This window comes from Macrosteles quadrilineatus, unplaced genomic scaffold, assembly GCF_028750875.1.
Source record: "Macrosteles quadrilineatus isolate MER2022 unplaced genomic scaffold, UCM_ALF_1.0 Scaffold_94__1_contigs__length_391377, whole genome shotgun sequence".
NCBI classification, from domain to species: domain Eukaryota; kingdom Metazoa; phylum Arthropoda; class Insecta; order Hemiptera; family Cicadellidae; genus Macrosteles; species Macrosteles quadrilineatus.
Window position 1 is genome coordinate 5,614 of NW_026542687.1, and position 72,089 is coordinate 77,702.

General features: G+C 33.5%; 2 protein-coding genes across 3 annotated transcripts in view; one reads left to right on the top strand and one right to left on the bottom strand.

The window, feature by feature from the left end:
* The first annotated feature begins 10,507 nt into the window (after positions 1–10,507).
* Positions 10,508–50,672, top strand: LOC128982058 (alkaline phosphatase, tissue-nonspecific isozyme-like). The gene is made up of 6 exons (XM_054401099.1): positions 10,508–10,778; positions 37,566–37,706; positions 40,391–40,585; positions 41,711–41,904; positions 47,733–47,864; positions 50,000–50,672. Exons 1-6 carry the CDS (start codon positions 10,508–10,510, stop codon positions 50,153–50,155), a joined length of 1,089 nt encoding a protein of 362 aa, XP_054257074.1. The 3' UTR covers positions 50,156–50,672.
* A 10,202-nt stretch (positions 50,673–60,874) lies between these two features.
* Positions 60,875–72,089, bottom strand: part of LOC128982063 (protein spindle-F-like) — a 17,407-nt gene continuing 6,192 nt past the window's right edge. The window contains exons 4-5 of one of the 2 annotated variants that reach the window (XM_054401105.1): positions 67,688–67,834; positions 60,875–62,777 (exon numbers count right to left, since the gene is read on the bottom strand). In XM_054401105.1, the coding sequence (XP_054257080.1) occupies positions 62,614–62,777; positions 67,688–67,834 (311 nt within the window). In that variant the 3' untranslated portion in view covers positions 60,875–62,613. The remainder of the gene's footprint in view (positions 62,778–67,687; positions 67,835–72,089) is intronic. The other variant, XM_054401106.1, reaches the window with a different exon arrangement.

The window sequence follows — 72,089 nt, forward strand, 5'->3', positions numbered from 1 at the left end:
ATGGTGTAGAAGTTGGAGGTGGAGATGCAGTTCTAGTAGCAGTAGGTGTTGATAGAATATCAGCAACAGTGCAGTCAGAGGACGAGGAAGAGCTTGTAGATGAATCAGATGAGGTTAACTCCGAAGAAGATGAACAAGACGAACTTGATTGTGAAGATGAAGATGAAGACAATATTTCAATCAGTGGAGGAGATTGATCACCAATGGCTCGGAAGGTGTATTGTTCTTCTGCTCCAGGACTTGCACCTTCTGACTGCAGTATTTCTCGAAGAACCGATTTTGGATCTGACGCATGTGATGAAATTAAAATAGATCGAGGAAGAGACTTTGAAGATGAAGAAACTACTTTCGAGGGTCTAGTGGGAATTCTAAGGTAAGCCATGATAGCAAATGAAACAGTGAATAGTAACTGGAGCTGACTCAGCTAGCTAGGACTACTTCAGACCATTGAATGATGATTGCCTGCGAAGCAAACCTCCTTTTATAGCAAAACTCAAGTGGAGGGGAAAGCTTGTGGGTGGAGGGGAGAAGCTTGTGGTTGGAGGGGAAATGTTGTGTCCTTTGGTGTTAACTTAAAAGAACTGTTCTCGGTTCCCAATAATGTACTATAAGGAAGCTTTCTAAGTCCTGTAAGTAGGTCAAGGTCATTTAAAAATATTGCCAAAAGGAGAGATGGAGCAAAAATTGGCTCCATCTCTCCTTTTGTTGTAATAGGGGAACTTAGTGTTTGTTATGTATTTTAAGGGAAGCTTTCTAAGTCCTGTAAGTAGGTCAAGGTCATTTCAAAATAATGCCAAAAGGAGAGATGGAGCAAAAATAAGCTCCATCTCTCCTTTTGTTGTAGTGGGGGAACTTAGTGTTTGTTTTATTTTCGTGTTTGTGTGTAAGTCTGAATTGGCTAAAGACCAATGTATCAGTCTTTTTGATCAGAGGCAGCGCAGCCAAAGGACTGTCCTCATGTTATTGATCAAAGACTCATTAGCAATAGCCGGAGCAGCGCAGTCAACGAACTGTCCCCATAAAAATGTGTGAATGTCATCTATCTCATTTTGTTGTAGTGGGGGAACTTAGTGTTTGTTTTATTTTCATGTTTGTGTGTAAGTCTGAATTGGCTAAAGACCAATGTATCAGTCTTTTTGATCAGAGGCAGCGCAGCCAAAGGACTGTCCTCATGGTATTGATCAAAGACTCATTAGCAATAGCCGGAGCAGCGCAGTCAACGAACTGTCCCCATAAAAATGTGTGTGTATGTCAAAGAGAACTCTATGTCATGAATTTACTATTGGTTTCATGTTTTTGTTTTGTGTGAACGTTTTCAACTTACTAATGTCACTTAGAACTTTGTAACATACAATGATCAACTCAAATTGAAAATAAAAAATTACTAATAGGGACTTTATTATTTTGATACCTGAAATAGAACATCACATAATTAAGAAATACAACACCCCTTACCAAAGATACAAATACGCAAAACACCCTCTAACTACAAGCCAACAAATACTACAATCAACATGCTTCTAATATAACTACTAAGTGACAAGAACCTTAGGTTAGAGTGGTACCAACTCTAAACTAAGGGTCTCATCTTTAGCCAGTTTGCCCATCCGGTCAGCTTCACCGGTTGTGCAAGACTGACAATCATCCGTCTGCTCGCAGCCCTTTTATACGCTCGGGTTGAGTGGTGGGGGTAGAACAACGCTGCACCTGCTTATGTAAATTAACTAGCGATAGTAGGTCCCTAGCTAGAATATATGCCCGGTCGGATTCAAACATATACAAGATCCATTACTACCGTTTTTATATTTTTTCCAAAATATTTTCAAAGTCCTGTAAGTAGGTCAAGGTCATTTAAAATAATACCAAAAGAAGAGATGGAGCAAACATGCTCTATCTCTCCTTCTGTTGTAGTGAGGAAAGAGTCTGTGTTTAGGTATAACAACAAAAGCTTAAAAGTGTTCATTGTTAGCTGACATAAGTAAACTACCAATGACAACGAAAAGTTTAAAATTTAATTTAACCAAATGCAGAATAGTATGCAGGCCGTTGGACCTCTCAACTAATTACAAAGTGGTCAACTTAAATTTTAAATATAGAATATTTACTGTCACAAGAAAGTTTTCATTGTTAGCTGACATAAGTAAACTACCAATGACAACGAAAAGTTTAAAATTTAATTTAACCAAATGCAGAATAGTATGCAGGCCGTTGGACCTCTCAACTAATTACAAAATGGTCAACTTAAATTTTAAAATATAGAATATTTACAGTCACAAGAAAGTGTTCATTGTTAGCTGACATAAGTAAACTACCAATGACAACAAAGGTTTAAAATTTAATTTAACCAAATGCAGAATAGTATGCAGGCCGTTGGACCTCTCAACTAATTACAAAATGGTCAACTTAAATTTTAAAATATAGAATATTTACAGTCACAAGAAAGTGTTCATTGTTAGCTGACATAAGTAAACTACCAATGACAACGAAAAGTTTAAAATTTAATTTAACCAAATGCAGAATAGTATGCAGGCCGTTGGACCTCTCAACTAATTACAAAATGGTCAACTTAAATTTTAAAATATAGAATATTTACAGTCACAAGAAAGTGTTCATTGTTAGCTGACATAAGTAAACTACCAATGACAACGAAAAGTTTAAAATTTAATTTAACCAAATGCAGAATAGTATGCAGGCCGTTGGACCTCTCAACTAATTACAAAATGGTCAACTTAAATTTTAAAATATAGAATATTTACAGTCACAAGAAAGTGTTCATTGTTAGCTGACATAAGTAAACTACCAATGACAACAAAGGTTTAAAATTTAATTTAACCAAATGCAGAATAGTATGCAGGCCGTTGGACCTCTCAACTAATTACAAAATGGTCAACTTAAATTTTAAAATATAGAATATTTACAGTCACAAGAAAGTGTTCATTGTTAGCTGACATAAGTAAACTACCAATGACAACAAAGGTTTAAAATTTAATTTAACCAAATGCAGAATAGTATGCAGGCCGTTGGACCTCTCAACTAATTACAAAATGGTCAACTTAAATTTTAAAATATAGAATATTTACAGTCACAAGAAAGTGTTCATTGTTAGCTGACATAAGTAAACTACCAATGACAACGAAAAGTTTAAAATTTAATTTAACCAAATGCAGAATAGTATGCAGGCCGTTGGACCTCTCAACTAATTACAAAATGGTCAACTTAAATTTTAAAATATAGAATATTTACAGTCACAAGAAAGTGTTCATTGTTAGCTGACATAAGTAAACTACCAATGACAACAAAAGTTTAAAATTTAATTTAACCAAATGCAGAATAGTATGCAGGCCGTTGGACCTCTCAACTAATTACAAAATGGTCAACTTAAATTTTAAATATAGAATATTTACAGTCACAAAAGATTGTTCATTTTAATGGGGGACTTCTTTATCCTTTGTTAGCTGAAATATCACATGATTAGAAAAATACAACACTCTGCGCAATTCAAGTACTAAAGACACGATGCACTCCATAAAGTAAAACCATCTAAGATACAAGCTAAAAAAACAACATGCAGCACATGCTATTGACTAAAACATTAAGTTAGATTGACCAAATCTAACGAAAGGTTTTAATCAAAAGTCAGTCAGTTTACACTCAACCAGTCAGCTGTGCCAGTTGGGTGAGACTGACTACAGTCCGTTCGCTGCCGCTTCTTTTATCCGCGAGCCAGTTGGGAGGGGGTCGGTTGGGAGGTTTACCCTGCTTCGCGGGTAAATTTCCCTACTGTCGGGTAATTCTACCTACTAAGTAAGGAAGTCTCCAAACCTCCAACATCACATAATTCAGTGTCGAACCTTCAACGAAGACTGTTCACATATGCCAGCTCTGTTCTGATGTTAACTATGGATAAGCCAAGTACAATCACACAAGATAAACTAAAGAGAATAAAAGAAGATTTAAAGAAATCTACTACTACTAAAACTAGCAATTTTCGCAAGTCAATGTCACTACGTCTAAAGTTTCAGAAGCAAATTAAATTACCACTACATTGGAATGCATCAGGATCAAATTATTCTAATCAATTATCACCCGAAGCCATATGTCAAGAAATGAAGCTTCCTCAACTAGTAAGTCCAATAGAAACAGAAAAAGTAACATTTAAATATCTGTTACAAAACAAACATTATCAATTAGTAGAACAAAGACAAAACGAAAATGGTAAAACGTTTATTTTCTTTTATGACAACAAGTTTTTAGAGGTTTGCTTTCCGACACGATTAAATGTGCCAAAGCCTCCTGACGTTGAAGATGGCAAACTAATTTATTTGATTCGCACAAGTCAGAACACATGGAATTGGGTATAATTCACTTAAAAAAAAAAACAGTCTTTCTAAAGACTCCATTATATAAACATATTTTGACCACAAAGTCTAATCTGTCAAACTGTTTAACAAAATATAAACGATATTTAATTTTACTTTATTTTTTACGTCACGGTCTCCAGTACCCGTAATACACCACTACTTAAGGTTTTTTTAAGACCAACAAATATTTACTAACATGGGGAAAATATATCTACTATTTTGGAACGTATTTCTGCATAAACATCTTTTAACCACAAACAGCTATCCTGCGACTATCTAACATAAGATATAAATTAAAATTGGTTTTTACAATACCTTGTGTTGTTGAGTCAATCGAGGTGTAGTATTACGATGGCATCAACGATGCAAACGATAGACCCAGGACCGTACAACACTCCGCCGCTATGTCCAAAAGCAAACTGTAGAACTGTGGATACAAATCCACATGGAGGTTGAGTAGGGGCATTTGACCTTGTTCCACTGCCCGCTCACTTTCCCTCGACCGACGGCCTCAGCCTAATTCACGGCAATGCCGGTGACACAACCTTGCACCACGCCGCCGCGGGCACTAGTACAATACTGTAGGCTACTGTTAAAATGTTTCCGTCGACAATATGATTTTAACTCAATTTATTGTCTGTACATGTAAGCTGTGTTTTGGTTTAAAACCTTGGTGTAGCTGTTGGTTGATATGCCCAATACATTTTAAGACAATTGCAAACGAACAAGTATTAGCTATTTAAACACACTACTGTACAGACAGCTGTTTCATCCCCTATCCATTACCACCAGCTCCTACCACCTGTATCCTGTTACCACCTTCTTGCTGTCAGCTCAAATCCGCTATAAAACACGCCATTTCCACCCCTATCGTACCTAACTGTCAAATCCCCCGTCATTTCCGGCTTTACACGTCATTTCCGCTTAACGGTCAAATCAGCTGGTGTGGCAAAACAGCTTAGGGGCTACTACTAAAGTAGAAATTACATTGTGAAAATTGTAAAAACTTTGCAATAAAAACAACTTAGCTCAATTGCCACTAGGCTGCTTTAAAGTATGGTTTTCTTTCTAATAAACTAACTACACACATAGGGCATAGGTTAAATATCAGTTAGTATAATTTAGTTAGCACTATTAAAACAACTTAAAACCAGCTTAAAACAAATTATTGTTAGCTATTGCATCTTTTATGACCTCATCAACTGTCCTAGTTTGGAAAACTGAAAGAAGAAATGAAACTTTTAAGAGTAGCAAACTCTACGAGAGGGTAATTCAAATATGTCCTCCGTGAGTTTTTACACTGAGTCGCTTATCAGCTAAGAACACACACTGTTACTTGCAATTATGATATGACTTTCTCTTTATTTCTTACATACCACGCAAACTTATTATTTTTGGTGCCCTATCCTGTTGCCGATATCAAAATTTAATTTTCGTAATATATTCTAAACTCCTAAACAACAATTTAATGCTACATTTCCCTCATTGTATCAATAAACAATTTTGATCTGAGATGAGCAAAAAAGCTACAGTTGGTACATAGAAATTGTATGTCTACTTTGGTATCAATAGTACCCAACTAAAAGTGAGAATAAAGTTTAAAAAAAATCTTAAACGGTTGTTACAATTTCACAGTTATAGTATTCATTACATGCAGTTTAACAGACAAATAGGGAGGTTTTTAAATCCCTAATCAATTTCATTCATACTCTTTAATTACTTCAAAAGTAATTATAATGAGTTAACGTGGACGAAATTTCATGTTTAAATTAGGCGGATATTAAAATTGCGCCAACTGACCTGAGTCAGGTAGTCGGGTATTCCTAAATTGCGCAAACTACTACAGGGAGCCACCCGATACGTTCATTAACTGCATCAAGTGGCAGCCCTCTTTGACTGTATAATTGAGTAGGTTAGGTTTGGTTTGGTTTGGATAGGTTAGCCATTTTTTACTAAGTTATCTAAGGTTAGGTTAGGTTACGATAGGTTAGTATGGCAGGTAAACATTCTTTCTACCTGGAACTCAACCTTACATTGGTCTTGGCGCAACTAAGGAGCATTTTTTGGGACCCTTTGAGGGCTTGGCGCAATTAAGGAACTCTTTGTCGCAATTAATACGCGACCTTTAAATTTGTTCCTCCCTTTGCTATGTGATCAAATAGTAACCACAGGTTAACAGCTTTAATGCAATAAATAATCATAATATTGTGATCACAATAATTCAAATGATAGTAAGAATACAATTTCAAACTATCGTGAGAAATATTTATTTGTGTATACCACTAATTTGCTCATTCCAATTTATAAATGGTTCCATGTGATCAAACAGTCAACGTAATTGAGGAAATTTTCCATAATGATAAGGCAAAAGGGAAGTTGTTTTACAAGACGAAATAAATCTCTATAAGTGCTCCATTACGGTTCGCCAGCCATCAAATTGATATTTGATTTCTGGTCTTGCATGCAGAAACACTGCTCCGATTTGTACAGCAGTTCTCAATCTTAACCATTCCGAGTTTTTATTGAGTTTTGATTTTGGACCCGAGTAATTAGACACCGAGTTGAGAAACGCTCCTTGGTTGCTATTCCAATTAAATTCGAAAACAACAAAGGATTTTGTCCTTGACGATATTGTTGTGTTTTCCTTGTCGACCAAATTAGAGATATTTTCAGTTGTCAAGCTAGGGAAGGATTTAGTTTAAGATATTAATGGAAGTTTTATTTTTAAGGCATTTACGAATCTGTTTGAGTAAATAGATAAAACCATTTTAATTAGTAACTCAATATTATCTGTTAAATATTTAATGTTGAGTCAGTTTTATACGTCACAAAAATTATAATAATGGTTTTCATCAAGTCACAAATTAGGTCACCTTTTCACCTATAACATTTTGGGTTAAAAGATTAAACATAGATTATTATTTATCTAAACGTGCCTTTTAAACTTAGATATCAATTTTTGTAGGCATTTTGCTTGCGTCCGAAAGTATAAATCACATGATATATACCTTCTTATCCAGAAGATTTTTTAGTCATTTGGGTTCGATAAGATGTGTAAGTTTATACAGGGTGTAAATAAAGTCCCGCACGGGTTTAATATGTGCCGAATGATAACAGACAAATCAATAAGATTTGGTACATCAACATGACAGCTAAAAAGCTACTTTTTGAATCAACTATCAGTTTTCTGTAATATCATGGGGACGTCCCGCCAAGAGTCAGAAGGAAATCTTAAATAGTAGCATAGGTTGATATGTACATCGAATTAAGGACTTTTACTAGCATAATTCAATGCCGCGAGTTTGAACTGAAACGGACAACTGAGTCAAAAATGACAGCCATTCAAATATTTTTGAATCTGTCATTTTGAATTTTTGAACGGCTGCCATTTTTTACTCAGTTGTTCTTTTAAGCTCTCATTCGTGGCATTGTAGTCTACAAATAAAGTTTAATTTGATGTGCACATAGACCTATATTTATGTTCACAATTTTCTTCCGATTCCTAGCCGCTTGCCCCCCTTAAGAGGTCACCTATAATAGCATAGCAAATTCAATGAATCTATGAACAGCTGTCATTTTTGACTCGTAATTAATGTGGCTGTTCACTCCATTGGAACAGCATTTTGTCTCAAAATGAAACACTTTCGCCTTTAGTCTATCCACACAGTAATTCATACAAAGTATAAACAATTCTAAATCTTTCCGTTGAATATTTATATATTTAATATAACATAACTACTACATGTTAATGATGGAAATTGCAAAAAAATATTTATTTTACATTAATGTTTACCTACGATAATCGTTCACACAAACCAATAAATTAAAATGAAATGTTGAGTTGTAAGTAATTTCATCCTGATGAAATGTATTAAAATGTTAAATAAAACATAAAGGCTCGTTCATTTAGTTTAACTTTTCAATCAATTAATTTAGAAGCTCATCGTGGTGTTATCGTCAAAGGTTACCATTTATTCAAAAGCACGCTCAAGTAATCAACTAGCTTTGTATTTAAAATGGTATTTTGATACTAAATGGGATTTCAAACTAAACAGTAATTGTGATCAGGAAATTTAAAATTAATTCCAATCCTTCATTTTCGCAATAGTAAAATCTACATGGATAAAAGGCAACATTACAATCCCACTTAAAACTGAACTGTGTAGCTGAACTAGGCTATATAGCAATCAGTCTTTAGAAATAGTACATACATTTGGCAATATAACTATGCACATAATATTAGCGTTTACATAAAACTTTTAGTTTGCCCGATAAGTACATGACAAATACGTGTTAATATCTCCAAACAATACAATTATTTATTTCGTAAAGTGCATAATTTCCTATTTACTTTATGTTTAACGTGTTATCAAAGGTTTCCACGGAGTTCATGGAAAGTCTCACATTATAATTGGTTTCATGGAAAACATTGAACTATTTTAAAACAAAACACTATGAACTTAGAGAGTTCCCATAACGTAAACATTGACGTTGACGAGTTCTTGAATATGATCGTACAGAGCTATTTGCTCTTGAAGATTTTGGTCTATACGTATCGCTATATTACTTTATTGTAACATTCACTTTAGGTACTGTACATTGTTTAAGATCGTTCTAGTTTGAATTAGAGTGATCCGACTGAACCATGATTGAATAAATTACAATATTTAATTTCAAACAGGCAAAGTTACCTGGACAGATATGTCATAAATACAGTATCTACACTTCTAGGAAAAACTTGACAACAGACTGACTCGCACACTCAGCAACAAAACTAGCTCAAAAATAATCTTAGAGAGCTCCTCATGAAACCATGTGCTCTAAGCATATCTTTTTGAGTACTACCACAAACAATTGAGCTCTGAGGTGACGATCGAATATTTGTGTGTATTATTCCAAAGACAGCAGGCAGTTACAACAAAAGCTCTGTCCTTTACTGTACTATTTACTACTTTACTGCACTAGGCTACTACTACTTTACAGTACTGTACTTTCCTCCTACAATGAGGCATGTGCAGTATATTAGCTTCCCAAACAACCTTCAGGTACAAAGCTAAGGTCTTATAAAATGTTGGTACTAGTATTAATCTATTCTGTGAGATAAGCATGCCGAAAATGATCTTAACATTTTATAATTTATTTTATGCTTTTTATTTAACATGCTCTAAGTGCAATGCATCGTTAGAAGACCCCAATAACCCTGTAAGCAGTGTAGTATAGCAACATTTACAGGCATTATTTTGATCACGTTGTATGAAGTAAAAGGATGCAAGAAAATTATCAAGGCGAAACTTAACATGCATCGGCAAGAGAGTTTGTAAATCTTTTAGAGAACGCTTTGCTGGAATAGTATATATTACGTTACTAGTCCTGAAAATAAGTGTTTACCGGACGAGTGTGGTCGTTCCCGTGCGAGACGAAGTCGAGTACGGGATTACCACACGAGTCCGGTACACACATTTTGGACGAGTGACGAACGATATTTTATGCCATACTACTTTAAGAACCTCACTTAAAAATAAAAAATCTCTACAAATCATTATTCCCAATGACTAACAATCACTACTCATATCCTCTAAGAGAGGTTATGTTTTTGTTTATAATCACTCATTGCCAAATATAGCTGTTTGGTGTCCGGTAAAAGCTCATTACGGTACAATACAGTGTAGTACGTAATGAACCCCCATTTGATTAAGCTGGCGGCAAACAGCTGTCTTCCGGACGAAATCCTTGCGTGGAAAGTTCGTTATAACAGTGTAGTGTGGCGTAAAATATTTTACAAACATCTATCACTTCATCATTACGTAATTATTGAGGTAAGAATACAGTAGTATATTTCATTACTTTTATCGAAAGTGCACGCATCCTGTGCACGCTCAAGTTTCATGTAAGAGGCAAAGCCGAATACAGGAACTCCAAATATCACGTACGAGGAGAAATTTGGAGGACGGGAATAGTTGGAGCAAGTGTCGGAAAATTACTTTTGGTACTTTTCATCTTGACGCAAAAAACCATGTATACATACATGAACACTGAACAGACACATATAAGTTGTCCTTATTAGCATTATCTTAGTATAAAAATAAAAGCTAAAAGACTATGGCGTAACGAGATCAAAACTGCCCAAATTCATGGTTATATTCACTATGCAGGAAACATGTGTCGAAAAAAAATATTTATTTAAAAATGCGTTGATTTTATTTGTTCAGGTGATTTTGGGTGGTGGCAGAAGACACTGGCTGCCCAAAGTCGCTAGGGACCCTGAGCAGACACTGGAAGAGGGTCGGCGTCTGGACGGCAGAAACCTGATAGACGATTGGCTCAGGGACAAAAAGAAGAAGAATCAGAGAGCAGAGTACGTCTGGAACAAACAGCAGTTGGACGCAGTAAGCGTTGCGTCCGTCGACTACCTGCTAGGTATCGTTACGATTACATGTTATGCATAGTTATTTGTGTATTAAGAGCGCAATAACTGTTTGTGCTCGTAATACACACAAGTTTTTTCCTTACCACCATAGTTAACTTATATTAACACACAGATAGATTATCTGTAGGTAGATTATCTGATTAGGTTATTAGATGTATCTAAAATGCCATTTAGGTTATGTTTGCTTTTTTAAAGGTTATGTTATTTCTTACCAGTTGTTAACTACGTACCGGATCCACGACTGTAGTTGGTGTAGAAACGCCAACAGTAAAATCAGCTAACTAGCAAGCGGGAATGATGTATTCCCGCTCTAGAGCGTAAATGAGCTATTTTGCGTACTGTTTACAGGTGTGGTAATGTGATAGTTTCTTTGTGGCGGTAGGAAATAGTAGTTTACGCAACGATTGCGTTAAGTGAGTCTTTAAAGGCGAGTGCCTTAAAAACTTCTACGAGTGTCGTAAAGACTATTAACGCGAGTTGCGTACACTACTTTACCTACGACCGTTTTTTAATTACTATCAATCTGGATTTAATTACTAACAATCACTAATGATAACTTTTTAGAGAGGTTATGTTTTCGTGTATTGTCATTGCCACTGAAAGTAATGCAACGACTTGTTGTATAATCAGCTGATTTCCTGTAATTACGTGTTTGTTAAACTTCGTTAAATATTACATTGCTAGCAGCATTCTTACCATAAATAATATTGTATCAGGTACAATTCGGCAAATATTTCATTTATTTTTGGACTTCCACCAACTTAATTAAGAATACGCGAGTATCAACATGAACAAGTCGGGTCAACAATTAAATTGGTCAACTGATCAGCTGAACAGCTGATTAGTTGACGTTCGAAGCATTACAATTTTAATTCTTTTCTCTCAATACTTGAACCTCATTGGTCCGTTACCTGTGTGGATATGAGAAAACTATGCGGATATGAAATGAAACTATGCGGATATGAAAGTAAACAGCTGTAAAGTGAAACTTTTCAATTCTAAGAACTGGACTGAAATGGCTACTTTAAAAAACGGTCGTAGGTAAAATCTATTTTTACTTTTTCCCCTAGTATATGGAGAAAGTATGGTTTTCGTAAAAATTCGAGTTTGAGTTTTGGGTGGAAGTCTTTTGTCCTGGTTTTTGGTCCTCCTAAACCAGAAATTTTTTAATTGTATAATTTTTATTTGCAGAAAATTAGATTTCAGATTCGACATTGATCAAAAAGTATTAAAATAACATTTGACGAGTCTCGTCTACTATTATTACTCAAAAGACACAAACCACAAATTACAGTAAGTAAAATATTACTTACATTTATTTAGGTGTGAAATCACAATATCTCAAACTTTGTACATTTACTCATAAGATATATATGATTCCTAATTATGAAGTACTATAAATTGTTTAAGAACAATAGTACATCAGTGCTGTATAGAACTTTGCAAAGATATTATTCGTGAGGACAGCCATATGATACGACTGCAAGCTAGACAATATAGTACTACACAATACTGTAATGTCATAAACTATGGCTCTTGTGCTTTATTACCAAGGAGTTAACAGTCAAACTTTGGACCATTGAAATGTGCCAGGGTTTATAATGTATTCCGTACTTTTAACTCCGTTAAAGTGTGTATTAAAACTTTAATAAAGTAGTGATCTGGCACTTTACGACGATATAGATTAAATTTGCTACCTCAAAAAGGTACATACTCAGTACTTCTAACTGGAAATTTATCAGCTGGATAGCAGTGGTTGAAGTGATCTGCCGGCTCAATCCTGAGATAAGTTAGTAGCTTTTTGATTGTTCTGGACTCTGTTGTCCTTGATCTATGGGCTTTAAATAAATTATCCTTTTTAATAAAACAGCTGATCGTCGGTAACAAACCTATACGTCTCATTTCATTCTACACTCATCCTTCACTCATATTTTGGTTAAAATAAGCACCTAGGTGGCGTTCCTATCTCTATTAGTATAATAGTAATATCGGTAATATATAATATACCTCCAAAAGAGTATTTTTATCATTTTAAACTCAAATAACACAAATATCGTGTAGAATGAATTTACCTTTGTAGGTGTTGGTAACATTTATAGTTGAGAATTCCTCTTTGCTTTAACTGACTTATTTTAGTGAATACATATAAACCATGTTAAGCATGATATTAACATATTTATAAGGTATCACAGGATGAGTAGTTATTCCTCCGTTCGTATACAGCTTGTATGAAAACTATCAAAATAATATTTTTCCTGATACAACCATACAGATTCAATAAAATATTATAAAATTAACAGTCTTCTGACACTATTCAAGTAATATACATTTCAAAGACAGTAAATACATATACAATGGCGATAGAATCAGACCCCCGCCGTTATCATCATCAGGCCTAAATGGAGACTGACATAATCAAATCGGTATAGCCTTAATACTATTTGTTTTCGTGACAAATTCTGAATCGAAGTCGACTTTTTTCATTCATCAATGACAATCAAGGCAAAATGTTATCACCACATATGACGTAGGGCTAATTTTCCCCCGCATTTTTTCCCGGACGCTAGGCACGAGCCCAGAATTGTTTTCTACATTATTTCAGGCTTAACCTAGGGGTTGTGGCATTATCACATAGATCCATTGGGGATTTGGTGGGATTTGAACTCGGGTCATCTGGAATTGAAGTCCTACGCTGTAACCACTAGACCAGCTCGCTCCCCAGGGAATGACCTGACGATGTATCACGTTGGGCAGACGACGTCATTGTATGTAACATAGAACGGATGTCGTCATAAGTTTTGACGTAAGACTGATGACATCGTGATGTGTGACGTTAGACTGATGACGAAGTGTGACGTAGGGATGAATTACGTCATGCAGTGTGACTTAGGGATGAATTACGTCATGAAGTGTGACGTAGGGATGAGTTACGTCATGAAGTGTGACGTAGGGATGAATTACGTCATGCAGTGTGATGTAGGGATGAATTACGTCATGCAGTGTGACGTAGGGATGAATTACGTCATGCAGTGTGACGTAGGGATGAATTACGTCATGAAGTGTGACGAGGGATGAGTTACGTCATGAAGTGTGACGTAGGGATGAATTACGTCATGCAGTGTGACGTAGGGATGAATTACGTCATGAAGTGTGACGTAGGGATGAGTTACGTCATGAAGTGTGACGTAGGGATGAATTACGTCATGCAGTGTGATGTAGGGATGAATTACGTCATGCAGTGTGACGTAGGGATGAATTACGTCATGCAGTGTGACGTAGGGATGAATTACGTCATGCAGTGTGACGTAGGGATGAATTACGCCATGCAGTGTGACGTAGGGATGAACGTAGTCATGATGTGTGGCTTACGATGGATAACATATGATGTGTGGCTTTATGTGTGATGTAGGACGGATGACGTCATGAGGTGTACCATATGATAAATTATGTGTAGGCCCTACTTTTTATTTTAGTAAAAAACGATTTTTACTTAGTTGCAATCTCGTATCGAGAGCAACGTTTGATCGGTCTCCCCATTTTTCCTAAAATAAGAGAAAAGTCAATTAATTATTAATACATTTAATGCAAATTAAGAATGTTTATAGATGTATTAAAACGTTCTCGATTTTCTAGCACCTAAAAGTCACTTAGACTCACTCTTTAATTGTCCTATTATAACTTCTGTTAAGCGGTCGTTGGGAGGAATTGTAAATGTTATTTCAGAACTTTGAATGTGTAACAGGTAAATAGCTAGACGGTGATTATCCTTAGGAATACATCAATAAAGAAGCGTTGTTGAATAAATAATTGCCTTTAACAAGGAAAGGATGTCCCTTGCCAGAATTCTAATACGTAGTTTATATAGCCTATTGGAAAGGTTAAACGTAGTTATCCATTAAACAACATCATCATGTTATCCAATATTTTATTCAGAACAAATCAAGGAATATATAATTAGTAAATATCATTAACTTACCATATTCTGCAGTATCAGGAGTCTCGACGAATTGGAAAGAATTGTAGAAAAAACACATTTTCTGACTTTGTTGACATATTTTGTTTTAAAACTAACATTAGGAACTTCAATTGACAACTAAAATACGCACAATTTTATGATCAAACAATGGTATAAAACACTTATAGTTTCAATGTAACAAAGAGTATCTGATAGACAAAAAACAAATTATGCACAAGGGCTAAAAGAATCACCGCATCTTGGCTAAATATTGTCTAGATTAGTCTTTTTATATAATAACGTATAATCTATTAGTCTTTTTATTTAATACTACTATTTTTTTATATAAGAGTTTAGTTTTTTATTGTTTATTTACTTTATATATACTTAGACATAAAAATAATAATAAAAATGGTATTTCAAACTATTATACACCATTGTAAAGCCCTTTAAATAAGGAAGTTTTTAGTAATATTTGATAACCTCGCCGGAACTCGGCAACCTAGAAATAAAGCTCTGAATGTTATTTACATTTTCGTCAATATAAAAATTATTTGTTTAACGAAGAAATTTAAATAGAATATGTTTCCGTACCCCAACGATTATGTGCTTTATATATATTTAAAAAATTTTGAGGATTCTGCAAATTACATTGAAAATTTACAGTAAGTTCATTTTAGCAGAGTAATATAACCTTTTTCATAACAACTACAATATTTTTTTATATTTATTTATTTGTCATTCTCTAACTGTTAAAGTTGGGAACCTCGAATTTGCGATATTCTGTCACCATTACCATGTAGTTTCATGCAAAATTGTATTTAACACTTATGACCGGAGACCCTGTATTATACTAAAGTACTTCGATATATCTCTGGATAGAGGCTTAAGCTTTTTAAAACAGTAAAAATAGTCTCATCGACCTCCACTACAACTGATTCTTTTTCGCACTAAGTAGAAATTGCAACATATGTATTGAAAACAGTCACTGCAGTATGACGAAAAAGAGTCAGCTGGAAAAGACATCAGCTATACATTATTCAGACTTTAAAATTCGCTCGATTGGTAAAATATGATAACAAGGTTATCCAAATGTTTTTGCAAGATATCGTGTCACCTTGCAAGTTTCACCACAATGATCTTGCCATTTAGACAAAGTAAAAGTATTTTATCATTTTTGGAAGAGAAATTCATGTTGGTTCTACATACTGTTCATGATCAATATAGAAATTAGACGGAAATAATGTTTGTAACAAATATTTAGATGTAAAAAATATACACATTTATATTTACAGTTTCGTGATACACCTCAGCTTCGCCTTGGTCGTGGGCTTTCAGCTATCCATTAATGAAATAATGAATTAATGAATTTAATCCTATTGATGAAATATGTTGTTTTGTTTGTAATTTATTTACATCAATGTATCTGCTTTCTTTCATAAAATTTAATAAGTTTGCCTGGAAATAAGAGTTCACAACTTACCGCTGAAACCTTTATTTAAATTATCACATTACCTCAAAACCTTTCAATACCGACTAATTTGTTATTTTAATGTATGGACAATATACTATGTTAAAACTTTTAGAGTATGCAAACGTGCATTTTATTGCTGTCCTACTCCCTAGTATTATTAATGGCCAAGGGGATGCAGAAATGTATGAGGAGTGGCTATGACTTGGTGACCCAATGTTTGCATATGCATGTCTGGTAGTCAGTAATTTATAAACGTCTGAAACTATTGTTTCAAACACCGAGTACATTCCTCTTGGCTATTACATGCTTCGAGTTCAAATACAGCTCCCATTTGCTTGGCAGTATGTTTGCAGTAAACATTAGTTTTAGACTAGCGTCTACACTGTGATATAACTTCTGTATTTGCTTGAGTAATTTATTGTATTCTATTTAAATAATATATAGGGTGTTTTATATGAATTTACTATGTTGAAGGTGCATTGCATGTATAAGAATATTACATACTCTTTTTTAATTTGCTCGCTATTTTGTACATTCTAGTGGTGTTAATGCCCCAAAAAACTAACTTTTAGTTTGTCATGGATTTATTGTTTATGGTTGTTTGGTAGATGTGTTGGCGACATTTCCAAATGTTTGTGGTTCTTTTAAACTTCGTGTGTGTCTTAAAATTTCCTTTAACGTTTTAGGAAGATTTCCCCTCTCTGGCGTTTGTTTATTATTGATATAAATTTGATAAATTGACCTACATTTGCAAACGACAGTGTGAACACAACTGCTGAAAGAAAATAATGTTTGTTGTATGGTAACAGCAACCCAACAGATGTTATTTGTATCATATTTATTTAGTTTTTTTTTAGGTAAAACTATTTGTCCATTTTAGATTTACCAATAGTAATTTTTCAGTTTAGATCAGCTGTTTTATTCAAGTTCAGGGTTTCAAGTGTGGGCTTCCCTCAATTTTCCTACTTTTCAAATAGACCAAAATAAAAATCATTCCTGCCACCCTGCACGATAGAACAACTTGTAGTAACTCCCCTTTTATTTAATTTCAAATCCTTTTCTAATATGTAACAATGGATACATGGTGAACAATAGCATAGTATTTTTTTAACACCTGTAGTTTTCATTATAACTAAACACGCATGTGATGATAACAAATAAAATAATAACAGTATAAAGAATTATTTATCATATTTTATACAGTGGGTTTACGATTAAATTATTTTTGTTTCACACTAAAAATTTAACATTATTACTAAATTAACCGAGGATTTTTTAACATAAAAAACATATGGGATGTCAATTTCAAATGTTGTACAAACGGAACTTTTACTCTTTTGTTGTTTGAATGTAGGCCTAATTGCCGTGCGTTTTCTACTAATTACTGTACGTCATAGTCCCTAATTAACGGGATTTACGCATTCATCTGTATCTAAAAACATTAAATGACGTATTATTTGCTTTTACGTCATGGCTATGAAATATAGTTTTTATTTTTTTTTCTTAGGATGCTAGGCGAGAGCCCAGGATTGTTTTTCACATTACTTCAGGCTAAACCTAGGGGTTGCGACATTATCACTTAGATGAAATCCATTGGTGATTTGGTCATACCGATGATGACGGAGGGTGAGGACAATTGGACCTGTGTGTCACATTACATCCAGGGTATTCTCCGCGCCAAGAAGCTCGACCTTGGCCTGGATGCGGTGTAGGTCATAAAGTATCCAAATGCCATAAACGGTGAGACCCTGAGGGCTTAGGTAACATGTTGGCCTGACTTGAAGTAATGTGACAAACAATTCCAGGTCTGTGTCCAACAGAGTAGAGGGAGTTTTTTAGTGAGTAGTCTGCGATAGATTCAGGAGTCTCACACTACAGGCTGGCTACCTGTGTGCGTAAAAGCATTTTCCCTCCTCTCCCTTAGAAAAAAAAAATAATAATTGGTGATTTGGAGGGATTTAAACCCGAGACCTCGAGCACCGAAGTCCCGCGCTCTATTCACTAGACCAGCTCGCTCCCCCATGACGGATGACATATAGTAACTTCAATTATGTTTATGAATAAGTGTAAAACTTATTTTAATTCCATTTCAAAATATCTTTATTCATTCAACAATTTTTTATTTTTCACAAATAATCAGTATGACATAATGCAAGTAATGATAACAGAATAAAAATTGTGAAGAATAGTTAGGTTCCCGATTTTTCGTCATGAGAAACCACTAAGACGTACTGGAGATCAAAAACAAATAATACATTAATGCTATGTGTAAAAAATGAAAGGTAAATGATGAATGTGTTACGCGTAACATACAGAGTGAGTTTTAAATGAGTTCCCCCCCTACATTTTCTATATTTCTTAAGATATCAACTCCGTACCACGTCAGATCATTGTATAGTAGTAAATATTTCATTTTGACTGGGTATAAATTTTTGGCCACCATCTTTGATCCGCCATATTGGATACATCGGATACAATCCTAATCTCCTAAATTTGCTATAAAAAAAATACTAAGATTAAGAGTTAAGACTCTGATTATTTTAAGGTCAAATTGACCTTATTTTAACGAATTATTAATTTACGGCCAATAAAATGTATACACAAATTCCTAATAACTTTTTAACGGATTAAGATTTTGAAAACGGATTGCAGCATTGTATTTAGACTAAAAATCTAGTTTGAAAAGATGGGTCACAACCCCACCTTTACTTTTGAAAATAATTGTTTGTATCCAGTACGGCGGATCCAAGATGGCGGCCAAATATGTATACCCAGTCAAAATTAAGTACTTTCTAATCTACAATGATCTGACGTGGTCCGGAGTTGATATCTTAAGAAATTTAGAAAAAAGTATGGGGGCACTCATTTAAAACTCACCCTGTATGTATAAAATGCCAAATATTCGAATATTGGTATTTTTATTGTAATACAATATTAAGGTTTCCTAATTTCACCCTGAGACGTAAAACATGTTGATCGATGGTGCGTACTAAGTTTGTGACGATAATTGAATAAGTGATTGATTACAATTACGATAAAACTGCTGGTAAGTTAAGAGAGTTTCTTTAAGAAAACTGATGGCTGGAATCTTGTTTGATAAAACATACCGTCTCATGTCTCTTAAATTCCTGTTCCAAGGATGTTATGTAAAATAATCTGGCTATTGGTTTCTATGGACGGTTTTCTTTGTTGATGGTTGCTTTGTGTATACTCGACAGTCTAACAATAGAGGAACGCCAAGTTACTAGCATCAATATTTTCACGTGTCAATTATAACTTTTTATATAAACTTGACATATGTTGTCATTGAAAAAATAATATTTTCATCAATAACACTGTTATTGACTTCTATTGATAAGCCATGGCTTTTATTCTAGCATGAAGTTTTAAATTATAGCTATAGAAGTTTTAAATATGATATGTTCACATTTCAACTAACCTCTGAAACATTTTAATTAGGATAATGGCATTAAATATCCACAAGTAAATTTGAAATCGTGTTGTAAACTTAAATAATCTATTTAGAACACTAATTTTACCTAATAAGTTAACACAAAATAATTTTCAATTTCATACATCTAATAAAAGCTATTTATTCTTAAGAGATTTCTGCATGCAGTTACACAACCTAAATTATATGTAAACCGGCCAGCTAGTAGTTTCACGCGGCTTTCAAAGGCTCAGAGTTTAGCTGTAGTCTAATACTCGAGGCTCGCTTAAGAGTTATAGTTTATGACAATGTGTTCTACTGTTCTGCAAACAATATTGCTGTTTTCGTTATTGTCTTACCATTCGAGGAAATCCGTGCATCGTTGTAGATAAAACAATGTTTAATTAGTTTGCACATTGTTTTATCTACAAACCATTGAAAATTGGGAAAATACAGTACTTTTTTATGGTAATACCTTAAATTGCACTTAGCTAGGATATTCGTTCACATACCAGCGTCTAATCTTCTGCTTAAGTTCATCACTATGATAAACGCGAGACATAAACTAAATATAATTTTTAACACCTGAACTTGTAAGTGTGTGCGGTAGTTGTACTTTTTAGTTTATTTTTTTAAGTAGCACCTTCAGCTTAAGATTTATTTTAAAATATATGTCCATGTATAGCCTTAAAATGGCAGTAATTTGACACCGAAATTAGTTTCGGATGATCAAATATTAGTAGTGATGGTACACGGGGTTTAGGACCGAAGGTAAGACCCCCCTCAAAGCCATACCTTGTTTATTGTTTACAATCCTTGACCCCTGACCTCCAGTAATCAGCCGATAGCGCCAATCAAACGTTTAACACCAATTGACCCCAATTAAAAAACAATTAGATAAAAGATATCGCATTCCGGCTTTATCCGTTATCGGGGATTCCCCGACCTGCGGGTCGCCGCGTCTGTTTACATCGTCCGCCATTGTTGTTTACACTTCTTTATCTCCTTTTGCGCGCGCTTTTGGCTCCGTCGATTCAGTTTCCTAGTATCTTCAGCTCTCCTGATACTCGCTCGAATTTTCTTTCAAATCTATTTTGTTTGGAGTTGATTCTTTTTTGCGCGCACTTTTGAATCCGTCGATTTTGATTCCTAGTATCTTCAATGCTCCTGATACTCGCTCGAATTTTCTTTCAAATCTATTTTGTTTGGAGTTGATTTTTTTACGCGCGCTTTTGAATCCGTCGATTTTGATTCCTAGTATCTTCAGTGCTCCTGATACTCGCTCGAATTTTCTTTCAAATCTATTTTGTCCGGTGTTGATTTTTTTGCGTGCGCTTTTGAATCCGTCGATTTTGTTTCCTAGTATCTTCAGCGCTCCTGGTACTTGCTCGAATTTTCTTTCAAATCTATTTAGTTTGGAGTTGATTTTTTTTAACAGAGACTTTCTTCAATTATGGTTCTTACTAATCTCCGCTCTCCTGCTACTTAAGTTTTTGTAATTTATAGAATTTTGCGGAATATTCTAACATGCAGTGGACTGTGAACTGTGAACCTAGGTACCACGTGTTTTCTTTGAATCATGTCTGTGATAATCACTCATTTACATCAATTTAAAATAGTGATATGACATTTTGTAAACATTAGTGGAAAGGGTTTATAATCCTTTTTTATTCTCACCTAATAAACTCAACTTGTTATATCTTAAGTTGGATATTTTGCATCTTTTACTCAGATATATTTCTGAGATAAATCTTTCATTCACTATCATTATTTTATATCCAGCTTTGGATGTTTTGATGTGGTCTGACCCTCTCATGTTCAACGACACAATAAATGTGACTTTTCAATTTTTCTAAAGGACTGTTGAAAATACTTTTTGATATCTTAGTACTGTAGTTGCATGGAATTGCATGTTTAGGCATATACCTAAAAGCATGCCTTTTAAGCATGTTACATTATGGTGTGATTATCTGTTCTTGTTGTTTTAAAAACTCTTTTTATTATAATCAATAGTAGTATGTATGCAACTAAAAAATTAAGTTCTGCAGATGTTTAAAAACAGTAGTGATGAATTATATGCCATTTAAGGATTACAAAGATTGTTTGGAAAATTGAATTGTTCAAAAGAGAAAAAATAGGATGTTTAGATCTAAAAAACATATTGTTCATACTGTAGTAGTCAACAAAATTGTGTTGAGTGCTGATAAAAAACATAACCATAATTTTTCATGATGGATACAACAACAATGGCACTTGTGCATACTGTCAAGTACCTAGTTGTAACCTCATCCAGACTTGTGTATATTTTTTTGTATAAACCCAAATTTTGATATGTGTTACAACTAAGAGGACCATAATGGTTAAGGTAGGGATATAATAATGAAAATAAAGTAATATAAAATTGTTTTATTAATCATATATTACATTATTTTTCGCACAGAACCAGACAGCGGTAAATATTGAACCAAAGCATCATGTATAATTAAACAGTAAGCTGATGTGTTAGCAGGCATGTCATCTGAAGTTTGAAAATCAATTCTAATATCTAAGGATCCAGTTTTAATTGTTTCAGTCTGCTTTGAACAATCTATTACAAACAGTGGTGCCTTATTAATAAAGGTTTCCTTGTTAAGGCATGGTTGATCGTCAATTCCATTATAATAAGAAGAATGGAATGATGAGTAAAAGTTAAACATTAGAGATTTGTTTCCGTTAACATTATCATAAGGATAGTATTTTGCATTTAAATATAGTTTGACATTTTCCAGCTTACACATATCAAAATGAGCTGCATTTTTATTTGACTTATCTTTTCTATCGGTTTGAAAACCTAAAATTACATATCGTGGTTTTTCCATCATTGAGCTTGTTTTGACTGTCCAAGAATGTAGTTTTGATACTGGGAGAGTTGGGTATTCGTACAGTTGCCATCTTCTAAAAGGCATAGATATAGGTTGATCCCTATCGGTTATTTTTAAGAGAGAAAGTCTTGTATTGTCTTCCACTTGGACATAGGGTATTTTCCATATGACCTTGTCTAGGATTATATTGACATCGTGAAGAGCTGTAGCAGCTTGAAAAATTGCATTTTTATCTGTTGAAGACCTTAAAAGAATCAATTCTTGTTTAACATTTAACAAAATGTGATTATAGTCTTCTGCAAACCCTAAGAGTAATTTCAGTGGTATGCAAAATGAAAAATTAGTTTTTTCATCTAGCACTGCTACTGTGGTAACTTTCCAGCCAGCATTTTCCATCCAATTTTGATCAGAAGAGCGGGAAGTCAATATGTTCTTCATTGTAGTTGTAATTCCAACATGTTTTACTCTATCAACTTCTGTTCCACATAACTCATATCTAATTTCATCAAACAAAAAAGACATGGCATTGGTAATCAATTCAGTCGTAGTATCATCTTTCTTATCGGCAGCCTTTACAATTTTCCCCTCGATTACTAAAAAACTCTTACTAGGCAGTGTATAGACATCTTGTTGATGAACTGGGATTCGTATTTCATCGCTGTTCTTTAGTGAATTGGAAGAGTATGGTGTGTGGCTGTAATATTCTATATTGCATATGGTATCATCATAGTTCACATTTTCACTAATTTTCAGGATGTCATTTATCTTTTTTTTAAAAACCCTAGTGATTTTAAGAATAAACGGTTCTTCAGTGTTAACTGTTTAACCTCTCGATTGTTACTGATCGTGTGATTGGGATTTATTGGCTTGTATGTTTTTTGCGGTTTTCCTACTGATTTTTGGTTATCAAAAATAAATCCCACTATGGATGTTGTGATTTCTTTCTTATGTGTAACCGTAGATTGATGTTCTCACCTCTAAAATTAACAAGCCTACCTTCTTGATCCTCTAATTTAATGTTAAACTCTGACAGACTTTTTCTATTGAAAATAGGTAGGTAAATGATTGATGTTGGTTTTTCAACTATTTTAAAACCAGGTCCAACTAAAGGATAAAACTCATGTAACACATGTCCTTCAATACCGTCTCTGTATGATCCGCACACAATATTGCATGTTATTCTTACGACATCAACTTTATTAATGGTGACTTGAGTTGGAGATACATGCCATTTATTCGCTTCAAGAATGACTTTTTCACTAAATCCCAGTAACAAACCTATATTTGAAGGTCTGCTAAAATCTAAAGTTTCTGAACACTTGATTTCACTTTTCAAAGTATTATTATTAGCAACCAACTCAAATGTAACAGATGGATGCTTTTTTTTAATCTGCTTATTTATATACGTGTTGATGTCACTGATTTCATAAGATCCTGTTGGTAAGGATATTTGTATATCATTTCCAACATGTAAAATGTTGTTTATACCTTCCTCCACGTTTGGTATTGAGTTATATGTCATTAAATCCAGGAATCCTAGCTCCCATTCATTTGCTGATGATAAGTCCATTGGAGGGAACAGTGGCAATTTAAATTAGATGAATTTACAGTAATACAAATCATCTTCTTTTAGCAAGAAAATCCAAACAAAAATGACCACAGTTGACAGAGTTGAATTTTTGTTTTGGAAAATAGTTATATTTGATCAATATAGGATGAAATCCTGTGTTGAAATACTGTTGTAACTCAATTGGTGGTTTTAAGTTGCCAAAACTATCGAAGTATTCAATATGAAAACCTCTCTTATAATAACACACCCAATGAGTACCATTTCCCTTTATACTATCTAGGTTAATAACTGCTGATTCATTTTCATAAACTCTCAATGGTAAACTGTCCCTCATAAAAACTCCTCTAAAATAGAGCAACTTTAGACTACACATTTGGCAGTGTGTTAATGGTTGGTAGTGAAAACTTGGACTTTGACGATAAAGGTAATATATATATATATATATCTCGGTGGTGTTAACTATGGAGCGTCTGAAGGTCTTTACGAACTATTATTTAAACGATTACCCGATAAAGGTACTTACATGGAAAACGATTTGAATACATACAAAAGTATATTGTATGCTACAAACACACATAGAGAGAAATATGAGCATACAGGTCGAGTTAAATCGAGTAAAGGTGTTAAATATCTTAGAATTATACAGCCATTAATGTTAGAACAAGGGAGAGGTTTACTATAGAAAAACATACATTCTCGAGACATTATATTGGGATGATGTAAATGAGCTTGTAAACCGACTCGGGTACATTATCATGCCTACAGAGACCGGAAACAGAGTACATTCCAATGAGATCATTAGTATCATAGAAGAGCTGCGTGAAGCTGGGTGTATAAGAGGTGGTGGAAACTCTAGTTTTAAATCATTAATATAATGACTATTGATAAGTTTGGACGTAGTAGCAAATCGGGCAAAGACCCTATTAAAGGTGTGGGATATGTTCTTACAGCCGAGGGGAACTACAACTTACAGGGCAAAATCGTGACCAATATAGGTAAACCCAAAAACAGTAATGACGCGGCTTCAAAGGAATATGTCGATAAAAAAATAATACCGGCTGATAGACACTCCTATAATCTTAGAAGTAAAAGGTTAATAAATGTGGGAAATCCTATTGAAGACACTGACGGAGTCAACTACCAGACTGTAAAACGACTCTGTATATCACTTAAGGACTCACATTATGATGCCCAGGGAAAACAAATAACACATCTAGCTGAGCCTGAGGGTAAAGATGGTGCTGTAACAAAAGGATACTTGGAGAAAAGTATGAATGATAAATTTATACCAATGTCTACACATTTGGCTAAACTTCAATCCGATATTAATACCATCAATGAGAAAATATCACACCATGAAGGACCGTAAATACGTGCATTGGTAATGCCGTAAATACGTAAATACGTGCTTGTGTTGGAGATTATTATATTACATAGGTAATTATAACGCAAAACAAGGAACATCATGATAGAGAATTGAAAAAATTCAGCGTGATTCTATTTAACTATATCCATAAAAAACATACGGGAAGGTCTGCCAATTTACCTATTGCTGGGGAAAGTGATTATCTAAATTGGGGGGAACTATATAAAGTCCCTAATGAAGAAATAGAACCACCATCCTCTGATGAAGAAGTAATTAGATCTAAACGAATTTGAATTGAGTAAAGACGAAATATAAGCTATTTAGTTTGTTAGTAGTATAATCGCAAGATCTATCATTAAAGTAAATACTGTATTAGCCGGTGTATTAAATGCATCAACTTTGGAGGTTTTGAAGTGGTCTGTTCAACAACACACTAAACGTCAAATTGTCTAAAAGACTCTTGACAAAACTTTTGGCATTTTAATAGTTGCATGGAACCACATTTTTGGAATATGCTTATAAAGTGTTAAGCATGTTACATCATGACATAATTATCCACTCCAATTTTCTTAAAATCAATTTTCATTATAACGTAGTAGTGTGTATGAAGCTAGTAGTAGTAGTGATGTTTGAAGTTTGTGTAACTTCAAACATTTTTACTCCACAATAAACGCACTTAGTGGTATCCTTTTAGCTAAGCATCCAGATGAAGTCTCCATCAGTAAGATGTTTAGCAGAAGAAGATTTGAGTTTCCACTCATTTAATGTCATCCACCTCCCTGCAGGGCCATTATATAAATTAATGTTGGATTGTTTAGACACGTCGTTGGTAAACACTCAATAAAGTTCACACAAAACCTGCTAAAAATAGTGTCTCAAGTCTCTAATGTCATATTTCAGTCAAAGCACAATAAATAATATCCAAATTAAAGCAATTGCAAACTATTGCAGGCGTTATTTCAAAATGAATAACAGTTATAATTTACGATGACAGTTAACTTAAAGGTAGTGTAATCAATCCACTGTAACTGAAAATAAACTCACTCTGAAAACTAACGCTCATGTGTATCATGTGTTTACTATGAACAGCTGTAGTAATTAATACAACCTAGAGGACCCAAGCTGCCCTGCAGCGTTAAAATAAATATAATATCTGAGAAATAATCAAATTTATGATTTTTAATTAAATAATACATTATCTTGAGCTTAACTAATTTAAACGATTAATAGCTCAAATTGACATCTATAATTTATTGACTATTTTGAGTCTACAAAATATAGAAAACATGAACAATACTGGAGCTGTTGATTTTTAATCATATTAACACCTAATGAAAAATGATTTTTATGTTGATTGTTCACCTCGCGTTTACTTGAAACTCATCCGATTTGAATAACTAATAGCTTAAATGAAAGCCAGTATTTCACTGAAGGTTCTTAGACTAAAATATAAAATTATAACCTTAAGATTAATTATAATCTTAGATTATAAAATTATAACTGACAAAGGCGCATTTTAAATTTAAGTAAGAATTAGAAAATGTAAATATCTATCGATTCTTTATGTGAAAATTTGATGCGTATGCCTTCAATTTGAGACCTCAATCAATCAAATTGGTTGGGTAGAAGAGCCAAACGAAATTGGAAAAGTAATACATGGAAGCAAATTTCGTTAACATGTAAGCCAAGTGGGATGATAGATAAATATATGCCGATGCTTGATGACAAATCTGTGCGTGCATACCTTCAATTTGAGACCTCTATCATGAAAATCGGTCCAGTAGAAAAGCCAAAGGAACTTGAAAAAGAACAACCAAATTTAACTCCCAAAAGAAATACATGGGGAGTAAATTTCGCTTTCATATACACCGAGTGGGATTATAGACAAATATATACCAATGCTTGATGGCAAATCTGTGCATGCATACATTCAATTTGAGACCTCAATCATGAAAATTGGTTAGGTAGAGGAGCCAAACAAACTCAGAAAATAAAAACGAAACTTTTTTTAATATATAAGATTATTTGTCTGGTTAAGTAAACAAAATATTTTTTTCATAAGAAATACACTAGGATTTTGATGGCTTCAGGGTCATTTTGACATATCATTTGTAAAAATCTGTTTATTATTAATGAAGGAGTACTGTTTTGTAGAAAACATCTTTATGTAAACTGATAAAGTAAAATCTCACTAAAACTCGACTTTAGAGTTGATTGTCAGTAGAGATTGAGATTTAGTTGGATAAATATTCATGAAAAGTATCAGCTGATAAATTCAGCAGTAGTGGTGTAATATAATACATGTTTTACGATGGTGACTATTAAAGTCACTCTGACACTTCATGAACATGTAAAAACTGTTTGATTTGTTGCAGTTGTTGTTAAATCATATGTAATTATATCAAAAAGATTTGTATACATTTGTATACATAGGAAAATCTTTCCTTGTTGCAGTAATACCACTTGTTTATTTGTATACAAAAAATTTCATGTTATATTTTTTGAAAACAACCGTGTTTGACAGTTTTATGATGTGTACATGGTGCAACTGAAATGTTTGTTTAACTTTATTGTCTAATTACAGCTATCTAGTTGTGATATAAGTTCATCTATGCAATAAATTATAAGTTTAGAATCTTGTATTTCTAAAGGTAAAGGTATATAAATTATCCCATTTTACGATTGTTTTATTTGGATTTAACTAAAACCTTATTATAGTTGCTGTCACAACAGGAACCACCTACTGTGACTATTACAGTTGGGCTGCTAGTTAGAGAGTTATAGTAAAAAAAAATACCCACCCATTTTTGGATTATTTGTAGATAGAGAGCTAATTAATATAACCTTATTTGATGTTTTAAGCAATTGGTAAACATAGGTTTCAATATCAATTTATGAGGATCAAAATTAGTTTAGTAGCAATTTATCAAAACAATCGAACATACCAGACACCGAATCTAGGAAATGGGTGAGATTGGAAAATTATTCAGGCTGTCTGTAGAAAGAGGTGGTAAATGCTGCCAACACCTGTTAATTACATGTTTAACTAATATTATATTACCAACCCAGTTGTTTCAATCATTATGTGAGTCCTCTTGGGTTAATAACCCAAAAAATCTATTTATATACAACATTTAAATATATATGATTATATTAAAACATCTCATACAGTTATGTTAATGGCTTTAATTCATGTGAGTAAGTTGATTCTAAATAAACAACATGTTTTAAGTTAATAGTTTTAAGGTCTCAGTAGGCAACATAAATGACCGTTTTAAATGTTTGTTTTACTATCAATTGAGCTAAAACATGAATGAGGTAGTGGATGAAAGATTTGTTTCAGAAATGCCTCAGAGTAAAGGATGTGAAACATTACTTATGTGCGAGTGTTTTGTTGTACTTATCTGTTACTTAGCATAATGTATTTTTCGATAGAATCGTAATAATTGTAACACATTAATTGTTACCTTTCAATACACTTAGAAATTAAGTTGCACTAGGCTATGTTTTGTTATGAATGTCACGTTCTCCTACGATTCCCCACACATAAGATTTGAGGTTATACAAAAACATGTCAAATAATAGTCCGGCAGCCAAATGAGGATTTTGTCCCTAACCTGGTTTTGTTCTATTAAGTTTTTTTTATTGTTGATTTGAGTTATTTAGGGTATGTAGACCATAAAACCACCGGGTACTTTTTTGGTACCCTTGGGCAATAGCCGCCATCTTGTAAAATGGCGGAAAACGTAATTTGCAGTGTAAGCTTTTACTTAAAACTATGTTATGAAAATACCATGCTATCTACAGCAGTGCAAACACTTTTAAAATACTCACAGTGAAATTCCATGCAGGAAAATATCATATTTTAATTATATATTGTGGGTTTTAAGGCCAGTATTTATTTTTAAAGTTAATAATTTAGATAAAAAATATGTTCTATTCCTACTTTTTTAAACTTTGGGCAAAAATATCTAGAAAAAGGCCATGATACATGTTACAAAAGTTGTTGATAGTGAAATTGTGCATACAATGCACCTATAAGGATCTTTGTTGGATCAAGGATAACGTCACAACAAAGCGTAAAAATAACTTTTATTATTTTTTTATGATAAAGAGGGGTATCTAATAAATGAAAATAATTTATATAATTCTTCCTAAGAATATTCTGTTTTTCTTTTCTACTGTTTTTGGTATCAAAATGCACGAAAAACCAACGGCTTTCATTTACGCTAATTATAATTCAAATCTTAGGATGTTTAATATGCTAGTTATAGAATAATTTTAATTATAAAAAAGTCTCATCAAAGCCCTATATATTTAGTGATTATTATGTTATGTATGTTTTCATATGAAAACAGTCGGTACATGGGATGGCTTTCATGGGACATGGTTATTGGGTTTCAAAAAGTTTGAGGTATTGATCATCAATCAAAAATATAGTATATTACGTTACTAGTCCTGAAAATAAGTGTTTACCGGACGAGTGTGGTCGTTCCCGTGCGAGACGAAGTCGAGTACGGGATTACCATACGAGTCCGGTACACACATTTTGGACGAGTTACGTACGATAGTTTACGCCATACTACTAAATCTCTACAAATCCTTATATATTACCACCAATTAAAGGACTAAAAATCACTAGTCATAACCTCTAAGCGAGGTTATGTTTTTGTCTACAACCACTCATTGCCAACAAAATACAGTATAATCAGCTGATTGGTGTCCGGTAAAACTCATTGCATAACAGTAGTACGCAATGAAACCCCATTTGATTAAGCTGGCGGCAAACAGCTGTTTTCTGGACTAAATACTTGCGTGGGAAGTTCGTTAAAACAGTATAGTATGGAGTAAAATATTTTTCTTTTAATTTGTTGATTTGTAAATTGGGAATAGTACGCCGGCAGCCAAACAGGGAATTTTCCTTGAACCTTGTTTTGTTCTATTACGGTTTTTTTATTGTTGATATTTAATTTTGATAGTATTTAGATGCAGAAAATAGCGGGTACTAATAAAGTACCTTTGGGCAACTTCTAGAATTTGAGATAATAATTGTCCATATTAATAAATAATTTGATTAATTTAAAACTTGGTGATTAAGCTATAAACTATGCGTTTTTTTTTCAAATATCATTAAATTTAGTATAAAACCTCGTTATAATGTTACTCTTAAATTTACCAGATACTAGCCATATCACTTAAGCTATTTCAAAAGGGCGGCGGAAAACGTGATTGCATTTTTTGCCCAATTAAAAAAAAACTTGGTATATGACCTTATAGTGTTACCTCTAAGCAAACAAAATACAAGTTTTGCCAATTTAAACCTGAGCTTCTTTAAGTTACTAGCAAGGCACACATTCTTTACATCATTATGATGGCATGTAATAATAATACTAGATTTTGAAGTTAGCTGAATTCCCGTAGCACTTGTGGCTATGCTTGTTAGTATTTGCGTTATATTGAAAAATACAATATGTAAAAAAATAAAACCGATTTCAACATAGTTGAGTTTTATTAGTTTGTATTGATACATAAATATTTTATTCGTGTAAAGTTGTAACTTACATAATAGGCCTACATGTAAAAATAAGTTGTTAATAGCGTTTCAGTAACCTTAGTGACTATTAGCGAATTTCTCTATAGGGAAGTAGCTATTACCGTAGGTCTCAAGGTAAGACCTAGGCCTGGGACCGATTTGAATTTTTTTCATTTTGATGTCCTCAGAGGCAAAAAAACTATTCGTTAAAATTTTTATACATGTATATAATGAGAGAGAAAGTTTAAATAGTAGTTAATTTAAAATTCCCATGTTATTCTTATGGAGAATATTGTAAAATGTTGTAGTTGGCTTGTTTTGGATATATTTTGATCAAACTCGGCAGATTTATTTATTTTATACCAAGCTATTAACATTTTAATAAAAAAAAAAACGATTCCCTGTAGCAGCAAACCTAGGTACTCGTTAACAAAAATGTGAATTTAATAGATTAATTGAAAATCAATCCAGGCAAATGGAAATTCTTTTAGTCGCAGGTTTGCTGCAGCGGGGGCAATAACTCATTATTCTACATTGCCATAGTCTTCACTGTCATCTTGAGTTTGTCTTTTTCTATTCAAACAGATATTATAGGCTATCCACAATGGCAAAATACTGTGCAAGGTAAGCCTGAGCTTACGCAACTGCATCTTTTTTTCAATTCTGTTCAATGGTGTATATCAAACGCAACAATAAAAACAAACTTGATAGGAATCCACCAGGTTATGTTCATATCTGAGTTTATCCATAGCTTACTGAGGTTTTCTTCACCAAAAGAATAACTCAGCTCATTTAGAGCTTGAGATAGAGATCTTTAATCAAAGACAGTCCTTAAAAATTGAAAACATAATGTTAGTTAGAGGTCTACAACTCACCTTAGACTCTACATATTTGAATGAAAACTGTCTCAAATGAAAGTTTTAAGTTTACCTAGTGTTTCTAGACCAGAACGAAAAACATAGTATACATAGCAGCTGAGAAATATGCCTTTAAACAGAAGAAAGTTAAGAAAAAACAACTTTTATTCTAACTTTAAGCTTATAACTCGCCCCAAACACGTCAGATTCCAATAAATAATAGCTCAAAAGAACCACATTAGCTCACTGAGTATTCCAATACCACAACATACAATATCACGTAAAAATAACTCAAGACACAATCATTAACTAAAGATAAATTGTAAAAAAAATAATTTTTTTTGTTTTTTGGGGTCCACAACTCATATTTAACCTTAACCGATTTTAATAGTCAATGGCTTAAATTAAAGCCAGTAACTCACTGAGTATTTCTAGAATATAACATTTAACACAACGTAATTATAACCGGAGATAATATCTTTAATTAAAGACAAATCTTGGAAAAACTAAAATTTTAGTTGTTTCAAGTTCTATAAATGCCCTCAAACCCATTGATAATAATAATAATACCAATTGATTAGTACTCAATTTCATGTTTGGTCAGAAAAGTGGCAGTGGCTAATGATAAGACCATGGTCAGTTCAAGGTTATGTGATTAGCTCCTCTTTATCTTTAACTATTCTTAGTATCATAATACAAATATTCAGTTGCTTTTAGTTATCGAGTTTACTATTCAAAGTGTTATTAGTTTTGAATCAAAGTATTTAAAGACATACAAATTGGCATACTATTTTTCGACAGAATAACTAAATCGGGGAATGGTTTTTGCTTTACAAATACGTCAGTAGAGTTGTTATTCTTTAAATTAAGCTACACTACATATTTCATCTTAGGCAATACTGAATATGCTTTCTGTTTTTGCGAATTTCCCTAATAGACAAGTAGCTATTACCGTAGGTGGAATGGTAAAACATAGGCTCTTGTTGAACAATTAACTTTTTCGTTTTGATGTCCCCAGAGGCCAAAAACACCATTCATTAAAATTTTTATATAATTCATTTATATGTGTATTCGTAAAAACGATAACTTGAGTAGTTGTTATTTTTAAAATTAAGCTGCACTACATATTTCATCTTAGGCATTACTGGATATGCTTTCCGTTTTAACGAATTTCCCCAATAGACAAGTAGCTATTACCGTAGGTGGAATGGTAAAACATAGGCCCTTGTTGAACAATTAACTTTTTCGATTTGATGTCCACAGAGGTCAAAAACACCATTTATTAAAATTTGTATATAATTGATTTATATGTGTATTCGTAAAAGCGATAACTTGAATAGTTTGTGTCCGATTTTGATGAAACTTAGTTTAAAGGTGTAAAGTGAGATAAACTTGAATAAGTTTGCAAACCAGAATAATCGGACCTTGGCAACAGAGTTTTACGGGGGGTTTTATGAGGTAAATATTGGGCTTTCTAATTTTTGACCCTCAAAACACAAAATTTCCCTATTTATCCGTGTACCTTTTTAAAGAGCTTACAAATAATGTTGTATATAAAAGTGTTTTCATACGGTTATTGGTAACAAAGAAAATAAAAAATATATACATTTTAAATTCCCATATTATTCTCATTGAGAATATTATAGAATGTTGTAGTGTCATTCTTTATTGATATATTTTGAAAAAAAACTTGGTATATTTTACTAAAAACCCACTTTATTAGTTTCCTTTATGCAGAAAAACTAGGTACTCGTTAAACCTGATGTTATTTAGCCTAAGTAGATTTAATTGAAAACCGATTCAGACAAATGGAAATTTGCATATTCGGTAGGTTTGCTGTGGCGAATATATTTTTTATACTACGGTTGTATTTCTAAATAGTGCTTATAACCACTATTAAAATATTTTTCAGTATTATATTTTCTTTAATTTGATACCCAAAAAGATATTTTTACTAAAGTTAAAATGTTTAACGTTTTTTTATAGATGGTAGGATGTATATTTTTAGTATGTTGATTAGAAGCATAATACCCACCATACCCAGCAAGAATAATTTGTGTTGCAATTAGTTCCACCTTAAGGTATATTTTCCATTATTCCTACTGCACTACAAATGAAATCAGTAGTACATACTAAACTAAAACAGTAAGTATTTGAATTCCGTGTTAAATGTTATATTAATTTATCCTTTATGTACTGGAATATCACTAAATATTCCAACGATAAGTGTTTACAAAAAATAGTATTTTTATACTACGGCATTTAAAATCTTGGACATCAATAAAATTGTCTTTAAATTTCCTATTTGAAAACGTATAGTATGATGCAGCTTCACTCATGTAAAATCTTGTTAATTCGACTTAAATTACAAATTTTTAAAAATCAATAAAAAGGACTGATATTTTTACTCTTTTTATCTTAGTTAGAAGAATTATCGTAAACATTTAAAGCATCCATCGATAATGGGATTAATGGGTTATTAACGGGTTTCACCTAGTTAATAATAATTCAAAAGTCTCGTATAAGAATGCGTTTTAAAACCATCCATGTGCTTATTAAATTAAGTTTATCAAAAATGAACACTTAACATGCTTAATGGTTATAATATTATTTTTATTCTTAGCCAATTAATTCAAACTCTCTACATTTTATGTTTATCATTATCTATTAATTCATTACTAGGAATAAAATCCTTTCAAAGATTGTCACAATAAATTGGAAATTATTACCTTTTAATGTTCCTGTAAATTGGTCTGCACTCTTTATTGCACAACAACTGTCACATCTTGATTCACAACAACTACCATATATATAAAATGATTAAAATACAAATAACGATTACTCAGTATTGCCTAAGAAAGTTTGTTTCATCTATAGTATTGTATTTTAACTAGAAAGTGTAGAGATGAAACAGTGACCAGTTTGAGGTCACACAATATATCTATCAACTGGTTCCTTATCTTTAAGTTTATCGTCATAAACATAAACTTTCTTTCTCTTTCTTTAGTTTGTGGTTAAAAAAATATAGATGGTTTTGAATTAGACTACTATAGATTTTTGTATTTTTATACTATTTACCAAGTTTAATAATCACCCGAAGTAGTATGGTAGTAAACGGCTCATAAGTATATCTTTTACAAATCTAGTCAGATCTAGTGTGGCCACATCATTCCCACAAACGTATTATTCTTTAATATACTTCCTGCACTAAATTATTTCGGACTCCTGTTAGGTACATCATTAATATAGAGCCCATTTATTTAGTCTAAGAAAAAAAAAACTCCATCATTACAAGTGTGACATTTAAACTAGCCAATCTAAATAAGATGATTGGTCCACTGGGTGGACACTGGTCCACTCAGCTCCATTTCAGGTCCACTCTTGGTTTTTAGTGGGATTGCAAAAAGCAAATTTTGTGTTATAGTTGATAAGTGATATTAACATCTTAAAGAGTATAAGAGAATAACTTAAAAAACAATATAATCGGTTTTATACATTTTATTATTCAAATTTACAATCGGGTGAAACCTTCTGGTGTTCTTCTGCAGGCTTGTCATCAAGACCCAAATGATCTAAGACAACACCACACTTGATGCATGAAACTGGATGCAGTTTTAATCATATCTTCAATACTCGGATATAATTGTGGCCATATAATAAACTTTTCTGTCATTGTATTTTCAGTATTTTCAATAGACTTTTTGTGGTTAAAATAGTTTATATAGTCATCTTCAGCATATTCACTCATTTTACACTTGGGATTTAATACTTTATGAAGAAAGTTCAAGTATCGTAATGATAATCTTTCACTGCCCGACTGCCAACCACACTCACAACATATTACTTGTTCATAACATTTTGTCCTGTAGAATCCTGATTTTACAAGATCCTCGTTCCGCACATTAAAAGTATCAATAGAAGATTTCTGGGGTGATGGTGGAGTTATAGATGTGACTAATGAGGCATCCATTGATGCTGGCTGGTGATTGAATCTTCTGTAAAACTCTTGGTCCACATCACTGATTGATTTCTTAAATTCCGCCCACTTGTCAACATCCAGCGAAACGCTTTCTCTCCCATTTGGTGTGTATACAATAATGATAATTTTTGTTTCCAATTGGTCATTTTTGAATTGAATTTTCATATCATTTGTTATAATAAATTCTTCGTGAAATTCCATATTTACTGCTATAGACATTTCCACACAGTCGGATATCAAAGTAGACTGAAACCATACAAGTTTGAAACATGACTTTTATACCAAAAATTCTGTCTAGCCAAACAAAATCCTCAATTGGTTTTCAACTATATCACTCTGGCTGTTAGTCACTTTTGGAACTTGGATTGGACGATTAACAACGTTTGGGCTAGCATCGCTAGATTGAGCTTTGTACCATCTGTCATCTCCAGTCGTCCAAGTAGATGATGACACGAACCCACTCTGTTGACGATTCCTATCTCCAGTCATGCGTTCATAATTGCGTTGATGTGGTCTGGAAAAATCCAAAGTAAGGTTGGCTCTGTTGGCATTTGAAGAGCCAAGAGACGAATTTGGCCGTTCTTGATTAGGTCCAGACATTGTACTAGATCGATGGCCACACTAAGACTGAATTCATTAGGTTGGCTATATGACATAAAATACAAGGCAGTCTGTAGAAGTCATGCTGGCTCAGTGGTAACGTCTTAGCTTTGTAAATAGTGAGTGTTAGGGAAACTAAAAAAAATCCCATTGAGGCAGCATGACTTCTTTTTTGCCACACCTTTAAAACACTAATTATGAAAATCTAGTACTTCATCTAGTTCACTGTTTTACCAACAGATAGAGCGCGAATAGCTGTTAGCACACATCGACAGACTTGATCACGTGCGCAAAAGGAGATAAAGAAGTGTAAACAACAATGGCGGACGATGTAAACAGACGCGGTGACCCGCAGGTCGGGGAGTCCCCGATAACGGATAACGCCGGAATGCGATATCTTTTATCTAATTGTTTTTTAATTGGGGTCAATTGGGGTTAAACGTTTGATTGGCGCTATCGGCTGATTACTGGAGGTCAGGGGTCAAGGATTGTAAACAATAAACAAGGTATGGCTTTGCGGGGGGTCTTACCTTCGGTCCTAAATCCCGTGTACCATCACTACTAATATTGCAAAAGATAAATGGTTATAAAATCAAGAATATAATAACAATGTTTTCTTAAATGAACATTTAATATAGGTCTTTTAACTATCATTGATTTCTAAGTCGAAGCATAATCGTTAGGAAAGTGTTAAATACATTAACACTTGCACATAGAATATTTCATTCAAACAATAATATCTTCCCACATTGAGAATACATAAACAAAATAAATAAACACAGTGGGAAATACTATGAGGATGTGAAACATTGTTTTTTTGCCAATGTATATTTATTTACTTTGTTTATGTTTGTGTGTTTGTATGTCAAGACAAAATCATCCTGGTGTTTTAAATACTTTGTTACATTAATGATAACCTATCTGACGTTGAAGGTTCATCTACACTCATATATATAAAATCTACACATAATTGAACCTCATATAATCTAAAACATGTATTGCATTCTATAGTCTAAATCAATTTATAAGTTAAGAAAAATATCAAAGTTATATAAATAGAGAGGTTAAGCCAAAAGAATTAATTAACCTAAAAAAGAGTAATTAAGAGTATTTTGAGTAAAGTGGTTGTAAGGCTGTTTCACGTTTTCTCAGGTCTTTTCTCCTATTCACACATGGACTTTGAAGCTGAAAGAGACAAGAAGTCGACAGGAGATCCCTCCTTAGCGGAAATGACAGCAAAAGCTCTGAAAATACTGTTAAAAAATCCAAGAGGATTCTTTCTCTTCGTAGAAAGTGAGTCTCATTGATTAATTTTATTCATTATATTTCTAGAAACAATTGTGTAATTTATTTTTGTTGTAAAATTATAAAACTGTTCCATTTGTTTTGAGTTTCATTGGCTTAGTTTAGTCAACATTCTCCATAAAAACAATTGCCAACAAAGGTTTTCTTTTGCATGTTGAACATAGCTTTGCTTTTGTATTAAGTCCCAAAAAGAACACAAGGCTTAAATAAAACAAATATACCAGTAATTTAATCAATATGATTTTAAACAGATTTTTTCAGTCAAAGTCTGTATATTAAACTAATTTAATAACGTCACCATTTTCATACATATACATCAATAGTTCAATTTAAACATTTTCAGGAAACATCCTTTTTTACCCGTTCAACTTTTATTGATTTATTCGATTGATGTGTCAATGTAAATCTTATGATCTATTGGAGTGACGAATGGTAACCAAAAAGGTAATTTCCTTTAGGGCTTCACTCCCCCAGCGTTTTATTTATTTCTAGAAGCTTTCAAATATCCAGTAATGCTGACCAAGTTTCTTTATAACGGCAAAATGGGAATTTTAATTTAACAGTTAAGCCATTAGTTTAATTTTTAAACAAAGTAAGACCACAAACAAAACTCTAAACATTTTCTAAAAATGACTTTTAAACAGGCTATTTTACACTCTTTATAGTGTAGATCTACAATCAACAAATGTATTGTATTTTAAATTAGAAGTTTTCTTCACCTAATAACTCTCTCAAATGAACATAATCTTTGAAAGGTAAAGAAAGGTGTATTGTATGTATCATTTTCCCTTGCAAACAAGTTTTAAACTCTATTGCGCAATTTGCCAATTTGTGCAAGGTTCCCTCGTTGATAATAAGACCCATATTTTACAATTAATTGTCTTCTTTTGTTGTATGTTACCTAATAGTTCGGTTTGGTATTGCTACTTCAACAAATTGATGGTTTGTAGTTTCTGAGGATCAATTCACTTTTTGTATATTTATAAGCCAGAAGCCCTTATAAGATAATACGCGTTTCTGGTATTGATCTTATAAACTTTTGGCGTTGGGGAACAGTCCAAATTCTGTTTTCATTAATATAAAAAGCAGTTGAATTTTCACAAGCTACGACTTAGTCCAGAAACGGTTCTTTTCAGGATCGAACAAGCTACCCTCCGGTTTGAAGGTGAGCGCTTGTCTTCCATCAATTTGGCGAACGTAAATATGTCATATAAGTGAAGTTATTTAAACACGTACACGAGAAAGATGGCAAAAGTAAAATATTGTTAAACTTGCAACACAATTAATTAAGTTTATTTATTAAAAAAAAACTCAGGAACGGTTGTCAATATTTTAAACATTTTTACACTGAACGGTGATTATATTTTACGTTTCTTCACCCGACTTAAATTATTAACACTATATAGCAATAGTTATTAATGTTAGTAACACTGTGTAATGTTCGTAATATGTGTTGCAAGACCTCAAGCAAAGTAAAGATTCGAGGTAGTTAAATTAAATTGAATTTAACAAAAGAAAATATTTCAGAGTATCTCAGCTAAATGAATAGAAAAGCCGCTCAACGGATGACATTTTGTGGCTTGGATAATTTATTTCTGGTCTTTCTTAGACACAGTAACCATTGAAAATTAAAGATATGAAATTATTTTACAGAAATATTGTGTTTTACCCAAAAACGTTTAGGAGGTCTTCAAATGTATTTTATTTTACCTAGCAGTTTAAAACTATGAATAATGTAGTGATGATTTAATTTGAAGTTGAATTTTTAGTTTTATTTGTCACTACTCTAAAACGTAGCCTTTAGCTGAATGACGCCTGGATTTATTTCAAAGAATGAAATAACTTACTGTTCTACCTTTTGAGCAGTCTTATTTTTTACCACCCACGTCATATTGTTAGTTGAATTCAATAGCATTTCTTAAATGAAAATTATAATATGAAAGAGGTCATTCATTTCTTAAATGAAAATTATAATATGAAAGAGGTCATTCATTTCTTAAATGAAAATTATAATATGAAAGAGGTCATTATGTTGGGTTAAAATTCAGTTTATATCGTGTTAATTATAGCTCAATTATAGCTTTTGTAAACCAGTACACAGCTCGATTACTTACCTCCAAGTTAGCACTCATTACATTATCCTACACAAACTGCTTACAATATTGTCTTTCAAATAAGTAATTCAATAATAGGTCACTAGGCCACAAAATAGTTTATATAAACATTAGTTAAATTTTAGTTTCACAACGCCTGCATATTGATCAACATATTGTATACTGCTTTAAGAAACGGCCACAAGGGTCATGTAGTTCTAACCTAACCTTACATATGATAATGACAACAATTGACTGATAAAAGTGATAATGAATAGTTAAGCATTGTATAATAATTACTTAATTAATTGGGTGTATTTTTTTATTTTTTAACTGTGATTTCCCTATAAAAATAATCCCTACAAAATAACAAAAATATCGGATTTTCAAAAAAACGGCTTGGGACGTCCAGCAAAGCAAGGGGTGAGCCAGTACAGGACATGGGCGAACCATACCGATTAAAAGTAGCGGCAGGGAACAGGGTCCGAACCCACGACATTACTGCATTGTAGGTATGTTAAGAGTGGCGAGTCATGGGTGACAATGGTGACATGTAGTTGTAATTGTTCATTGATCCAGGTGGTAGGATAGATCACGCTCACCACTACAACAACCCTTACCGAGCTCTAGACGAGACCCTCTCACTGGACGAGGCCGTGATGATGGTCCTGTCCATGGTCGACCCCTCGGACACCTTAGTCGTCGTCACATCTGACCACTCCAATGTCCTCACCCTGGGCGGCCTAGCCACGCCGCGGGGCAACCCTATTCTTGGTAACGTAGCTTAAACGCAATACAACTTTATAATATAGTCGGAATCATAATTTTTCTGAGAGTGACAACTTTATCGGCTAGCACTGTATGCATCTTGCAACGGATTTATGTAAGTTAATTGTGAGATACGTTTTGAAGAACGCGGTAAAACAAGGATTTTACCAATTATGTAGGTAACATACGATTAGTTTTTTTACCTCATCTGCCTATCATAGACCTACTGCACTATACGGTGATTGGGAAGACACTGAAGTTTTGTCACTGTAAGGCACACGGGTAAGCCAGAGATGATTGTAGTTATCAGATACTTTATGAGATCGGTAAATTACCAAATCAGCAAAGTTTTGCCTACCAGCCACAGACGATACCACAAGCAGCACTAACTATTTCTTTACTGGGTGTTCGGTAGATGTCATAGTACCACACTGTACTACGACGTTAGTGAGTCGCTGACCTTCTTAAAGACTTCCATTTGACCTGATTTTGTTGTAAGATACTTGAATAAAAATGAGCAAAAAGGGTGGGTTTTATGGTTTTATTGAACCCACTATATGTGTAACCCGTTGAAAAAATATGAATTTTAAGCACTATTGAATAATTTGCTGTTATCAAGCATTAAATTCTGGCTTAAGATGGCCCACTTCATTTCTTGATGAGGCTGGTTAAATGGGTTGAATACATTTAACAAGTAATTTTGCAGTTTAACAGTTAACTTATATTTGCTATTAAGTACGGTACAAAGCAAACGTGGACTTACAAGTCTATTAAGACATTCACGACCGAGCCACAGCGTTACCGACGATGACGAATCCTTATATTTGTGAGGGAGATGGATGGATATGGAGGGGGAATATCAGCTGATGTACGAGTGGTGTTGTCAATGAGTACAAAAAAATATGCGGGCTAAACTGTGATTGGTAATTGATTACGATTTCTCTGACATTCCTTTTTACGTTTTTGCATACCTCGTACTCTAAGTCTTCAAAATTATATTACAACTGTGTGTGAGTATTGACTATTTTATAGCACCAAAGAAAGCTTAAATCGAATAATTGTTAGTCAAACTAGTTAGCAATCCTTTTAACAAATAACCATAGTCATTTTTGTGATTACCAAATTTCCCAGGTACGGACACCAAGCCGTCAGACATGGATGGTCTGCCATACTCCAGCCTGCTCTACGGCAACGGTCCCGGGTACACAAGTCCTCGGGCCATCCCCTCCAACACTAGCGAAGAAGAGAGGAACGCTGTCCATGGAGCGGCCGTCCCTCGCCAGTGGGCAACCCATGGTGGCGAGGACGTACCCGTGTACGCTCAGGTAGGCGCTCAGTTTTAGAGTCGGTACCTGTTAAGAGTTTTCATAATAATTTTATATCCATAGCAATAATTATTGGAGATATGTCTGCGTAGTTAGTATCTTATCTGACTTCGGCCCGCAGTTGTATAATAGCCTTCCTCAGGAGATTATGAGCTCCAAATTCTAGAGTTATTCAGGGTTGCAGGAAAAACGATTGTACAATGTGAATTGTATTTTTTTAGAAATGTTTTGTACATTCGATGTGTAAATGTATTAGATTATTTTAATTTTTAGTTTTGACTGAGTTAGTTTGAAAACAATATTGTATGACACTCGCTTGTAAATAAGGGGCTTTTTATATATTTGTGTATTTATTTTATCACTACACCAAAGTGACTTAAATTATACGAGCTCTAATTTCTTGTATTTGTTTTTTTTTATCTACTTTTCCCTTCAAACATATATGGATATCCCCATAACAGTCTGAAGCTCCAGCTCTGACTAGCAAAACACCCTTAGTTTTATGGCCGAGGTAACGCTGACGATGAAAATTATATGTGCTTGGACTAGTAGTCATCATACCGGACGAAAAATGTGCGGTTTTTGCATTTTACTTTCTCCCCTTATATATATTATATGGAGAAAGTATTGTTATTGTCAAAATCGTCCAGTTTTAGTTTTGGATAGTATGTCCGTTTTGGGCACCAGTGAACCTCAAAAAGTGGTTTTCTAAGTGATCTGTGAGTGTGTGTTTGTGTATATAGAACAGTTGTGCAGAGCTTCAGACTACACCAGTGATTAGTTCAATGAATATCCAGGTGTTTTTATTCATTTTGTTCTATGTTCTTTTAACTGTAAAAATATTACTAAGCAATAAAATTACGGTTCAAACGTTATTGTGATTTTTGTGATTTTTCCCATAAAGTATCAAGGCTAAACGCACTACTCTTAGAATTTCCCCATCATTATTTGCGTACCTTTATATTGTAATCTTCGTAATCGAGTTAAACAGCTTTTGCGAAATTCCAAACTTGGATACATTCATCCACTTTTTGAAAATCAAAAACAGCCATCGAGAGTTTTATGGCGTAAAGTTAAAAGTCTTGGGCTTAGGAATCAATTTGATTCTCAACCAGTACACATCCCTCTAAATGGGTTAAACGTTTACTTTTCTTCTAGCAGTCAAAATACCAATCAGCATAAAGTCAATAGTTACTTGAATGAATTAGTCAACTCTCCAACCCCACACCTGGGATATCCCGAGTTTAATTTCAAATCAGTTATTCAGCCTGATGTTTTGATGGCTATTCGCAGAATCCGAAGCAATGCTGTCGGTTCTGATGGGATACCTATCCGCTTTATCAAAGTCATCCTCTACGCAATCCTTCCTACTATCACGTTCATTTTTAATGCATCTTTGAGGCACTGTTCTTTCCCTTCATTTTGGAAGTCTGCCATTGTCCGTCTCCTAAAAAAGATCTCAGCACCAACCCTGGTTGGGGATTTCAGGCCGATAAGTATTTTGTCCGCTCTTTCTAAAGGCCTAGAAAGGATCGTTCACTGTCATATCACTGAATTCATCACTGAAAATAACATTCTATCTGATTATCAATCTGGTTTCAGATCAACGCACAGTACAGAAACAGCACTCCTTCGAGTGGCTGAAGACATTAGACTCGCTATGGAGCGTCGACAAGGAACGATTCTAACTCTGTTTGATTTTTCCAAAGCATTTGACTGTGTCAATCATGACTTGCTCGTGCAGAAATCAAGGGCAATAGGGTTTTCCCAGAATTCTCTTAAATGGCTGAGATCTTATCTGTCAGATAGGCAACAATGTGTGGAGGTTGGTGACACAAGATCAGACTAGATGACTGTTACATGCGGTGTGCCCCAAGGATCAATCCTTGGACCACTGCTCTTTGAACTATACGTCAACGACATAAACTTGACCTTGGCCAACTGTAAACACCACATGTACGCTGACGACTTACAGATCTATGACCATTTTACAGCAAACAACGAAAATGACTGTGTCAGAAGGATCAATGAAGATGTCAACCGAATAGTTACTTGGACTGAGAATCACGGACTAAGACTAAATCACGAAAAGACAAAACCGATTGTAATCTGCCACCCTCGACTTTGCCCTTCAATTGACTTAGACTCAATAAACCCAATCACAGTGAGTGGCAAAGCACTTCCCTACTACGACAAAGTAAAGAATCTTGGCATATCTTTCAACTCTTCACTTACTTGGGACACAGCAGTTACGGACACACGAAAAAAGGTTTTTGCCTCCATACATTCACTGAAAAGATTGCAGAACTTTTTGCCACAACATACATTCATTTACTTGTACTGCCCCACTTCAGTTACTGCAACTCATTGATCAATGACTGTGATTCAGGCGGGTATGCTCCAGCGGTCTCAGAATTACGCTTTGAGATTTGTCTATGGTCTGCGGCGTGAGGAGCATATCACGCCATACTACCTTGAGGCAAACATCTTGAAATTAAATTATCAAAGATCCATCAACATTTTTGCATTGGTCTTTTTTTATTTTGAAATCAGGCTCTCCGAAATATTTTACATCAGATTTTAAATTTGTGTCTCAAGGTAGTTCACGAATTTCTCGTTCTTCTTCGATCAGATTGCGTATACCTCATCATGTGACCACTGCTTATGACAGGGCTTTTGTTGTTACCGCTTGCCGTCTTTGGAACAGCCTACCCCTACACATTAAATCCCTTGATAAACGCTCCCAGTTTGTGGCGGCACTAAAAAATCTCTACTTTGAGCAAATGGTCTCGGCTGGCGTGTCCTAGGGCTTCTGCTTCTTTGCGCGATTGCTGGTGTGTGTGCGTGTGAGAGTGTGAATGTGTTTTCTTTTGTATATATTCTATTTATAATAATTACTATTTTTTAAATAGAATTTTTGTTTAACGTGTTCTTGATGTGTTAAATATATATATTTATATTAGATTAAGATTTTTCATTATATTTTTATTTATTTATATTTAAGTTTGTCAGGTTAAGTGTAAGAGAGGGCCATGTGGCCCTAACTTTGCCTGGTAAAATAAAGAATCTTTCATTTCATTTAATTTCATTTTACCTTACATGAAATATTCTGTATTTTTTCTAATTTTCAGCTTCTATTCCTGGTATGTAAATGCATGTAATGGTGAGATTTTGTAATATTATTTATTAGAAAGGGGAAATTTATTTGTTAAATTATATTATCACGCACTTTTTACGTCATTTAAACCGTTTCTACCTTTTCTTTGTATGCTTACTTGTATGATACTTATATTTTATTCATTTAGTTCTAATATTTTATAATGGTAATATTTAAAAAATCATAAAATATCATTAAATTAAAAGTTGTATTAAACAATTTAGAATGGTCTTTAAACCTAACTGTTTAGTTATATGGGAACTTATTTAAAAATAATAAATTTTTTAATTAGTTTCTCTCATCGACAATGTTTAATATATATCATGTATTTTTATTCAGTAAAACAACCCCTTCCGAATAATTATTTATGAGACTTCAGAAGTTTGTTACGTATTCAATGTTCAGTTGATGAATTGAATTCTCAGCCAATCAGAATATGCTATGTGTTTCACAGTAATACATCCCTTTTAATCTGGCAAACATTTTTTTTCCTTTGAGAAAGTAACGGCAATATTCTCCGTCGTAACACTTCGATATTCGAATTGAAATATCTAATCATACGAATACAGCAGACACATCCTACTCAATCCTAACATATCGCGTTTCTAATTTATTTTAAGCTTCTGAACTTATTTCACTGCTTGTTTTGCTTTGCTTCGAGCTGATGTAAAACTTTGTTCTCGTCATAACTGAAAATAACATATAAGATCTGTAAAAATGTTTGATGTGTGCTCTTTGCATAGTGAGTAAAAAGTAATTAGTTACGTATAAAAAACTATTTTGCGATTGGTTCCTTGTAAAAGAATATCAGAAGATTTTGTGCTTTCATAGTTAGGACGTTAATCAGAGTTACTTAAAAACCTATAGACCATTATTAATTTTTGATAACACCATTTAAAATTTACAACCATTATTGATTTTAAGATACAGTATTAATTTTTTTATTTATCTCACAGCTATTGCATTGGATATTATTTATTTTACCTGGTGTTTCTGTTGTAGTAAAATGATCGACAATCACATAGGCACTTGCAGTTGCAGTATCCAAAAGAGTCTTTATTCTAAGACCGACGATTGGCTTATAATCATTCATTAATACTTCTGTATAGTAACTTAATTTGCTAGAGACGTTAAAAAATAAACATAGACCTACATATTATGTTCAATTTCATTTTTTATGTTAATTTTTTTGGTTTATGTTGCAATTGTGAAAACTAATTGCATACTAAATAATTCTCCTTCCCCATAAACATCATCCTTTATCGTCAAAGGAAATTTTATCTGACAATTTTTTAAATTTTGAGCAACTTAGGATAAACATCAATTTAAACATATTTAAACACGCCATAGATGTGGTTAGTGTGCTTCTACTTGAGTCAAACACGGTATGAGGGACGGTAAAGACGTGTTTTGTGTGTTTTACGTAGTTGTATACATTGTGTTTGAAATAAGTCGCAGGGCAAAATAACACAGTATTCTGTTATCAACGTGTTGTTCACCTTTGCACCAAGATTGTGAATTAAAATAAGTAGTGGTTTACGTACAACAACAACAATCCTTGAGGTGCATGTTTTATTGTTTAACATGATTTGAAAACTATTGAACTAACTAACTATTAATTAATTTAACCATTATTATTGTATTTGATAGTTCAGACTGTAAAACCACCAAACGAGAATGGAGCCTTCTTCATAACACTCACACCACATTCATAACAGCCGAGGATGGGAATAATTGGAGCAAATTCAGGAAAATCACTTTCGGTACAAGTTACGAATGATACTTTCATCGCGACACAAAATATTCACATGAATAACAGATCTCATTAAAATCAAAAGTATGTGTCCTAATTAAGATTATTTTAATATAAGAATAGAAGCAATAATACTATATCAAACCTACATAACGAAGTGAAATTTAGAAATTCAAGTTTAAGGTTATGTTTATTTTGCATTAAACCCTCACTACAAACTAAAATACAGCAAAACTAGCTAATACATATTACTTTTCAATTTTTTTTTTATTGTTGAACAATAAAAACAGCTGATTTCAATAATAGAAGTTAATTGTGAATAAACACTAGTACACGTAGTAGGAATGGTTATTTGTGCAACTAGTGAGCAATTGACTCACTCGAGAGAAACTCACGAGCCGTAGGCGACTGAGGAATGGTTTCTCGAGTGAGGCAATTGCACTTTGCACTCGAGTTGCACATTATATTTTTCCTACCGTTACCATAAAACAAATAAATTGGTAAAGAAACGTAACATATTTTTGCACAGAAGTGAACTTTTAATATGACATTTAATGATACAACAGTACAACAGCTGACCAGCTGATTTACAGCCAGTGCTGCCAACGTATTTCGCGCGCATACGACCTTGTCTGCATGTTACGCGCTCACTATTTCGTGCCTTCACGTTGCAAATCTGGAGTAAGACAAATTAATTACTGATGAGCGAATTGGCCACTTTGCTTTCTTAAATCAGTGAGAGAACATGTGCATTGTTAGGTAACTGTAGGAAAAGTAAATTTGGACAAGGGAGAGTCAGCTGATCGTTTTCCTTGCTCTAAATTAGAGCTTTGTAAACAATTACTGTACTTACTTTTATATTAGCTGTTATCGAAAATAACGTATTTCTGTACCTACGTTTCAATTCCAACATTCCAGGGTCCATTAGCCAGGGAGTTGTTCAGCGGGACCGTGGACCAAAGCTACATTCCCCACGCTATAGCCTACATAGCCTGCCTAGGTCATCAAAAGTCCAGGTGTTCGGAGGTGAAAAACGAGACAAAGGAGTCGGTAAGTTAAGTAAACAAATCAAATAGATTATAAAATACAATCACTGTTCCACAAAATACTTCCCGTAGCAAAATAAACACAAAGCTGTTGTTCCCACTTAATTTTTAATATATTAATAGTTGATATTAAGTATTATCTTTTGTTATTAAAAATAAACCAGTTTCAAACAAATGTTCACTTTTATTGGTTTTTTGAAACAATATAAGTTTACACAATCGTTTCATAATTGATATATTTAATCAGAGTTTTTAAAATTGTATACGTTTGTTTTGATAGTAAAAACTTCTTTTACTTAAATCGAATCTTTTTAAAAGAAGAAACGTAGACTTTACGTTATAAAAATACTTTGAGCACAGATTATTTTACATGTCATTTTTGTTTAAGGTTGATCATAACATTCTTAGTTAATAGACTGTGTCATGTATTGTGTTACAGATATTGTATAGCAATGCTCGACGAAAAAAAGAAAACGTGCAGTAACAGAGAAAACATCTTTTGTTTCTACTCTAATTAAGAATTAATAACATTTGACATTCCATAATATAACCTTGTTAAAACTGAATCAGTATCAAATATGTTTTAATTTTTAAATAAGTATTTCATAAAATAGATTCACAAATTCATTCTGGCTTATATACATAATATTACTGATTAATTTCGTTAATGCATTAAATTGTTGTTTATTTGGTCTTATGGTTGTAGCTTCTTGTTCTATTGGTTTAATTGTTTGGATTATAACAGTACAAAATTAGCCCTACTACGCTGTGGTATATTTGTATAGCCAAATTTTATATGTAAATTTGTTATTTTAGACGTTAGTTTTGTTTAAGGCCAAGCAGGACATTTTTAATCGATTTTTAATTGCGAAAATGGTCCGATTCATTATGATTTAGAAAATATACACTTCACGAATTGTTTTGTACATTCTAGTGTACCTTCATACGTAACATAGGAACGCACTCAAGTCTTGTAGGATGACAACTCAAATATCAATTTAACGACTCACAATGATAATGGCAAATTCTCTTCCCCAATAAATAAAAGGAGGACAGTGTCGTTTCATAACAACAAAAAATGTTGTTCGAAGCTGATTCCACGAAGTGTTTTCAAACAGTTTTGTCTTGATGAAGACAAACATTGATTAAATAATTATAGTGTGGTGTACATTTTTAGCGTTTTAATTACACTAATTAAGTCAATCATCTCAACTTATTTTGTTTTATCGTTTTAAGACATGTTTGTATTTTAGCTATGCCAGAATAATATCGGATTAATTCTTCATGATTTATGACCCAGAACCGATCAAATTGGGACCTTGCCGTACGCACCGGGTTTTTATTCAAATCCAAAATAATCAAATTCTCATTCTTTGAGGATTTCAAATTCTTTGTTTGAGACCCCTCTCAAAAATATGCTATGTTGAAATCAGATTTTCTTTCTTAGTTTTTGATAGTGCCACGGATAGCACAGATGTTTACAGAGTTTGGTCTAACCCTTAACTAAATATATTGCAGCCACCCTGTTATCCGGGTCCCCATTAACAAAACACTACCTTATCCCATCATGATTGCCCAGAAATGATAGTTGACGATGTTTCTCTTAACTAAACTAAAAATCCACAACTCCCACGCAACCTATTCCCACGAATATGTTTTTGTGCATCAATGAATTCTCATTAGTCTTCGCACAAACCCGTAAGCATCACCGCGATCGTCGTGAAATCGTCAATTTCCGCAATTTGCACTCGGCTCGACTCGATCCGAGGTTGGTCCGATAACCATTATTGACCCCAAACGGTCCCTCAACTATTGGTCCGACCCGACCTGAAAATATCCGAACCCGTGGCCCTTGTAAAAGGTACACTTGGCGACCGGGAATCACGACCAAGAAACCCAGATTTTGTTACCAGAAAATCAAGAATATGCCAAAAACATTTTCAAGAGTTCAGTGACTGATCTGTATTAATTTGAATTGTTCAGTTTAAATCAGGATACTAATACCATTGTGGTGTTGCTGCAGTTTTGATCCTCTGTTTTTTTTTTTTCGTTTCAGCCCCTTATTCTTCTTGCTAGGCACTATAAAGCATCTAGATATAAGACTTTTGCAAAAATACTGATGGTTTGTGGATTTTTCAGACAAGCTGTGCCGTTACCGAAGGACCCAAGAGTAGATCTGGACTGGTTTTAGCCTCAAGTGTCATGTCTGATGACAACAAAGTAGCCTCCAAGAGTGCAATACACTATTGTCGAGTCATCATATCTACTTTACTTGTGATAATATTAGTGTCATAGACGCCAAAGCAAGATCTCTGAAGAAGAATCAGAATCCGCATAACGAATTTCACTGTCAAAAACTTTGGCTTATAGATGTAACCATCATGACTTAAGGTCAATTGTAAGGTGTTACTTCAAGGCGAAAAAAATCCAGTGTTTCTTATATTACCATTTGCCTCTCATTATTCTTTTAGTGAATTGGATTTTATAGTTGCAGTTGATGTTTATTGTTTTATTGATATGTGTTTAACAACAGAATCCAATCATATTTATTTTTTACTTCTGATTCATATACTCAACGTATTTTTAACTTCAAAAGACAAATTAGTTTTGGAATAAGGAAGGCTGTTAAATGTTAGCAATTAATATTTTTACAGCCAGTGATACTGATTCGCAGGTTGAAATAATGAAAATGTTTGTCAAACATTGTTAGTGTTTTACATATTTAGTTAATGCTTTATTTTAACCTATTGTAAATACATTCAGACAATCATGTTAGGAGAATAGTTTGAAGTGCCTTCTATAAAATGAGTGACGTCGGTTAAAACGTTGTTAGTACTAAACTAAAATTGTAATGATATTGTGTTTGTAAATAAATATATGTTTAAAATTTGTTTAATATTGTCGTAATATCCATTAACAGTGAGAATTGAAAAGTTTTGCCGGACCAAAACCGTTTATAAGTGATGTTTTACAATAAAGGGTCATGATAAAATAGCAATGCTATAAATCTGTTTGGCACATAATTAACGATTTTGTTACATGGTTTGAAGTGGTCATTATTTCTAATTCATTACATGTTTCAAGTCATCGACGGCGATAATGGTGTGATTGATTTATCCATACAATAAATTACATTCTGGTACAGGAAATGTGCAAGCATTAACTCATGTTCTTATAGACCATCATCCATCAGCTGATCCAAATGAATCAGAACATTTTCAACTTTTAATATTTTTTACTAGCCAAACCTAAACGATAATAATTATTGTAGAATATTACGCAAGTGATGAGTTGACAAAATATAAATTGAATTAAAGGTAACATAAAATATTTTCTTACAAACCACTAATTAAAATACACCCTTTTATTGTTCTTCCTGTTAAACTTAAACAAACAATACGAAATTTGATGTTTACACAGTATTATGTGATTTAGTACTAAATATAACTCCATCAAAAAACTGGTAATATAGAATAGACTTTTTCAAAAATGCCTTTCGTTTTATATTATTCCTAAGTTCTAGACTTCTAAAACCACCAGCTAAAGTTAACATTTGAAAATTATTTTTAAAAAAGTGAAAAAATTAGAATAGAATATTTTTAGAAAGTTTTCCACCTATAAAAATTTAAGTTTTCCTGGATGGTGAGAATATGACTTGGTGGTTTGAAAATGGTTTCTTAATTTGTATGTAGAAGTCGAGAGCACTTGAAGTCCATTGTAATGAGGCTGCCTCGCAATTCTACCCTTCCCGCGACCAACTTGCTCAGGGAAAGGACAATGTGCCTTAACAACATCCTTGGAGAGATACTAAAACGTGCAGCAGCAAGATATGTTTTACTGTGTTCAGTTTTTCTTGGCGCGTACCATTTTTAACTTCCTCAGTTAAAATTAATTAGGTGTAAAACAAGGATTATTGGCTGTATGTTTCCTTAGTTTTTTAGGTCAACGCGAATTTTTAAACCTCAAATAATATTAAACCTAAATTTTCATCGTTACTAAGATTCCATAGTTGTCTTAACAGTGTTCACTAAGTTTTAAGAACACTTTTTCTTTGAACTATTTGTCAAGAAATATGTCTTTGTAATAGTAAAGGAATTTCCTCAAATATGTCTAATATTTAATGGTAATTTTTTCGTTATTTTATCATTTTCTCAATACATATTCGTTAGTAAAGGATATGCCATAATACAGCTATACTAGCATAAACACAGCTATCTCTTTGCATTTCGTTAAAAAAAATTACAATGTCAAAAATTATTTGACTTTTAACCAGCTTTTTAGTCAAGTTATTTGAGAAAAGGATTTTAAGAACATAGAAATTAGTTATACATCATAAATTTTGTATTTAAGAACCTTTGTAAAATCTATATTTTATATTTAATCTATGTTCTCGCATAACCTACAATAATATGAAATAATACAATTATTTAAATTAACTTTTCATTGACATACACGAAAACATCACAGATCTAAGATAAGAATCATATTAATTTGCTAAGTAATTAAACCAAAGTTATTTAACTTAATAATTATAACGTTTTAATTTGTTTGTAATAATAAAATTGAATGAATTTCAAACAAAGTAAATGTCTAATATAAATCTTTGTCTTTAGTATTGTTGAAACAAAGGTGCTGCTTAATTAGATATAATTTTGATTGTATTCCATTTAAATATGGCAATGTTCTAACAAAGCCATTAAATAGTAAAATTTTAATAATCGTTGTACTAAATTTTTAAACATTTTAAATTGTATTTCGATTCAATGATTTACATTTAAAGGGTCATTCAATTTGGTGCTCTAAGTTTACTCTGACCAATTATTTTTGTAACTTAACGTACTACAATAATATATGCTAATAGACCAACTTTTGAATACCAAAGTTGTTTTATGGACTTGGTCCAATAACAATGCAGCCATTACTCCATAACCACAAGAAATGGTTTACCTAAAGTCCAGGCAGGGTTAACCATATTTCTCCATTAGCTACAAACTTCGCCTCCAGCCCAGAAGTATGTCGTAGAAGTTGAAAGTTTCTTACTATTAATTCTCTTTACGTTATCATCCCTTGGCTCACCTGAGTTATTTTCAACCCCTTTTAGTAGTTTATTTCGGGGTGAAAATGTTCAACCCTTTGCAACTTGGGTTTTAGTGGAAGGTATTGTTTGAGTTTGAATTGTTTGGTAATGTTTGAAGGTGTAGTGTAATCTATGTTGTGTAACAAAGAATAACTTGACCAGTTGCATTCTTTACTGTAGGATTATCATGTAGATAAATATGTTTTACAGTATTTACTTAACTATAACAGTAACAAATTATTACTTGTTCAATCAGTTGTTTTTCTGAACGATGTGAACTGGTTTTAAAACAAGTTGTCTAATTGTGGTTATGTTTTACCAGACTAAGGACCACGAAAATCACATCTCTTACATTCTTAAACTGTTTAAACCGTAACCAATAGTTAATAAGCTCTTCAAGAGATGTATTACATTCATGTTGCCTAATATTTTTAAGGTTGTAAATACAGGTTACTTTATTTAAGTGACTAGCACTCCAAAACCAGCTCCAAAACAGCTGTGCTGCATTTAAGGTGTTGGTCTATAAATGCCTGTCTAATGAATTTAATACCTATTCTTGCCTCTTCGTAGATCATGGAATCAGCGTCGTTAAATAATAACAACCTAATATTTTCAAATTAACACAAATCCACGATATACACTTATATCCTACAAGGAGCCGAGGGCTGTACAACGTTGTACAGGTTGCCAAAATAAACTCGAGTAGCCTGTTCTCATAACCAACAGAAAAGTTCCTAAATAAACTCCCTCAGGAGATTAAGTAACAGCGGTATGAAAATATATTCAAAAGTATTCTCAAAATATGTTTGGTTGCCAACGAGTTTTTAAGTGAGGGCGAGTTCCTTATCACCAATGCATAGGTGCATGTATGGCTGATTTAGATCTCAGGGTCTAGGAGTCCTATTTTATGCATTGGACGTGTTACCTACTTGTTTTTTATTGTTTTATGTCATAGATTATATATATTATCAAGGAATTAAGTTGTTGTTTCGTCTTAATTGTGATACTGCTGACTGTCCTTGATAAAGGATCACTGCTGACTGTCCTTGATAAAGGATCGGCTTATCAGTTACACATACATTCCACTCCATTTTACAAGCACCCTGCGTTTCAGCTCACAAAGTGAATTAACCGTCTTATACGGACAGTCCTGATAAGGATGTTTTTCTGATGCCATGAACCCCGTCCTCCACTCTTGCACTGCAGGATTATTGCAAGGACATGTGTTTATTTCAGACATCCATCGATCACATCCTGCGTTAATGTGTGTTTCAAACTATCATTAGTCATGATCGCTTGACATCGGCTACTTCCGACAGTCGTTTCCGTATCATCGATAATCGATTGTAGCAATTTGTCACTCAATGATAATTTTGTTTATAAAGTCTAAAAATTTTGCATTGATTTTGTGGAAAACAATTAACACTAGTTGATAATTTGAATAAATAATACACAATACTTTTTCTTAAGCTCAATTTATTTCTGTCATCAATGAATTCTTGGGGAGTTAGTACACTACTTTACCTATGACCATTTTTTTATTACTAACAATCACTACCTACTCATAACGTCTAAGAGAGGTTATAGTCTAGTCATATTTGAGAAATTACCTAAAAAAAACTCTTATTAGTGTAAAACTTGGTACGTATATTGAACTTTACTTCCGGAATAACATACTAAAAGTCCTCGAAAAAAAACTTGTGCTACGGCCGCCATCTTGGAAAATGGCGTCCAAATACCAGTTTTTTCCCGATTACTCAAAAACTATTCATCCTATAAAAGAACATTAAATGTGAAGAATGTTCGCCAAAGAAAGAGCTACAACCTTTGTATTAACAACATCTCGATATAATTAACCGTTTAGCCATAAAATGCAATATTTAAAAAATAAATATGAAAATTCTTAATAAAAACATTAATTGCCATTAACAAGTTTTAAATAAATTATTAAAAAAATTATTTTATTATTTTAATTTAAAAATAGGAATGTTCTGAACATTTTCATACCAGTAACATAAGTTCTCCTTTCAATTTATATTTTCTGTGAAATTTTAAATGTCGTTGTTAGACTACCATAATAATAATAACGCGGAAACTCTTGGTAAGCAGTAGAACTTCAGTCTGGTGATGAATAAGGTTGGGGCAATTATGTAACAGGATTCATCACAATGATAATTAATTGTTTGAATAAAAAATAATTAATTGTATTAAAGTGGTTTGTTTTTCACAACATACAATATTAACCTATTTTCACTGATTTAAAGGGTGTTTTTAAAAGAATGCCGGGATTTCAAATGATAATTGTTTGGGTGTACGTCAAATTGAAGCTAAAATAACAAAGTTTTATTTCCCTTGTAGCAAGGGAGGAAACTTTGGCCTTGGTATGCGCAAAACAGGTGCGTGGTGGTGCCGATATTGTGACTCATATGCTTGACGCCAGTACGACGGTTTACGGCACACGTGGTTCGCATCGTTTATATATATTGCTAAATTAAACTAAATTTAAATCTACTTGATGATAAAGAAACTTGAAGCTGGTTTAATGAGTTTCGTGGCACCGAAGTGTTTTGCAGAGACATGCACCTGGCCGGCTAAAAACAAGCGATGACATAGTCGAAGAAATCCAACAATTCTGCATCAGAAGCCCGAAAAAATGTATTGCCCAACGAAGTCTTCAGTTGAACAAACCCAAATTGATCACTTGATGATGTTATCTATAAAAGATAGAGTCGTTGTGCCGAAAAAGATTGAATTAAGACATCAGGAAAAACCCGCCGATCCAGTTTTACGCTCATATAAGATTGATGGAAATCTGAATTTTATTAAATCATTCAGAGTTTTATCAAATACTGAGAAAAAACTTTATTCTTTTACCTACAAATGTCAAATTAAATCATTTAATTATCTGGAATAGTCCCCGAGCAACGAACGTTTGAAATCCAGGCATTCTTTTAAAAACACCCTAATTAAATGTCTTAATCCTTTGGTAAATTTCAATATCCATTTACTAAGATAATTGCCATTGCATAGGTGTTTTTGTAAGGGCTTTTGTTGTTATTCCAATAGGTAAATAAAACATACATACCAAATCCCATCGTTGTACCATATTGAGCTCAGTATGAGATTATTATGGTAGTCTATCAACGAAAGCACCAGCAGTGTACCATTTAAAATGTCACAGCAAATATAAATGCAAAGGAAAAGTTATGTTAATGGTATGAAAATGTTCAGAAAATTCAAATTTTTAAATACAAATAATAAAATAAATTTTTTAATATTTTATTTAAAACTTTTTTAATCGCAATTAATGTTTTTTTACGAATTTTTAAATTGAATTTTATAATTATTGCATTTTATGGCTAAACGGTTAATTATATCAAAATATTCTCAGTACAAAAGTTGTAGATCTTTCTTTGGCAAACATTCTTCACATTTAATGTTCTTTTATAGGATGAATAGTTTTTGAGTAATTGGGGAAAAACTGCTTTTTGGACACCATTTTCCAAGATGGCGGTCGTAGCATAAGTTTATTTTCCGAGGACTTTTAGTATGTTATTCCGGAAGTAAAGTTAAATATACGTACCAAGTTTTACACTTATAAGAGTTTTTTTAGGTAATGGAGAAAATTTGATTTAAAATGACTACACTATTATGTTTGTTTTCGTTTATAACCTCTCATTGCCACTGATGCAAAGACTCTTTGTCCCAACCAATCATTCATTGTATAATCAATTAAATTGGCCTTAACACCTGATAAGTTGAAGTTAGAAGCATTACAATTTTACTTTTCTCTCAATCCTTGAACCTCATTGGTCCAAACTCGTACTGTAAAGTAAAAAATAATTCTGTAAAGTATGTAAACAATACTATTATGTGAATCTTTTCAGTTCTAAGAACTGAATTGAAAAAGCTAGTTTAAAAAACTGTCGTTGGCCAAGCTTTAAGCCAAATAAATAACGTGTACGCTTCCAAAGCTAATGTAATGCAATGTTATTTTATTATATCATACAATGTTTTCTTTCATAGAATACGAATTAAAATGAATACATAAGTGTGCCTAGTGTAAACAATATATTCAATGTGTGTAAACACTATGGTGGGAAGGGGTAGGTCTCTCATTAGTATGCCTGAAGAGTGCTCAACATCCAGACATCAATTAGTGAACCAGTTCATTGTGGCTTTTCCTCCCTCCCTCGTGTTATTAAAGAACACCTTTTTCCCCACCTAATTAATGCTTAATCGGTCTCCTGTTCAAATCAGGAGTGATTTAAGAATTCAATTCACAGATTGCTTATGCCTGTTTGGAGTCATTTATGTAAAATAATTTAATTTTCTTAATTCCTGGTAATTGCTGCACGCACATTAACTTACTTATGAAGCGGAGGTATATTCAAGGTGTAATGCTGTTTTTAATTATTTCATAGTGAAATCTTGTAAAGATCTCTGTAATATTTCTGATTTCTTTCAATATCAACATCAGAACAGTCTCCAGAACTACAAGAATAAATAAAACAGTGAAATATTTTAAGCTGAAATGGATCCTAAGTGAATGTTGAATGGAGTAAGATGATCTTTGGTTCCCAACAGGTGGTCTACCGAAGATGTGGTCCACAAGAGCCTTGGAAGTGGTCTGGTGGGGACTTGGGGGCAACAAATAATTATTGAGTAGATTTAAATTGAAAATGAAAAAAATTTAGTTTATATGACAAATAATTCATGATAATACAGTTAATTAGTTCAAATAAGTTTTTCAAATTCAAAGTCACACTGAAAACATTGCTACAAACTATTTAAACTTTCTAAAAATTGTGTGTGACATTTTTAGAAAAACTGCGCAGTGAGAACATGTATTTTATATTTAAACTTAATGATAAATAAACAGTATCAGCATTCTGACACATACTTTCTCCCATAAGTTTGTCAACAACCCTTATCATGTGTAAGCGGTGAGAGTAAATATACGGAAATGGGATTACTACAATTTTGATCAGAATTTAAAGGACATACTAAATTTTTTTCAAAATCGTTCGGGCCATTTTTGTGAAAATCCGACTTTTCCGTTATTTTATGGGGTTTTTATGGGAAAATAACATAATTTACAATAACTTTTTAACCGTATTTTTTACAGAAATGGGATTTGTACCATTTTGTTCAGAATATAAAGGACTATAACATACTAAATTTGTATTAAAATCGTGATGGCGGTTTTTGGGAAAATCCTATTTTTCCGTTATTTTATGGGGTTTTATGGGAAAATCCCCATTAAAAATCAAAATTTCTAAAAAACTTAAAACATGGTCTCAAATATGTAATGACTCACTTTCTACTATAACATCTGGGACAATTTTTTTTTAAATTTCAGTCCACTGTAGGAGATAAAGTAATTTTGTAGTTCAAATTTTGATATATATGGATTTCATGCACATATTTGTTGGCGGTTTTAGCTTAAACAACACTTCATTTCCTTCCATATATTTAGAAGAACATGTAAGTGCTCGTTAAACCAAATGTTTCTATATTTAATCAATCAGGTATGTTTAATAAAATCGTTTGTAAAAATTTAAACATGCAAATGAAAGATGGTTTGCTGCAGTGGGGATCTCGTCCTACACACTGGCCTTCAAACTGAACCAAAATATAAAGCTTGACCAAACTAATCAGCTGTATATAAATTTCAACCTCCAAACCAAAAACAACAAACTTCCCTATTAAGTTAACAAGAGTATTACAAAATCAACCACACTCAACCACTGATAGGCATAGACTGTCAAAACTACTCATTTACGTGCGGGCGAAACCAGCCCGTCCCGCGCAAGTTTGAAAGCATACATTAGAGCCCATGATCTAAAAAGTATTCATGCGGTTTCGACCTGCATTGGAAGTTTAGGTTCGTGCGGGTGATTTTTCTACCTGGACAGAGGTTTAGGACCGTCCGGGTCAACCCGCACTGGTGTGAAAGCTCCCATATGATTCAATAGTCTAAACAGGGGGGACGGTCCCTACCCCCCCCCCAACCCCGGGACGGTGTGAAAGAAGGCTAAATGTCTGTCAATTAAGTGGTCTACAACTCCGGCGAGTTGCGAACCACTGGTCTATGTAGATTTGTTACTGACAAAAATTTGCCGTTCTTATAGCATTAGGTTTATTAAAAGTCCTATGATCAAGGACAACTGGGTCTAATGTTGGGCCATCTAAAAGCTTCTGACTTCAAAATCAGGATCAAACCAGCAGCCTTCTGATTGCTAGAAAAGCACTTAAACCATTTTATCCAGTAGTAGAAAATAAATAAAATAAGTAGTAATTTTTGGTACAAATAATTTATGCATTAATTTATTGTCATGCATTTTCTGTAATCTGTGTGTAATAATAAAATACCCTCCAGGCAGCAACTGCAGACTCATAGAATTTCCATTGGCCAGATACTTTCACTAAAGTAATTCCTTAAATATATCAGATTCCTTTTTTATTTAAATAACATTCATTTTAATGAGCATTTAGGTTTGCTGCTACAAGGAAGGCAATAAGGTGTGTTTTTATTTAAACGTAAAAGCTTTCTATGAAATAAATTAACTATAAAATTTGATTAAAATATGTCTGTAAACAAGCAAACTACAACAATTTTATTTATCCACCATAAGAATATAGGAATTTTACATTCAATTTTTGGGAATTCCTCCGTAACCATTAGGCACAGAAGATCGCTTTATATACTAAATTATTTGAATTTTTAAGCTCTACAAAATGGTTTGGATATAGATTATCATTTTTTTGTTTTGAGGGTCAAAAATAGGAAAAAACAATTTTTACCCCATGAAACCTCAGTCCCTTAGTCCAATCATGCTGCTTCATAAACTCGTTTGAATAAACGTATGTTTACATGATTGTACAAAGATTCATCAAAATCGCTTGACTTTTACTCGAGTTACATCGAGGATGTAAATATTTAAAAGATCGAAAAAAATCAAGTATATTGGTCCTGGGTCTAGGTCTTTATCATGAGACCTGCAGTAATAGCTTATTTCCTAAATGGGAAATTCACCAGGTTTAAGGAAGGACATAACATAAGGTGATGTTATATCTTTCAATCAACAGGAATTGAATATCATAAGTTTGGGTACAGTTTTAGGAGGCTTTAGAAACACATTGGAAAGGGGGTTAGAAAACTCGCCCTCAAATAATAGTAAATGTTTGACCTGCCCTTGTAAAGAGGTTATAATGTGCTATGCAATATACAGGGAGCGGCAAAATGATCTGACGGTTTTCTTTGCCACACAGTCTTCTTTACTAACTTGACGTTCTCTGCCGTCCGGGCTGACTTTGGACCTTGGTTAACCTTTTTTCAATGCTGAACAAGTAGCTCTAAAAAGTTAACCACCCACACAAAATGGTGTTTCCAGTTGGGACATTTCTTCTTTGACCCACATTGAAACGTCTACTGAACAGCTACACAGGAATTTCCACTTTTAAAAACAATTCCACTACAAATACATGGTGCTCAGCCATCCTTTGTTCCATGCCTACTAAAAATGTCCGCACATTTGCTTTGTAACGCGCCTATTACCCTCCACCACTCACTCGCTCGACAGGACGGCAAAGAAACCCGTCAGATCATTTTGTGGCTCCCTGTATAAAAAAAAAACAAAACTTGGTTGATATCTGCCTTAAGTGTAGACACATTTGAATTTGTTTGAAAATTTTAACTAAAAGTGCATTTTAAATGGGGAAAGTGTATTTTAAATGTATCATATTTTATTTTGTAACCTTAAATGCAGTGTCCTTTCAACTACAGTTGATGTATAATGTTGTATGTTTAACAAAGATTTATACAGTCCCATTCAATGGTCGCTTTCAAAACAATAAGAAAACTGTTGAGGGAACAAATCCAAGAAAATTCTGTACTTAAACAACTTTTTATTACACAGTAAACTTTGGACAGATTTAACCCACAGGTAATAATCAAATAAATTATTATAATAATAGAAAACAGTTTAAATATATATCATTATATACAATATAATATATTTTTTATAAGCCATGATTTATGAACAAATTAAACAAAAATCAAAATATAAAATCTTAATTGCAATTTTTTGATCTTTATTTAAATCAAAATCTTCAGTCAGTAAATTTTACATTTTGATGTAATGATATGTCAATGTTACATCAGTATAATTTAGAGTTTTTTTAGGACAGGTCCAAACCCTAATATAGTTATAAGGTTGAAGTTTTATAACACAGCATCATTAATTGTTGACCCAATGATAACAGTAAATTTAAGTCTGTTGAATAACAAATCAACAGATTTGGTCTAACTGGGAGAATTAAAATTAAAACATCTTCAGAAAATAACAGGTATAAAATATATATCCCTTAAACTAAAGCACTGCTTTAATGTGATATTCAATTGGTTAGAACCATTCTCTTAAAATCTCTATGCTTTTCAAGTCATTTTTTATGCAATTTAACAAGGTTGACGCACATTCAATAAGTACAATTAATAACAGATATTACTACCATCATTGGATTCAATAATTAAATCAACAAATAATCTACAATTCATTAATAATGGTTTAACATGATTATTACTAAAACTAAATGATTCTTGGTAACATATCACAATGCATCCTGGTTAACATGCTTAAACTGATTGATCATTATAGTTAAAACTTAAAATAGGTAATTGCAATTTGAATCCATAAGACTTCCTTAAAATACACATGCTTCTACAATTTGTGTACAAAATACTCTATTCTTCCTGTACATTTTAAACATGTAATTAAGAAATTGAGAAAATCTCCGCAAGATTTAGTATATTAAATTTAGAATAAAGATAAATCAACAGGTTTCATTGATAGTTCTACAATAAAGAGATCACTGGTCTTAAGTGACAAGGCATTTTAATATTTCTACAATTATACGCTAAAGAATATTTTTAGAGATGTTAAAGACTTAAAATATACCAGACATTTCAGTTTAATTTTTATTTTGGAATACAACTTTAGTAATTTTACTATATTTTTACAAAACTACTTTAATGTTATCCCAATTGTGAAAGACGTCTGCAAAGTTTATGCGATAGTTGACAATTTACAATCTATCAAAAATCATAGTCATCATGTAATTGTGATAACACATTGTACCAACCAAAATGATGATGACAGAAACAAATGGTTCTGTATTACTTAAATTATGCTACTAGGGCTAGCTACCACTCATTTTGTTTCAGATCATCATATATACTTCTGAAATATCACTGATGCTAAGGTATTTTTCGTTCATTTATTTTTACATACCAAAAAATATGTTTGGTATTTTTAAAATAAAAAAAAAAATGTTAAGGTTAGTTTTTGTTTTCCTCCCAGAAGGAAAATATTACAACTTTTAACTCAAAATATGTATACCAAATACAACTTTTTGAAAAAACTCTAAATTTAGGGAAGAATATGCAGTCCTTGGACCAAAATCCAATCTTGCTCATTCCTATCTTTTAAATTTTACACTTAACCTCTAAAAAAAGAGTTAGCGTCTTACTGATTAATTAATTAGCATATTATTTAACATAGTAAAAATAAATAACTCTAATAACACTAAAAAATTCCACTATAATTATACTCATTACGAAGTTAGCACCAACAATTTTTTCTAATATACTATATTTCATCTACAAGGAAATTTATTAGTTGACCATTTCATAGTTATTAACTATGGAATCATAATCAGCGTCTTCGTGAGAAAAATGAGTCAAAACGTGGGAGTGAAACTCTTCGAAAGGAACTGTGCGAGGGAAGAACTGACCGCATAACGGACAGATGCGATCCTCTACGAACTCCACCTCTTGACCTACAAAATTATTGTAACCTTAAGTCAACAAGAAAATGTTTTGAGAAACAGCATAACTGGTTTCCTTGATATCACTTGGTTTTACAAAATGTTCTAAATTACTGAATTCAATAACTTCTTGATTATCATTATCATATTACATTGCCACTTTCTTAAGAATTACGAATATACCGTAATACAGTAGACCCCCTCTTAACCGACCAGATTACACAAAAGGTCGGTTAAAACGGGCAATCCCTAAAACTTATGGGAAATTACTTATGAAGTGCTATTTATTTGGAATTATAAAATCATTATCCGAAGTCGTGCATGCATTACAAATTAAACTACATATTCCTTTTTATTTTTACGTATTGACAATAGAAAAGTCACTATCCAAAACACAGTAAAGTAAAATACTTTCAATGGAATGAACTATAGTCGTAGGCAAGTGGCAATAAAATTTCTTATTTAAATAACTTTAATATATTAATTAATGCTTTTCAAATCTATCGTTTATTACAGTACAGAATTTAATGTCAAAATTAAAGATACAAGCAACCATTTCCTTAAGAGACAGGATGTTTATTCCTGTTAAGCTGTATGTTTAAGCCTCTCACTAAAGGCTTGAGTGATCTTGACCTTGGAGTCGTTCTAAACAGCTAAACATGCATTTCAACACACTTTACGATTATTATCAACTTTGCCGCACGGATGACGAATCGAAGTGCTCGTGCTACAAAAGATGATGACAAACAGGCAATATGCAATAAATTTTAGGATAGGCTTACATAAAAATTAACTTTTTATTAGTTATATCCTGTAGAGTTTAGCATATTGTTTCCATCGCCAAGCATTGGAGTGGAAATGCTGAAATTCTTAAGTGGTTGTTAAACCAAACTGCTCTCAAAACAAGGTTGGTTAAAACAAAATGTAATATCTTATGAGTGAGGGCAGATAATCCGATTATCGGTCAATACAAGGTCGGTTAACGTCTACTATAAATTACGTCTTCTATCACTATTTGTCCAATTCTATACGTCTCCATTTTTATTTAAAACTTATATGACAGTAAATATATATCAAAGTGTTGTTCGATTTAGACCAAACCTACTGTCCGATCAAATACTTAGAGGGTCAAATGCTGCTCTTATATTTTATCAAAATGTACTGTCTTGTACATGTTTATATTATAAGTGTAGCTATATCATATATGTGCATATCAACCTATGCTTTTGTTTAATATTTTCTTCTCACTCATTGCTCATTGTCTCCCTGAGGAGGTAGCGCATCAATGAATGATGTATCAAAAAGATTTTCATGCCCAGGAACTGTGTACCAAGTTTTGAAGTTATATTTTTATCATTTTTTAAAATATTTAACCGTCCTGAGACTTTTTTTCCACCCTGTATTGAATACTGTTAGAAGTTATATTTTATTATGCTTGGATTGATTTTTAAAATCTATTTGTGTTTATGTACACCATCGGATTTTTTTACGTTTTTAGTAAGGGAACAGTCCAAACTCTGTCTTGTTTACCTACCATCGATTGTTTGTTAGATAGTATCATTGATAGCCCTGGGAGCAAGCTGGTCTAGTGGTAGAGTGCAGGACTTTGGTCCCTGAGGACCTGGGTTCAAAGTTGAAATCCCCCCAAAATCACCAACGGATTTTATCTAGGTGATGTCACAACCTCTAGGTCTAGCCTGAAGTAATGTGAAAACAATCCCGGGATCGTGCCTAACATCCAAGGACAGAAGGAAAAAAATTTAAAAATTGATAGCCTAATAAGAAATGACCAATAAATTAATCAATCAATTTGTTTATTGACATTTTAATAAGAAATACACTAGTGTCATTAAAAGGTCCTTTGAAATCAAGGTTCAGAATCGATCTCGCTTGGAATCGAACCCGCGACTTTCAAATTTGTAGGGGAGCACTATGACCACTCGGCTACACAGGCAATGAATGGTTCATGAATATTAAAAGTAGTGGAATGTAGCATACGTAGAATGTGTAATAAAAAAGCAACTGGGAATGTAGCGCCAAAGTAAGTTTTAAGTTAATAGGAATAATGAGTAAAAACGTCAAATGGTTAATGAAATTAACATTGCTTCATAAAAATTTATCACTTGAAAAGGGTGACAGGTATAGCAACCTAGCAAACAGACATAAAAATTAGCTGTGGTCCCACAAATTATACATGGATGAACCGGGATAAAATCAAATGATTCTGTGAAAGCAGCGATACTGTAAGAACAATTTTTTACTATGGGTTTTTTCAGGGTAAGGATCGAAAGCGAAACTTTTTGGATAGGATCAAAATTTTTTTTCAAACAAGACCAAAACAGGCACCAACCAATCTTTTGAGAAATTTTGTTGAAAGACTAAAACTCAAAGGTATTTTTAGTTGATATAATTATTCATACACTTATCAAGTTTCTCTCATCTTAGGTCTACCCCACACGAAAGACTTTTTGTCGGCCGACTGTCTGGCTGGAGACAGGTGGACAATCGAAAAGTCGAAAAGACTTGTTTGGTCCCTGACTGTGGGTGCACACACCACGACTGTTAAGTCGTCTTTCGAGTGTCAAAAGGATGGATATGACAGAAACCGCTGTCATATGTGCGTTACTGATCAGATTTCGTGCAAGAAAACGTAAAAGAAAATACTGGGTGCATCCAATTTATAGTCAGAGAACCTTGAAAGGCCAGTTTTACCTATTAGCCTATACTCGGATTTAAGAAAATATCCGGACAGATTTTTTCTGTGTTTGCAGGGTATCTCAGTTATCTACCAAGGCTTCAAATACCTCTTCCCATAACTTTAATATCATGTCTGAATACTCCTTCAATGACTTTTAATAAAGAGGGGGCCGTGCCTCCACTACATCAATAAGTTTTTTCAGCTTTTTAACCCTGCAAAATACTTGCACTTGTCACAGTCATAACGCACTTGACTGTCTTCGGAGCGTACACACAACAAAACTCTGCTAGACTGACAGACTATTTAGTCGACAGTGTGCATGTTCAAACTTGTCTCTATGCCTTTATCAATACGACACAAAAGTCGAGTCGGGGAGCAGTCGGCGGGAAAATCGGTCAGCCCCAAAACGCCCCGACTGTCTGCTGACAGTCTGCCGACTGTCTGGCTATGGTCAGCCCGTGTACACGCTCAGATTTACCACTATGGTGCCGACTTCAACTCACGACTACAACAAAATAGTCGGCCGACAAAAAGTCTCTCGTGTACGGTAGGCCTTACACAAAAAATCCTACTTATAACAGGTTTTTGGTGGACATGCACACAGTAATGATTAGTTAAATAGGCTACGCAAAATGATACTCATAAAATAGCAAGTTTTCCTAACAACAAAAACTGACCAAGAACAGAATAGGCCCAATATTCATGTCGTAGTAGAATACAAGTGAACATGGATAAATGTATTAGTGATGAATAGGACACTTAAAATTGTCATTCAGCCTATTGATTACAATGATGCGTTCAAGGGATGGATCACCCAATCAGTGGTAATATTTAGACATGGTTACATGGAATATTTCTGCAATCTGTAAAAAGCTCCTTCACAAAAACTGCTCTAAAAAGGCCTTCGCCACCAGACTGAAGAGGAAGAAAAAACTAAAGTGAAAGCTTTTGTGTTTATACTTGCTCCCCTATACATTGTACATAGTACATCTAAAGGAAACTCCGAGAAGAAATTACAAAGACCTAGGCTATGATAACCATATACCATGCCACATAGTCATGTGGTGTACAGGATAGTGCTCTGGGGACACTCCCCTATATGCCATGAGATACAGTTGCTTCAGAAAAAAGCTGCGAGCGTCATTACATCAAAAGGCCCTAGAGAGCCATTTTCAGGGAAATGGGAATCCATTACGTTGTAAGCCAATATGTGCTCAACAGTCTGGTTCTGATGAAGGAAAACCTGGGCGAATTTGAGATCCGAGGTAGTAAGCATGATTATGGCATGAGAGGCCCATGACTTGAAAACGCCCAGTTGCCCTTTAAGTCACACCTTGAAGAGATACGCTCGATCGGTAATCAAAATCTTCAACACTCTGCCTAAAAGTGTGAGGAACCTTGATTGTACAGCGTTCAAGACCTTGATGAAGAACTTACCCACAAAAAGGCCCCTGTACAGTCAAGAAGAGTTATCCTACGAACCATTAATGCCAGGCTGAGAATGATTAATTACAGTCTCGCCTACTACAGCGTAAAGTAATTAAATTTTTTTAAAGTAATTCTAACAAGTCTACAGTTAGTAAATATATTTAGTTTGGTGATCCTATCAATCCGAGAAACATTGGTCAAATATTAAGACAACAAGTATTCATGGAGAAACTAATGATTTTGTAAAAATTTTAGTTTTGAGTTTCGGGTGGAAATATCTGTTTTGGATTCCCCTGAACCTAAAAAGTGATTTTCAAAGTGATTTCTGTGTGTGTGTGTGTTTGAGTAAGGATTTGTGCAGAGCTCTAGACTATATCTGTGGTCTGATTTTGATGAATCTCCGGGTGAATTTTTGAAATTTGTTATGAAACTTTGATTTATCAAACTGATTTTTATAGCACACATAAAATAATGAAACAATTGGATTTTCACAACAACAAAAAACGATCTATATAAATTTAGTTATGTTACAGTCCTTTCAACTTAATGTCAACCTACAATGCTGTACACATTACGGTTCAAGAGTTAAAATGTGTCAGTTTGCTGATAATGTTTATATTTTTTTCTCACCTATTTTCCCTAAAGAATTAGTGATTGAAGGAACAATCTTAGACGTGATTTTGAGCCATGATAATGCTCGAGACAAAAAAATTACACTCTGGTTATTAAGTTAGCTCCTTAGGGGTCAGTTTAGGTTCTGTGAATTTGCATAATGTTGTGTTAGCTTCTGCCTTACCCTGAATAGTCCTGTTGTCTTCAGGATCAGCCAGTGGTTCTGTGACTGTTGTGACTTTGGTCTGAACAACTTGACTACAATCTTTATTCACTATAGTCTGTACACCAGACTTTTCACATGTCTTGCACTTCTTACAAGATGTTCCATCTAAAACAACCAAATTGGTATATTTTACAATAGCCAAAAGTGAGGTTTTGTAAGCTTGAGATCCATGTTTCAAGTTTGAGATTTTAATTTCTCATTGAAAGCAAACTTGCAAAAACTATTTTTCATTACACTAAATAAGCTGCTTTTAAAACCTACAAAGCTAAATTTTGATAATGAGTAAAGTAATCTACCAATAAATACAACAGTACAATACATTGCAGGTAACAAATTGCGATTGATTTCCAGTTGAAATCTATTAAAAAATGTGTTAGCAGTAAAAGAGATAACTTTTGGGCTCAGTTGGCCAATCGTACTGACCACATCGTTGACATAAACACCTCAGAATCGTTTGTCAATCCGTCATAGCTCTAAAGAGTAAATGGAACCAATCTGCAGATGATATTTTTTGGTTGTAGGGTGAATTTCTCCTAGTTTGTTTTACTGAAATTTCTTCTATTTTACCAGAACCTGTATATTACTCTAAAAAATCTCTTGCTGCAAAAAAACCTGGAGAGGTAACATTGATGTGATCGTATGAACTTCAACTTCACTCTTTTTGCCTAAGAAGAATAAGGCCTATGAAAGCTTTGTCTCTAACCCTTCCCGGACGGGCGAAATTGTGACATAGAACGGGAAAAAAATATAGGAAAAAATAAAAGATAATTTTTCTTATTTGTGTTTTGTTATACAAGTATACATAAAATAGACACAATGGAACACTTCATACTGTAAAAATCATTTTTTACTCGTTTTTAACTATGCGGATATATCCGCTACCCATCCGCTGATGAGTAGAAAAGCAGCGGATATATCCGCCACCCCTCTTTGAAGATATTACCATGACAACGTTAGGCAATAAATAAAGAACAATATGTAAACAATAAATACAATAAATAACAATAAATAATAAATAAAGTATTGTTGAGCTCGAAACGTCGAGAGGGGAGCGAAGGAGAAGTGGAGGGTGTGCGGGAGAAGGGGAGGTGTGGGAGAGAGAAGGAGTGTAGGAGAGAGTGAAGCCATGGAGAGAGCAGGAGATTGGCGCTTTGGTACAGCGAAACATCTGCTTACTGCTCAAACACCTGCCAGTCTTGAAGAAAAGGCGGATATATCCACTTCCCGTCCGGAACATCAAAAAGCATAAGCGGATATATCCGCCACCCGTCCTTTATCGCCAAAGACTTAGGCGGATATATCCGTCACCCGTCCGGGAAGGGTTAATAGGTGTGCACAGAAGGAGGGGATACAGTGTCCCTACCTGTGGCTTCAAGGAATTCCCTGATCATGCTCTTGGGGAGGGAAAAGTTCTTTTGTAGCCTTCGTTCAAATGAAATTCAGAACAGTGATTTTAAGAATTGTTTTTACAAGGACTATGTTAGTCATAACTTTAAAGTAAGTGTATAAAATGTGTAAACAAACCTCAACTAGGCTAGATCTGTAAAAGGAATAATAAATATTTGTTCGAAGAGTGACAATGATCAAGTGGGGTAAATCTGTTACTACACCAGATTATGAGTTAGGCTATACTGTATAATATAGGCTATATAATGCCTAGCCTACGCTGGTAGTGGTCACAGAAATGTTAATCAATAATGAGCATATTAATTGCTCGTTGATACTGGAGCAGTGGTTAGCATAATAAAGATGTCTGTTCTGAGTGAGTTTCAGGCGGGAGTCACAACCAACCTGATTTGATTTCAGCCTATTGAACATTAAAGTTCTCTGTGTTTTCTCTGTGTTAGTCCAAGCTCTGAGAAACTGTTTGACAAAAAATATGCCCGAGGATTTATTAAAATACAAGAGACTCTACTTTGGGATGACGGGGGAGCGAGCTGGCGTAGTGGTTAGAGCGCGGGACTTCAGTCCTTGAGGTCCCGGGTTCGATCCCCGCCAAGTCACCAATGGATTTTATCTAAGTGATAATGCCGCAACCCCTAGGTCTAGCCTGAAGTAATGTGAAAAACAATCCCAGGCTCGTGCCTAGCGTCCTTAAGACAAAAAAAAAAAAAAAAAAAAAAAAAAAAAAAAAACTTTGGGATGACTAGTAGTGCTGGTGCTATTTTCAGGTCAGATATGGATAACATTTTAGCAGGAATTGAAGATGTACATTGTTACTTAAATGATATCCTTATTACTTCTCAGTCTTTGGAAGAGAAGAACGAAAAGGTTAAGGATGTTTTGTCCCGATTCCAACATTACGGGGTGGGAACCAACGCAGGGAAAAATGAATTGTTTAAGGAAAGTCTTACATTTCTGGGAAATTGCCTGGACGCTATGTGGATATACACAAGTGAGGAATTGACAGCAGCTATTGCTAATGCTCCAAGACAAAATGATCTAACCCAACTGTGGTCATATATTGGCTTGTTAAACTATTACAGTAAATTTCTCCAAATCTGTCCAATATGCTATACTCATTATACAATTTGTTAAACAAGGGCGTCAAATGGTAACTGGTTGGAAGAATTTGAAAGGGCTTTACAAAAAAGAAAAGAGCTCCTTTTGACAAACAAGGTTCTGATACCCTTTAAACCCAAACTGGACATTGTTGTCATGGATAATTCTAGCCCATACGGAGTAGGAGGTGTAATCTCACATCAGCTTTCTGACGGGTCTGAAAAACCAAGCTTTCGGATCAAGAACACCATCAGTACATGAGGCTCGATACTTACAAATAGAGAAGGAAGCACTCGCTCTAATAGTTGTAGTCCAAAAATTCTATACTTTGTTGTTTGTATGGAAGGTGTTTTCTTTTAGTGACGGATCATCGTCGCTTAAATTACCCGCAACTCAAGCACAGGCCCCTGCCTATGTAGACCTTTTCTATAAAATTTGATAAGGTTTTTTTTTCTTGGTGCCATTTAGTTATAATATACTGTTTTTAATTTATTTTTAAATTTATTATGTAATATACCATAAATTGTATCTATTTTTCAATTGGGAAATAAATATAATTTCATTTAATTTCATTTTCATTTTGTCCTTTGACTTTTTTACTTGGTCATAACAAGTCACACTCAAACGGCTGTTCGAATTTAGAGATGGGCTTTGACCTTAGTAGTCTATGATTACGATTTGGTTTAGAGAAAAGGTTCTGATATGTCCATCGCCAGGCCCCGCTTCCTAGCTAAGTGTCGCGACGCTAGCTAGTCAATATCTCTAGCGGCGTAGCAGTACACGTGGCCTAATGGGAGCTTTCACAGGAGCGACAGGTTTTCCTTTGTTTTCATTGTTTACCAGTTATGTATATGTCGTCATAAGAATAAACTACATAGGCGGACTCTCTGTGGCCAAAACAGCTTACTTCGCACTGGTAGAGTCGCATCTTAGATATGGCTTGACAGTGTGGGGAGGAACTTCAACAAAAAATATGAATCGAATCCTTGTTCTTCGAAAGAAAGCCATAAGAGCCCTCGCCAACCTTGTCCCACCACAGGCTTGCAGACTAGCATTCGCAAACCTAGGAATTCTCACAGTGGTGTCTCTCTACATACTTGAAACCATAAAGTATGTGGATGAAATAAACCCCCCAAGAAACCAAGACCTGCACCACTACAACACCCGTCATGGCTCCAAATTTGCCCTACCAGTTTACCGAACAACTCTTTGGGAGAAAAAACCTTCCTACACCGGCTGCAAACTGAGGAACCATCTACCTGACTACCTGAGAGACCTGACTGGCAACAAGCTACACCAGGAGTTGAAGAAGTGGCTAATCGCAAGACCCTTCTACTCAATAAAGGAATTTTATGAAAATTATGGAAATTAACACGTACAATTCACTATTGTATTGACACTATTGTAATTCTTAACGAATGAACAATAAAGAATATTGAATTGTATTGTATTGTATGTATTCCAGTGGCTTTGATATCGATACTGTATTTTCATCGAATCTATGAAAAAACTATTGAGTCTTTGGGAATACCACGACATAATTAAGAAGACAAAATGTATGGGAGTATAATCATATAACAAATAATAATCTTTTGGTTTCAATTAAATATTTTCTTTGGTTTCCATTAGCATGTAGGCCTATTAAGTTTTAATTAGTGTATTTAATTAATAGGAAATTAGCAATGTTCTGAATAGCATAATTCGCATTTTGGAAAACTGTATTAAAAGTCCAACAATACTATCAGTGATAGGTTTCTCTAAATAATTTTAAATTTTCCTTTTTCCTCTTAACAATAAGGTTTTACAGAACAAAACTATTACAATAGTTTAATTGATGGTTAATTACTTTAATATCATT

Excerpts from the sequence above, each read along its gene's own strand:
- LOC128982058 (XM_054401099.1), top strand. The coding sequence starts at position 10,508 with ATGCAGGAAACATGTGTCGAAAAAAAATATTTATTTAAAAATGCGTTG. Across the intron at positions 10,779-37,565 it reads GTCCGTCGACTACCTGCTAG|GTCTTTTCTCCTATTCACAC; the intron begins GTATCGTTACGA and ends ACGTTTTCTCAG. Across the intron at positions 40,586-41,710 it reads GCGGGGCAACCCTATTCTTG|GTACGGACACCAAGCCGTCA; the intron begins GTAACGTAGCTT and ends CAAATTTCCCAG.